A 72,089-nucleotide genomic window follows, 5' to 3' on the forward strand; every position below is an offset into this window, starting at 1 on the left:
CTGCAACAGAGCTACTAGCCAAGGAACCATGTAAAGTATCAAAAACAGCCACAATGACTAGCAGGGCTAAAATTAAGTCAATGAGTGCAGTACTAACACATTATAAAAAGTACACTCAGTGCAATGTGTGCTACAATATATTTATGGCATACTGAAATAAATGTTTTGTGGTGATCATTAAGGGTGCATAGACTGCACTATAAATACACTAGTCTGGGAAGTGTATATATTAGAAACAGCTACAGACATGAATGGTAGGAATGAGGAAAAGGGAAAAGGACAAGTGAAGCGTGGTAATGTACACCAGATATGAGCATGTCAATGTACATACACCCCAAAGACAAGACAAGACAGTTGTAGCATGAACAATAATTACATTTGTACATAATACAGTACATACTGCTTTTTACACATCCCCTGTGTAGGTGTATTCATATAATCACACAGTTATTGTATATTATGTGACTGTCACCCAAGCTGACATATATAGTTGCTCTGACATGATCGCTGGAGAGGACATTCAGCAAGGATGGGATATACAAATATGAATGTAATGTCAGCATAGGTCTCAACCAGTCAGGTCACGCAGCAACAGTAGACAGAAGTATATATAATCATGGACAATATCAGAATAATAACACCATTAGTCTGTGACGTTGACATAAAATATGTCATTGTGAGTTGCTATACATGTTCTGCATGAACAGACTTTTAAAACTATAATGATTTATCTATAATCTATATGGGGAATCAAGCCCACCTTCCTCAAAAATGACCACTTTTGGGAAGTGTTAAGAAGAACACCTATGGTTTAAATTATGAACAATCCTGGCTAGTTGGGAAGGTTTTCATGACACATATAAGCCACAATCCACACTTGCAAGAATGTAACCCATGCCATCAATGTTGTCAGTGAGCTGTGTATTTACTGGGAGCATTACAGGAAGCTGTATCACATGTGCATCTTGTATAACACCTTGAAGGGAAGTCTGCACTGCCAACTCTTAATGGTTATGCATCACAGAGAATACATATATACCAAAACGATGGCATGGAAGCTCACTGTGGCAAAAGTAGTGCACTTAAATAAATCATCCCTGGAAAATATGTGGTTGGGGGGGGCATGGCCAGGATGTGATCTGAGTGGCAGCATCTTTCTTCAGCTCTGTCCTTAAAATCTATTTCTGACAGAAAAAATTAAACAAATATTGATTGTGGACAGTTCAGCTTTACTGGAATATCGCAAATATTGGCATGAGAAGTCTACATAAAAAATATTGGCATTTTCTACTAATATTCTTGCCAAAAACCTGAAAAGAAAGCATCAGGACCAGAGAAAAAAATGAGCTTCACAAAAATACTATGTCTAACCAAACAATGAAGAAGGATCTACAATCATTATTAACAACAATGCAGGACTTGTCAATGAAATTTGATAACTTGAACAATAAACTGTATACTTTTGAAGAGAATAGCAAAAACCAAATCCAACAACTACAGAAAATGACAAAGCAACAGAACCTGAAGATAGAAAATATGGAAGAAACATTAACTGATGTAGGAAACAGAATTTCTAACTATGAAAAACATATTGAAACACTAAACAGACAAAATATTTCACTAATAAACAAAACTGAAGATCTAGAAAATAAATCCAGATGCAACAATCTCCAGATTTATGGTATACCAGAAGGAACTGATGGTAGTAATATGGTGAACTTTCTTAATACATGGCTTCCAGACATTTTAAAGCTTCCAGAGGCTCTCTTGTATAGTATTGAGAGAACTCACAATCCCTTAAATCCAGTCTCAGTATCAAACAAACAACAAATAGTCTCAGGTCAGTCATAGTCAAACTCTTTTCATCTCAAGATAAATAACTTATATTAAAAACTGCCTGGTCTAATTCCCTGATCAAATTTGGGGGGCACATAATCCAGTTTGATAATGATTACTCATCTGGGGTGATGGCCAAAAGAAAAGAGTGTTTACCACTAATAAAAGAACTTAAAAAAGGCAACTCAATGTACATCTGCTTTTTCCAGCAAGAATTAAAATCTTCAATGATGGCCCAAAAATATTTGACTCAGTAGAAGCAGCAGTGACTCATTTATTAACTAATAAAGTGTTAGAAGGTAGAAGAAATGGATTGGAGTTCTTTTGGTTTGAAATGCCATATTGAGAAAAAATGAATGGAAAACAAATGGCAAGAAGAAGAAAAAGCTGAGAGACAAATAAAGATGAAAATCTAAAGATGTTTAAACAAATGTTAGAGTAGTAGTGCTCATCCAAATGTTTAACTTGTTAGATAGATCCAGATTTTACAACAAAACCAGCATGGGATAATAAAAATTAACTGGGTGATATATACTGTTTGGAAATAATCTCATTTGCAAGGTAAATCCCTTTTATTATTGATACTATTGCACTATTAAACATCTAAAATAAGACAAATATTGGAGAACTGCTTTAATATCTAGAACATGTATTGCTAACTTGTTATGTCTTAGCATATGAAAAATGAAATTACCATTTATGCTTTTAGGCTTTAATAGTTTAATAACACAATGCTATACTGCTTTTGACTCTGGTATGAATGACAAGGAAAATGCTTTTTTTATTTATACTAATGCAATATTAAACATATAAAGTAAGACAAATATCAAAGAACTGCTTTAATGTCTGGTGCAAGTAGTACTGACTTTCCGTGTCTTAGCTTATGAAATGTAGAGTTACCATACTTGCTTTCAGGCTTTAATAGTTTGAAACACAATGCTATACTACCTTTGACTCTAGTGTGAATTGTCCAGGAAATATAGAATGATATAGCTTTGGAGGCCAAATGTTTATGATTTTTTCATTTGTAAGCTATGTACTAATAGTTGGAAGAGTGCTATTAATATTGAAAATGTTGTTTGGGGCACTTTTCTGTGATGCAGTGGGTGCTGGTAGTCATTTTAAATGAATTAGAAGAAACTGAAAGTAAAAAAAAGTGCTCTCTAAGCTCATGGTCTATTCTAGAACTCTTAAAGCTTCACTTACAGTTCCCTGCTTTCCCACTGAAGCCACAAGCTAGTAAAATATGTTTTTAATCCGTCTCAAGGTATTGCAATAAAAACAAACTGTTAGACTCCATTAGAGTTGTTTGCATATTCATAAACGGCCAAAAACAAAAGTACTTGATTACAGAGAGTGATTACCATTTGAAGCAAAACAGTATGGGGCTTAAGTTAAACCAAGAGGCTCTTAAAGTGACAAGTACAGATTTTCAACAAAATACAAGTGCTTCAAAGCATTATTAAGTATGTACATATACATAGCATATATTTAATAATTCTAAAAGGAAATAAGAGAAATTACCATAACGGTACTACAATATATGCAAATAAAGTTACATCAAGGGCAAGATAGAAGCAATTGATGTAGACAGTTAATGCAAACATATGTATGCATACTAGGGCACATAGCTATAAAAGAAGGTATGACCACTTATAACAACAAAAGTAATAATACTTTAGCAGCTAAGAAACCAGTAAATAGATAAATATATATCTACACAAATGTATTCAGTAAGATGCTGAACCAGATGTAAACAAGAACTAGTATGGTGGGATATAAATGTCATGAAAGCATTATAAGGATCAGTATACATAAGACTGGTAAATAAGAAATGGCACTCATATGTGAGAAATATGAATGTCTGTTATCTGTCCACAGTTAGTCATTAACTATGAAGATGAATAGATTAAGTTTGATTGTTAAACAAGACATACAGCAATACTGATATATTTAATATACTAAGGGCAGTTCAGGTATTATTTATGAAATGCTTAGGATTCTCTTGTGCTTCATAGAGAAAAACAAGGTACAAGAAAAGTTAAACGTAAGCGATTACATGAATCAGACGAAGCCTTAATAAATTCATATTAATTCCTGATTCTGGCTAAAGTATAAAATATCACAAAAATTACATATAACTTATCTATTAAACAAGAACATTATGAAAACCTATAATATGAATAAAAACAGACCTAAATCTAAAGATGTCAAGAATTCAACTCAACAGATGAATATACTATATAAAACTGGTGTTTATTTTATACATAGAGATTACATTAGAAGCCAAAATGTTATTATATATCAAAATCTACAGTTTATAACAACAATAACACTGTTTTCATTAACCTGACTGGGTGTTGAACCAAATGGGGTTTCATAAGGCTCTGTTGTATTAACAGTAGGAAATATGAACCTACTCGGACTGTGTACACATAGGGTTTGCAACAAATACTAACAGTTATCTTAGTTGTATATTAAATCTGGTGTAAAGAAACACTAAACATTATGGTTACTTAGAAATATACATATGGGCAAAATGATATACATGTATAGAATTGTGATAAATTAAGCAAAAAAATGCATTGATAATAAAGTGTTGTCTAAATAAAATGTTGACACTATACAATAGATACTGTTACACTGAAAACTGATGCTGGCTGAAGGACATTAAATAATACAGTTTGATGAAATATAAGATGTATATACTAGAACAATGCTGTATTTGAAGTTGGTTACACAATTTTATTTAACTGCAGACAGTAATATCATATAACAATCTCTTTAATAGTGTTTAATTGAATATTATACAGTTCAATAGCTGAAGTTTGATAGCACACAAACAATATAGCAATAACCCACGCCTGGGTGTGGGTAATGCTGGATTTACCCATGGTTGGCATGGTTTGGTCCCGAGGGTGAAGCCCGAGGGACCAAACAAAGACAACCGTGGGTAAATCCAGCATTACTCACCAGAAGTGGTTATTGTTATATAATGACATTATTTAAGAAAAGAAATAATTACTTTTCTTAAATAATGGCATTGTATATCTCTTGCTGCCCTTCCGCAGCTGTCTGGTGTTCCGCGGCAGTTCTGATGTACTGCGCATGCCTACGCAGTACATCAGAGCTGTGGGCAAAAGCAACGGAGAATGCAAGATCTCCATTGCTTTTTACTGTCTCGCTATGTTAAATGGGTTTAACATAGCGAGACAGCTTTAAAATAAGCAACGGAGATCTCCGTTGCTTATTTTAAAGCTGTCTCATGTTAAACTCATTTAACATAGCGAACAGTTTAAAAGCAACGGAGATCGCAAGATCTCCGTTGCTTACTATGTCGCTATGTTAAAGGAGTTTAACATAGCGAGACAGCTTTAAAAAAAGCAACGGAGATCTAAGTTGCTTTTTTTAAACCTGTGTCGCTATGTTAAACTCTTTTAACATAGCGAGACAGTGTTTTATACTAACAGAAAAAGTCCGGGCGACCGGACCTTTTTCCGTTAGCATATTGAGGGATTTACAACGGGCACGCTGGTTGGGCTGGCCAATCAGCGTGCACGTTTTAGAGGAGGCATTGTATAATAAGAATTTGATCCTTTTAGTTATATTTGTTGTTGGGAAAGCCGAGGGAAGATGTTGAATAGTGATAAGAGGGTTCACTTGAATGGTAAACCTATTCAAGGAATGGGATGTTTTCTCCCATGGACGGAATGATCGATTGCTTATATTTTGCAAAACACTTTTTACGCAGATGGTTTTTATTTGTAACTTTTAAATGGATGACTATACAAAGGATTTATAACATATATGAAATGAATGATAAAACATTTTCAGCACGCGTACAATGATATGTACAAACACAAAAATAGGACACTGGTTAAATACAAAGGTATAGTTAGCCTAACTATGAAATGCATTTCTATCAAAGTCAATGCCGTAAATAACAGCTGTAAAAGATGAAGCTTACAAAAATTTCTTAAGCTATGTAAATTACAAGTAATATTTTTAAAAGAAACAAATCTTATACAGCAAGACATTAATAAGATTAATATGCATAATTATACATTACTTGCAAATTCAGAATATAATAAAAAGCAAAGAGGTGTAGCAATATTATGGAAAAAGACTACTTTGATGTCCAAAATCATAAATACAGTCAATGATAACTCAGGAATGTTTTGTTTAGTGTCAATATTAATAAATGGTTTGGCTTATACCCTGGTAAACAACGATTGGATACCAGGACTGGGTGTCAGGGCAGCCAAACAACATTTAGAGAACATAATACAACATTCCAAAGGTAATACAATAATTGCAGGAGATTTTAATTGTATAATGAAGAGGACACAAATGCTAAAAACACACACACAAAAATCTCCACTACCAAAATTACTTACAGAGTTTACTGACATATAACTTAATGAACATTAACACATATGATGAACAAGATTCATTGATATTCACATATTGGTTACATAGACATAACACCTTTTCCAGAATAGATAGAGTGTATATAACAAAATATCTTACCACAAAAATAAGCAAAGTCAAAACAATCATCAAGACCATAATGCAATAACTTTTGAAATAGATTTTAACTTTAAGAATAAAATGTAAATCATATATATATATATATATATATATATATATATATATATATATATATATATATAGTGCAATGAAAGCATAATTATATGGGAAGGTGGTAGCCTGGTATGAAAACAAACAAAAGCACTGAAATAAAGAATTGTCAGAACTACAAACTAAAATAGACAAAATGAAATTAGATATTCATAAAGGCAGTTTAGCTTCAGAAAAAGAATTAGAAGACCTCAACAACAAATAGAGATATTGAACAATTAAACAATGATTAATCTAGAGAAGGTCAAACTATGCACTTACGATGTGAATCCAAAAATTCAAAGGTGAATAGCTAACAGGAAGAAAAGAATGATAAAGGCAAATCAGATAAAAGAAATATACAATACAGACCAAAAAAAGTATCAGACTTAGAAGGAATTCTAGAAGCCTTTAGAGTGTATTTTAATAAACTCAGCAGTCAAAAAAATAAAGTAGAATCAACTGAAGCACTTAGAAAATGTCTTCCTGAAAATATAAGACTAAGACCATTAGATGAGCACAGAAAAATAATAGATATATATATGACAGAAATTAAAGTGGAAATCAAGAAACTAAAATGAAACCAAGCCACAGGTAATGATAACATGACACCAGAGTGTTTAAACTACTATCTAATAATCATTAAATCTATTACTAAGTGTGTTCACATCAGTTACAGAAGGTAATAAATGCGCTCCTTCTTGGAAATACACTCAAGTATCACTAATTCTGAAACAGGATTACAATTCTGATGAGTGTACCTTATATAGACCCATAAGTTTATTAAATATAGATTATAAAATATTTATGACAGTTTATGCAAACAAAATAAAACACATATTGCAGTTATTGATAGAGAACAATCAAACAGGATTCATTAAAAACAGAAACACATATGACAATATAAAGAGAATTTTGTCCCTTATCAATTTCATAAACAAAAGAAAAAATAAAATGAATGTCATTTTCTTAGATACAAAAAAACAGCAGATGGACCCAGAAACGACAGCAAGGCTTGTAGATGAACCCATCTTTAATTCACAAAAAATAAGGACATAAGCGCTTTTGTAGTATCACTACTTCATCAGATGTAAATCACATTAACAAAACCCCTCCTTAAATACCATTAGATTAAGTCACGTATCACATCATTTGTAAATTAAAGAGATAACTACTATAAGCAACAACACTTATAAAAACATGAAAAGACTGTTGAAAAACATTATTTCATACCACAATTAATACATCAATATCTAAAATAATTCATTAAAACCATAACATTTATAAAAACACACATAACAACTTTAGGTCTCAGCGGAACTCTGTCATTCAAGCCATGCCCAAAATCCCCCCTCATCCTGATTATCCATTTTGACTCCAACTGCTCTGTTTTATTCCTAATATCTCCCTTTCTATTACTTTCTATAACTTTTGCAATTACTAAAAATTTAAAGTAATGTGTTATGTCAGTCTCAGAGACATGCTTAGAGAGAGCACTCATTGTGTCATTCTTACCTATATGGTAATGTTGTTGTTGGGTCTTTCAGCTTTTCCCAGTTAGGGGTCGCCACAGTGGAACTCCGGTCCGCTAATGATTGGCAGTAGATTTTTACGTGCCGAGTTGTCGGCCCTGACGCAAATGTTCCCTAATTCTGTCCTTTAATGCTCTATCCATCTTACCAATGTAGAATTTTTTACATGTGATACAGTGTGCCAGATAGACATCATGGAAAGTATTGCATGAGGCTTGGACACTGAATCTATAAATTCTACCCTGATCTGGGTGACTAAACACCCCACTACTATCTATATATTTACAAGCTTGGCAATGTCCACATGCTGAGGTACACCACCCATATATACTTGACTGTTTCTGTTTGGGGTAGCACAACCGCCTGTTAAGTGAACACATATTTTTATAAACAAATGATGGTCTTGCATCAACTATATCCATGATATCACTATCTGTAGTCAAAACTCTCCAATGCTTCTCTATAACTTCTTTGTAAAGTCTGACATCTCTGGTGTAGGACAGAGAGACTTTCAGTCCACTCTTCCTACCCGATTCTTTTCCAGTTTTCTTCTCATACTTCTCTCCAAAATAAGGCCTGACTCTAGTATCTCTTAACCTAACTACTTGTTCAATATTTTCATTAATTTCATGATGTTTATATCCCCTTGATACTAGTGCATCTTTCAGTAGCCTAGTCTGTTTATTAAAGTCAGATTCTCTCATACTAAATCTAGAAGACCTGAAAGTCTGACTCCTGATAACACTTCTAAAGATATGTGGTGGATGCATACTTTCTTTATACAAAAGATGATTACAGTGACATGGCTTCTTATGTAATTCTGTATAAATATGTCCATCGATGTCACAGATTACTCTAACATCCAACAAATCCACAAAAGAAGTAGATATATTACATGTAAACCTCAAGTTAGTTGTAGTCTTTTTCAAATAATTAATAAAATCATGCAACATGGATTCAGTACCATCCCAAATGAGGAAGAGGTCATCCACAAACCTATGGTAGAATACGACCTGAGCTTTAAACTGTCCCTCACATATAAACCTTTGTTCCCAGACATTCATCATGACATTGGCATAGTTATTGGCACATGAAGTGCCCAATGCTATGCCATGTCTTTGCCAATAATAATGCCCATTAAATAAAAAGACATTATTATTCAAAATGCATTCCAATAATTGACATATTAATCTTATCTTAATACTGCCATAGTCTGTGTGTTGTAAAAAAATTGCTTAGTACTGGGTAATTCCTCCTCATTTGGGATGACAGTGAATAAAGAAGTGACATCAAATGTGACTAAATGCAGCATTGGCCTTTTTCCATACAACATCAAAAAGGAAAAAAAATAATTTAAAAAATGTTGTGTGTCACGTAAGATATTAGGGCATGTATTCAATACTGTCCTTAACTGCTTCTCCACATAAATGGAGGCTTGCTCTGTACACCAGTTCCTCCCTGCTACTATGGGTCAAAATAGTGGATTCGAGGGATCTTTGTGTATTTTGGGCAGGCCCTGAATGACAGGTATCAATGCTTCCCTCACTACCAGATAATTATACAGCTCTCTGTCAATAATACAACCATTTAAGAGCATTAAAAAAGTGCTATTAACTTCTTTAATCATGGCATCAACTTGTGCAACAGCAATTCTTGTATAAAAACTTTTGTCATTCGACATACCTTCCATCGCTTTATTGTATACCTCAGTATCAAAAATTACTATGGGCCCACCCTTATCAGCAGGTCTGATAGTTAAAAGATAATTATTTTGTAAGCCATTTAAATCTTGAAATTCATCCTTAGACATATTAGACTTACCATATGTTCTATTATTGCCAGAACTATACATTCTGTAAAAATCATCCAAACACAATTTCTCAAAAGCTGTAACAAAAAGATGAGGGCTAGGTATAAATGTGCTAGGCTTACTAAGCAATCTCCTACCATTGTAACTTTCACTGTTTTCACTATTTTTAAAACACAATTTCAATTAAATGTTTCTGATAAACAATTTAAAGTTAATAATTGCATCTGCAAAGTCTTGCTTCTGAGTAGGGATAAACGTTAATCCTTTAGATAATACTCTGATTTAGGCAGCAGTTAATACATGACTGGACAAGTTACAAATAAGTTTGTTCATACCTTGTTCAGGAACTTCTTGATGGTTGGTGTACTCATAGCCTCGTCTTCTGGTTTCCTCTTCATTCTCGCTCTCCCCCGAGAATGAGACCTGTCTGTGTCCCTCACCACCATCTTGATGGGTAAGGGAAACTTCCATTGCCCCTGTAAAAAAGGGCCTGTAGTATGAGCTGAATTCATGGATGTTGACGCTGAGCCTGTAATGATTTTCCTCACACTCCCGGAAACATTATTGGGAGCATTAGACTGATGCACCTATGCTGTGATCTGGAAAGTACGCCTCCTCACTCCTGCAGATACAGTTGGCATGTCAGCTGATTCAACACTTGCCGGCTGCAATGATGCTTCACGGCCTGGATCACAGGCCTCACTCACTTGAGGAGCAGCATTTCTGCTCAATGGTGCAGATTGATTCCTACTAATAGGAACAGTACTAACATCATCTTGCACAGTTCTCGGCCACATGAAGACATCGCCTTGCGCAAAATCTACTCTATCTCTGCATAATTTTTTTGGCTTGATACGACACAGTCTGTGTTCATATGCTGTAACGGAATCAATGACCTCTGTAATATACTTGTCAACTAGGTCATTATCAAAGTCATGCAACAAAACATTGTATAAGTCCTTTATCTGACCAAAAAGTTCATTAATCTCGGTTTGTGCATATTTAATAAGCAGCTGCATATACTTGCAGCTACACTCTAAATTAACCATTTGCCACTCAGTTAGCAAATGTGGTATGGTGTTCCCTTGTGCAGGCATTAACAAAACCCTCAGTCCTCTTGGAACTATTTTTTCTTGTAGACAAACCCCTAAATAGAAATGTTGGTACTGCAGCCTTCTTAATTTGAATCTGCTGCTCTCAATTAATCAAATTTTAGTCTTTAAAGCAGCAATCTCCACAGGGACATTAGAAGAGGCACAGTCAGTATCACTAGCACAAACTAGAGGGTTTGACTGACCCTCAAGTATAGTAAAAAATGTTACTGTGGTGTGTTCCATCTCCACTTCATTATTTCTGGGAGTATAGTCAAGTTCAATTATATCATTAGTGCCTTCAGCCATCTCCTTGCTCTGGTCATTGCAATAAAAACCTTGTAACAAACAAATAAAAATGACCACCAACCACAATGAAATTATACAATCAAATACTTAGGAGTTAAAATTACAAATGACATAGGTACAACAGTGCAACCAAGCTATAAAGAGATTTTGGATAATATCAAAGAACTCAAACAAAAATGAAATAAGCTATTTTTTTTTTTACCCTGGAGGAAAGACTATATATAATTAAAATGATTATATTCCCCAAAAATATGTATTTTATAGAAGCTTCCTTGCTATTTCCACCTAAATCATATTTAGAACAATTTGAAGGGTTAATAATGAAATTCTTATGATAAGACATCATTTTGACAAGGGTTACCAGATTTAGATGGATATATACAATCATCAGCTTTAAAAACAATTTCTCTATGGTTAAACAAAAAATATACTTCCAGATGGAAAATAGTACATGAAAAAAATCTGGTTAAAAAACACTCATGATACAATAAATAAACATATGGAAATAGTTCCAAATAGTTTACTTTTGAGTATAAAATAGCTTACTTTGGTTATTGAAGGAATACATGGCAAAAGGGAAACACAAACATATAAATTCTAAATACATTACCAATACCCTAAAGTATTTTATACACTTTGTAAGAAAAATCTGGATATAAAATCATGGTCTTTTTTCATATTACCAATAGCGTATACAAAAAATAATACTATAACTCAGGACTCAGTAGCAGTTAAAATGCTAAGTAAGAATGGTCTGATTTACTTGCGTCAGTTGATAAACACTAATAAAGTACTAATGATAGAGCAAATTACTAGTGAGTTTAACCTTGAAAATAACATGTGGTTAACACTGCAGGGATTAAGGCAAATAGTTTTAAACCAACAGGCAATAATGCAGAAGTCTGTTAGGGAAAAGGTTCCTAAGTTCATGGAGCAGTTAATAATGCTGATGGAATTTCCCACAGATGGGAAAGGAATTTTATCAGTATTGTATAAATTAGTTAAAGAAACAAGAGTTCATTATAAACAAAATAAATGGAAATACTATGAAACATTTAATGGTAAAATGCAAGATGATAAAGATAAAAAAAAAAAAAAATTACATCTCTATATGTCAACTTTTCACATGGCAATTTTTACATGGAATATACTTAACACCACACAAACTAGAACTAATATATAATAAAGAAAATAGATGTTGGAGGTATAAATCATAATCAATAGCCAATAGGCAACATATGTTCTGTGAATGTCATTGACTTAAACTTCTTCTTTCGGCTTTTCCCGGTTAGGGGTCACCACAGTGCATCACCTGTCCGCTCACAATTGGCAGGGGACTTTTACGGTGTCAAGTTGCCATCCCAGCACCCATCCTTCCACAGAAGGCACACACATACACGCACTCACACCTAGAGCCAATTTAGAGTGTCCAATCCACCTACAGCATGTCTTTGGGATGTGGGAGGAAACTGGAGCACCCGGAGGAAATCCACGCAGCCACAGGGAGGACATGCATACTCCACACAGAAGGCACCCCAGCCAAGGATCAAACCAGAGAACCTCTTGCTGTGAGGTGGCAATGCTAACTGCTGCACCAGCGTGGCCGCCCAATGTCATTGTCTTAGACAATATTGGGAAAGTATTAATTATTTGTTACAGGCACTGTTCACTGATAATTTCCAACTTAAAAATCTCTAGTTTTGTTGAATACACCTGTGCTGTCTTGTGTTCCAAGGCAAAAATATGTAATTTTGTGGACTCTCCTTGCTATTACAAGGAAAAATATTACAAGGAACTGGAAAGCTGTAACTCCTCCCAATTTTAAACATTTCAAGAGCATGGCTTTACCAGTCTCGCAGTTGGAATTGAAAACAATCAAGGAAAGAACAGAACGACCTACTTCCTTAAGCATTGCCTGGCAGAAAGTAAATCAAGTGTTGTAAACAGAAGACTGTAATAAATTATAATCTTATTCAATGATACATTCAAGAAAACAAAGTTTTTCAAGTATAGACATCCTATGTAAATAGTTGGTTTTGTAATGTTTGTTTTGTGGAATTGTTTCTCCACTTTAAGCTTTGACTATGTAAATATTTCTTTGATATACATACTGTATACATGTTTATGTTTCTGAAAATCAATAAAAATGGATTCAGTAAAAAAGAAAATGGTGACTTACATGCAAAGGTGTGCATTGTACGCAGTCAATGATTGGATGAGGGCTGAGAGCAATGTGTGATGGCCGGACCATACTCAGTAGTTGTGCTACATACAAGGGACTTGTCACCACTGTGGTCACATGCAGATTTAAGCTTCACTGATTGGCTACCTGAGTACCCAGGTAACATGCCACTTGGTCTTCTTATAGGGGTATGCTGTCTACATTGTAATTAGCCTGTGTATTTGCATTCAAAAAGGAACTAATTATGCTTTTGGTTCATCTAAAATGTCTCCATGGTTCCATGGTTCTGGCAACAATAATTTGTGTGAGTTAGTACTTTCTGCAGTATATCAATACTGTTCTGCTGTTCAGTAATTGTCCAATTCACAGTCATCTACAAAGATGTTTAGACAAAGGATGTCTAAGTTTGCCTTGACTTTTGCGATTTAAATTCTGATCAAGAAAAGACCTAGTACAGAACCTTGAAGTATGGACCAGGTAACCACAGTCTTGCTAGATTTGACTTCACACACCTTGACATTATTGTGCACTTTATGTGATCCATTTGTCTATCCACTTGATGAAGTAGGCATTTATGCCCAATTGAGACAGTTTCTCTGTAATACCTGAGTGTGGATTTGTTTCAAATGCCTTGGCCAGAACAAGTTATGTGGGATGACGGTCTTTCCCTCAGGCATTCCCTTGGTGAGCTACTTGAAGACACCAGCCAGATGTAACAGACATGATCTAGCCTTCATGAATCAAAAATAGGTTGGGTACACAGTCGGGAGATTACCTGTGTCCTTTTTGATAAGGTCCATGATGAGTCTTTGGTCTGCCTTACAGATGAGGAGAGTCAGGATTATGGGTCTATAATTCCCTGCATCAGTTTATGGGCCCTCCTTGTTCAGATGGATGACTGTTGCTGTACACTCTTCTGCCAGAACATAGGCTGTGAGGAAGCTGTGTTTAAGTAGGCATCCAAGTGTGTCTGCTATGTTCATAGGTTCATAGGTGTGTACTAGGCAAATGGCCCTGGAGCCTTTACAATCCTAGCCCATAGGATTACCCTGGCATCATGCCGCCCGACCTTAGTTCCCAGTGCCTCTGTCGAGTAGAGCCACTGGAGTGATCCCTGTGGTGAATTTTCTATTTCCCATCCACTCATCAAGATTTCCCTTGAAGAGGTCCAGTGAGGTGCTAGCTTGACATGTATGGGAAGTCTATTCCATAGCATGGGCAGTCTCTGGGTTATGAATCTGTCCCTTCAGCATGCTCTGTTGATTGCTGTAATGAGTTTGAGGTCTCTGGAGCATGTGGTGCAGAGGGATTGGGATTTCTTTAGATGTAGCATTTCTAACAGAGCTGGGTCATACATGGCTTTGTAAGTCAAGCAGAGATCGCCTCTAAGTAGACGATATGAGACAGAGAATAGTTGGAGTTTTTTAAGTCTGTCCATATAGGACAAGTGTTTAAGGCCTAGGATCCTCTTTGTGAGGTACTTTTGTGTCCTCTCCAGTTATTGCAGGTGTCTAGTGAGGTACATACCAAATGGAGCATTGTACTCAATGATGGGCCTAATGAGGGAAGTGTAGAGGGAGAAAATTACCTCTTTCTTCCTGGATGCAAACTCTTAGTAATGAGATGTGCCACATAGAAGGACTTTCTGACCACAGTGGCAATGTGGTTGTCAAAAAGAGAGGTTATTGTCAACCTGTGTTCCCAGATCTCTTCTAATGCCTTCTGTGTTCAGTGGACTACCATCAATGTGGTAATTCAAGGGAACCAGGTATTTCTCAAGGGGATGATGGCAATGAGCTTAAGGCAATGGTTCTGACACCAGTCATTGGTCTCAGTGAGGCCTTTCTGTAGAATGTCAGCATCACTTGGGAAGTTAATAATAGCTCCCAACTTGCAATCATCTGTGATCTTTGTTAACCAGAGTCTCTTCATGTTGGCCTGGACTTCAGAGATGTAGATACCAAACAGGAGAGGACCCAGGACTGAACCCTGTGGACTCCACTTGTGACTGGTCTGCAGTATGACTTGCAGTCAGATCTGATTAAGTTGAGAAGGTTTTTGATGAAAGCACTTATCTACTTGTTATTTTGGTTTAATAAAAAGTGTTTTTACCACTCCCAAAGTACTTTTTGGCCATTTACTACAAGGATTTACTTAAGTTGCTGAAGTGTGTGGTTCCAGGAGTGCTGACTTTGTTTTTCTACAGTTTGTGAACTGTTGTGTTTTTTTACACATTACAAATTAGTTAATTGCACTATATGCAGAACAGTTTCTGGCACAAATTCTTTTTTAAGAATTGTTTTATTAATTTAACATACTTATAATATATACACAGAAAGGAAGAAATTCAACATCACCTATCACATACAATGATAGGAACACATTGAATCATTAAGGTAATGTTATGCAATTAACAGATTAAAAATCTTCATATTTCAATATCATTTCAAGGTTATATCAACCACTAAAAGTTTTAGTATGATTTATAGATCTTTTTATAGATCTCATTCTGATCACTTCTTTTTCAGTTTAACATATCACTGCTAAAATTAAAAATTCTTTGAATGTAGGAACTCTGTTTGATTTCAAGTTTTTGTAATAGCTTTTCTAGCAGCTGCCAAGAGAGCACAAAACATTTTTTGCTCTAACACTTTTACAGATACAGGAAGTAAAATATTAGTATTACTGATCTAGTTGAAGAACAATTATCAAACCATAGCCCCTTAAAAACATACATATCTCTTCCCAGTATACATTTCATTTTTCACAATCCATAAACATGTGTGTCCAGTCAGCTTTTACATCTTTACTGCATCTCCATCAAAATGAGGAAGTCATTTTACTAAACTTAGAGATTTTATAGGGAGTAACAAATGTTCCATGTATATATTTCTAAATAAAAACTTTTCAGTATAAACTTATAGAAGTTTGACTAACTGATTTAAGTAGCAATGCTTTATTCTTACTGTCTGTTGTGTCACTCCAACCACTACTATGTAAAAAGTTCCAAAACATTACATTGAAATTAATAGTTATTAACTTATACAGCTTTGACAAGCTTCCTTTATCTCTCAATCTACCTTCAATGACAGTATCCATATATTCATATACTGGGGGAATAGTGTTCTGTTCCTCTTCACTCATATTATCCACAAATTCATTTAATGTCTTACTGATGGACAATATTAACTGGTTAGCAGATTAATCTAACTTATATTCTTTCAGTAAATATTATGAGGACTTAGCTTTTTCTTTTTCAAATCAATCAGACCATAATACTAATCCATTCCTTTTTAATAAATTCCTTTTGACATTGTTCTGAATTTCCTTAAATCTAGAGGTATGTGCACTTGGGAAACACAACCATTTCCATTTTGATATTAATGGAGATTTAAAAACATATTTCTTAACTGTTTTAAAAACTGACTTCATATATGCAGAGTCTAAAGATCGAAATGAATTCCCTGCTAAGGTAAACTTTGTTAACCAGATGAAAGGATTATTGCATATTTTTAATTTATAATCTTTAATAAATTTATCAGAATTTAGTATAATCTGCTCCTGGATGGTTTTCCATTGACTAGTGTAAGCGGAGTCTATCCAGAGTATAATAGAGTTAAAACTTGCAGAAAAAGAATGATAATCTACATCTGGGAAGCTAATACCACCATACTCCCATAATCTTATATGATTTCTATAAGCAATTTCTGGCTTTTTAGGATACGGTAAGAATGAAGTTAACATTTTTTTTCCATTTTCTTTGAAAGTTTTTTTCAGGTATTAAAACTATTAAATACAATATATATAATCCTTGGTAATGTAATCATTTTAATAAGTACTTACCTATCCTCAAAAGTAAAGAAACATTCATTTCATTTTTAATAAGAAGTAATACTTCTTCAATTGCTTTTTCAAAATTATTATTAATAATCTTACTCACGGTTTGATAGATTTTTCTTACTAAATACTTTAGTTTTTTCCATCCTAATTATATTTGTATTTATCATTAAACTTACTATCTAGTAACTGATTTAAAACTAAAGTTTCAGTTTTATATTATTACATTTTACCAGCAGTACTTCTTGACACATTTCAATTCCCTCATCCATTTCTTTGATTGAATAATTTAAATGTCCTAGTTAGCAAAATATCATCTGCAAAAATCAGTATTTTAGAGTGACAATCTCTATTAAATGAGAATCCATCATTTTTCCATTGTTTTTATGCTATTAGCCACTGGTTCAATAAATAATGCAGATAGTAAGGCGATAAAGGACACTCTTGTTTTCTACCTTTGTTTAAAATTAATCCTTGAGAAATGTAAGATCCAGTTTTAACAAATGCTTTGGAGTCTCTATAGAGGTTTTTTTTTTTAATATTCCAATCAACTGTTCTGGAAATGCAAATGCATCTAAAGTTTTAAACAAATAGTTCCAATCTACAGAATCAAAAGCTCTCTTGATATCTAAGATAATTAGGGCCAACAGCTTGTTCATTCCTTTTGCTAAATCTAAAATAGTTACTGCCCTTTTTATACTATCATATGTTAATCTATTGACTATAAATCCTGTTTGATCATTGCTAATTAGTGCATCTACTTTATCTCTTAATCTTGTGGCAAAAATGGAAGTAAATATTTCATAGTCTACATTTAAGAATGACATAGGTCTATATGAGGAGACTAACCTATTATCCTTTCCTCGTTTAAATATAGGTAAGATTACAGAAAGTTTCCATGAGGGAGGAATTATTTTGTCACTCTGAATTATATTGAAACTTCACTCAGTAATTCTAAAATATTTAACAAAAACAGACTATGTAATTCCATACTTAAACCTTCTAACCCTGGAGCTTTCCATGTTTACCTTTTTATAGCTTTTTAACTTTTATTCAGGTAATAGGTTTATTCAACTGAGATATTTGTTGGTCATTATGTTTAATAGTATATTTCCTTTAAATAATTGTCACTTTAACAATCATCAGGCTTATTATTTTTATCTTTATTAAGATACTCATGTATTTTTTTAGATATATTAAGCATTTCCTCTATATCTGAAGTAAGCTTATTAGTGTGAGGATTTCAGATATTATTGATTTGTGCCTTTTTGCTTAATATCTTACTTCTATTAGCTAATCTATATAGATTTTTTGAAGTCATCACACAACTGCACAATTTTATTTTTTCTAAAGCAATTTCTACTTTATGCATTTAAACTGCTTAATATTTTGCAATTCATTTTTAATTATTTCAGTATTATCTAATTTCTTTGTTTGTTTTTCAAGCCTTGTTTTGTTTATTAACTCTTATATTTCTAACATCTCTTTATCCCATTCTGCCATTTTATTACTAGCCCATCTTCCCATTCTGTCTTAAACATGCATTTTTAAGGAGTGCTATAGTATAACTTTACTAACCTGACCATTATCATACACAGATAAAACATCTCAATCTGTTCCTTAAGATAACTCTTAAACTCTTTTAATTTCATCATATATACTGGGATTCTATAAATAATTTGAAATGTCCTTTTATTCATAAGTTTACGTGATCATTAGTCACTGTTGCAGCTATTCCAGAGATCCAGTGCAAATTAGCTAGTGTATAGAGTTTCCTTTATATTTAATTATTACCAATGTATTCATTGCTTGGAATCATTAAAGGAATCCATGGGGGGAATTCAATAAACCTACATGATTCTTTTTCTTGTAGGCATTGCTCTGTGATGCTTATACTGGCATAAACATTTTTAGATTCAGTAAGTGCTGCTTAGGGGCACACACGCACGTGCAAACATGGAAACTTCCATGGAATGGCCTCAAAACCAAGTGAATATCATGCAAATGAGGCAGGTAGAGACATTCAACATGCAAAAAGGCATCTGTTCAGACCCCGTGTCAGTGTCCATAGTGGAAGTGGAAAAATTCCATGTACAGAAGTTAGACAGACAAAAGGGGGTGTAAAACTGTAGAAATGTGGACATAAATCCCCTGAAAATGTAAGACTACATACACATATGAGCAAAACTATTAGTCTGTATGTCAGGAAAATTAAAAAAAAAATAGGAAAAAAAAGAATTTTATAGTATGTGACAGAATTGCCCCTACAGTGGTGCATTACTGCTGTTGCTAAGGTGATAGGGCTAAGAAGCATGTAGTTTCTAGGTTGTCAGCATGGAGAACTATGTAAATGAGGTAGGGTTATTGATTAGCAGAAACGAGCAATGATATCCACATATCCTCTTAATTTAGGGTCTTACATCATATTGATGTTTGCACAAGATGTGTCTGATATCAAGAGGGTGTAGCCCCTTTCTTCTAAGCTCTTTTAAGCTTAGGTGCATGTGTTTGCACAGCACACCACCTGGCTGAGCATGTTCTCAAAACCAGATATATTCAATTAGACATTTTGATCTTTGTATAAGCTATGCCGCTCAGCACTGTGTGCAGTGTCATGCACTGAAATAGGGCCATTACATAATGTCAATTATATTGTAGGAGGTGGAATTCATCATAATTAACCATTCACACATTCCGAACCTACAGCAGAGCTGCATAAAGTATGCATACACCCTACATTCTGATTTTCTCCTAATAATCTGGACCATTGTAGTACAGACTTTGGAATTTTAACTGAGATAATGCTAGGGGCTGCTGTAGGTCTGCTACCTTTGTATGTGCTAGATGCTGAAGTCAATGCTGCTGTTTCTAACAATAGGCTTAGGTAGAGAAGTAAAAGAGTGTTCAGGCCCAGGGTAACCTTCCAGGAGCTACATGAGCTAGAAACTGTCGAGTGCTACAGGGTGGACAGGGACATACTACAAGAACTCACTGAGCTCTGCTGCCCTCATCTCAGACCCAGAGCCAACAGAGGGGAACCCATCCCAGTGGAAACAATGGCATGTGTAACCCTTAGGATATAGGTACTTTCCAAAGACCAACTGGGGACATGATGGGGTCTCACAGGCATCTGCATCCAGGATACTCTAACAGTTACTGGATGCCATGCTACCACATCCCAGTGACCACATATCTTTTCCCCTCACCGCTGAGGGGAGGACCATCAATATGCAGCACTTCTATTGTGTAGCACACTACCCTGAAGCACTGGGTGCCATAGACTGCAGTCATGTAGATATCGATGCACCACCCAGTGAAGTGGGTAGAATCTATATCAACCACAAGGGGTACCACTCCATCAACTACCTGGTTGTGTGCAATGCCCAGGGGATTATCTGAATGTGTGTGCAGGCAGCCGTGGCAGTTATCATGACTCTCATATCTGGCACACATCACAGCTGTACCAGATGTTTGCTGGGGGGCATCCCACATGGTCATTTACTGGGGGAGACTGGCTATGCACCAGGGACCATGGATGATGACACCCATTAGAAATGCACACACACTCACAGAAGAACACCATAATGAGGCACATGCACAAACTAGGAACATCAGAGAGTGTTTGTCTGGGCTTCTGATGTCAGGATTCTGGTGTCTCGATATATCTCGTGGATCCCTGCAGTACTCTCCAGCCACATGTGCACATATGTTGACATTATGCACTATGCTACACAATCTGATCCTGTGGAAATAGCTACAGTGGGTTCAGCACAGAGAAGGGCTACACAACCCCCTACCAGTGTCTCAGTCATCACAGTCACAGGAGGACTTGGAGGAGGAACCCCCTGCTGATGTCTCTGTAGGCATATGTAGTCATGTTCAGTATGCCCTAGCTTTGGCTAAGAAACAACGCAGAGCACATTCACTAACAACCTAGGGACCTAGGGACTGACACCTTACTCCTACTCACATACATATATTAAACGTGATGCCAGGAAACCCTCACAACCTGTACCTACCCATGTATTGACTGTGTACTGCTTTCATCAGACAGAGTCAGCCCTGAACTATGATCTGTCATCTGCTACATTCGCAAGGTAAATCTCTAACCTACACAGTACTTGTAAGGATTAGCATGATATGGTATATGTATAGATCTGATACATTTATGCAAGCAAATATAGTGTGCTATTCGGACAGAAATAGCATCCACATGGGACTACAGATACCCAGTCCACTATCATGTGTCCTTTAATAGTCATTAGACCTAATGCATGGATTACTCACTACATTAGTCAAGGGAGATGTTAAACAGAGGGGTTACATGATATTTGGACTACTGTATCCTAGCAGAACATGCTATGTTGTTCCTCCACCCTCAACACAGCAGTGTTTCCATATAATTCTGACAACAATAACTCATCAATGGTATATCAGCAGTCCAGGCAATCTCAATGCATTAACATAGAAATTGCTCATACATTGTATGTCTCACTTAATGCAAGAATAACAATGTACACATTGATGCGCTTGATTGTGTGATGAATGACTACTCTCTGTCTGGCAGCTTGTGTGGCTCAGTGTACTTGGAAAGTTAGCATGGGTGATGGTGTTGATGAGTCTATTCTGGAAGTATCCACTTCTTTTGAATGTGAGGTAGTATTATTTTTTTTTTTTACAGATTCTCAGTTTGTACATGGTGTAACATTATTGACCTCTGTCACATATTAATTACATTAGACACCTGAAGAATGCCGTGGACAATTTGAGTGAAGTGCAGTATTGCAGACACAGGGACAGATGTCATTGTCTGTAACACACAAAATCCCGGACTGGAGTACAGGTAAGTGTGGCCTGGAGTCAGTTTATAAGTACTGACAATGCCACTGGGCATGCCCATACACTTAGTTACACAGAGCACAGTTCTGCTGCCCCTTGCCCAAAAATGACGTATGTATAGACATGTCTTTACATACATACATATATGTCTACATATCAGTCACTACCTCTCTCTACCATAGATAGTGCTGTATATCTATCTGTATGCATATACAAATAGAAATATTCCTATATATACCTATATATAAAAACATATATCTCAGGTCTCTTCCCATATATATATATATATATATATATATATATATATATATATATATATATATATATATACATATTATATATATATATATATATACATATTATATATATATATATATATATATATATATACATATATATTTATATACATATATATATACACACACACACACACACACACACACACACACACACACACACACACACACATATATATATATATATATATATATATATCTATATATATATATATATATATATATATATATATATGTATATATATATATATATATATCAAACAGACACACATCCACAGTTCTATATACATTCCTGTTATATACATAAATATGTGTGTGGATGTTTGTATTGTCCTAAATACCCTGGTGAGTAAAGCTTCACTATCACACATCTATAATGTTGCTCAAGGGATCCAAAGTAAGGAGCCAGCCCTACATATTGTACTTACCTACAGACCTCTGTGCCTGCTAGATGTCACCACCCATACAGAAACTGGTGAGTAGGTGGTGTAATGTATAATGCTGTCTATACACACATGGACAGGGCACATGTTCTTGTCCACAGGCTTGGCCATCCAAATGCAAACAGCCACATATGGCCAAACTGGTAACTATAGCCACATAGCTAGGATATAGAACACTTACATGACCGCTAGGCTACTAGATGCAGATAGCAGTAGTAAGCAATCTCACTCTGTTCACCACAGATGCTGTTCAACACAAGCCTAGTTTGTGTAATCTACAAGTAGGCTGCCTGCATTCCTGTCTAAAACAGACATCACCTGTGGTGTGTGTGATAAGTACTTTGATTTATAGTGTGTAAGAGTAGTTAGTTAGGGGTTCTAATCTCACTTCAGGACAGTTTTTGTGTGTGTGTGTGTGTGTGTGTGTGTGTGTGTGTGTGTGTGTGTGTGTGTGTGTGTGTGTGTGTGTGTGTGTGTGTATCTCCAAACAACATAAATATGATCACTTCAGTAACTTAGAGTTAGGGGTTTGCAGTATTTTGGTTGTAGTATGTGATAAGGGCCTCCAAATGCTTGACTACAACTAGGCCTGCTAATTTCATCAAGCATGAGATGTCCTAAATAGACAGTAATAGCAGACTTGAGGTGTAGCGCATGCATCACATACTGTAATCTGTAGTGTGTACCGTTAGAAATGTAAGTGTTCTAATCTACATGCAGCCAACTTGCAGTGTGTGTGTGTGTGTGTGTGTGTGTGTGTGTGTGTGTCTGTGTGTGTGTCTGTGTGTGTGTGTGTGTGATGTGTGTGCTGTGTCCTGCAAACAGTAACTGGAAGTGGTGCTATCCTCAATGTAACCAAGTTTGTGTTTGTGGCTGTTACAGCATTTTACTTCAACTTATGGAATCATAAGATCTTTGAACTTTAGTAGCATAATGCCCCTACAGCCCTCATAATCCTTGCCAAGTTTATACCCTTATTTGCATGATCAGCACATATTGACCCTGTCCATGAGGGACAGAAGCAGAATCCCTGTGGTGAAATGATGATCACCCAACCAATCATACAAATGGCATCTGACAAAGTCCACTGAGGTGCTTTGTTTGCCATTAGGCAGGATTCTGTTTCAAAGGTGTGTTCAAGTCTGCCAGACAGCTCTCTCCCACCAGCATGTATTACTAATATCACATACCAGGTTAATGTACTTAGAGTGAGTAATCCATGTACCATACCACCTACAGATATGTAGCATTTCCAATCAAGCAGGGTCACGCATTACCCCTTATGCAAGGCTGAGATCACCTCTGAGCAGTCTGTATGCCACAGGCTACAATGACCACTGATTTCAGATGAAGCCCATTGAATAGATACTGAAGATGTAAAGTTCTCTTGTGAGGGAACATTATGTTGTGTGCATAAGTCCATGAGTAACGGCTCAACTGTGTGTGGTGTGCCGACACTACTATACCTTCCAGGGTTGGATGACTTCCAAAAGGATAGTATTGTGCAGTCCTTGGCATTTACTATTTGTCAGTACCTCTAACAACAACTACTAGCAATAGTCAGCTATTCCCATGTTTGCTATAACAGTTACTGCTGTATAATCACACAGTCAACACAGGAGTCCATTGTAGTGTATCCCCTATGGGCAATCCCCCTGATAATATGTCATAACAACAGTGCCAAATAAATAGCAGTGTGGTATTACTACCACTAAACAGGGACATTCCCACAAGACCAGTGTGTCACATTCATAAAAATAACTCCACCTGTGATGTACTCTACATCCAATGCAGGTGTCACAAATTTGGAGATCAAGGGCATGTCATCATTACAGTTCTAAAAAAAGCTTAATGCTGAAATCCTCATTCCCCCTATGTATGTTCTCATACGTGCATCATTTTGTAAACAAAAATGTTATATACCTGATAGAGTACAATACTCCTCTTTTGATATGTGCAGATATATAAAGTGTTTGACAATGTGGTTACTGTCTGAAGAAAGTCTCATACAGATTGGTTCCCCAATCCAGCTGTTTGTCTTTTTAACATGGTTCTCATTACCAGATGATTGGCTCTTAACCAATCTATGGTTCTGAAATTCTAATTGCAGCCAACACAGCTGATTTGCAGTATAATCAGCCAATGACATGCAACCACTGAATAAGATATAAGGCCTTCATGTAGATTAGAAGCCCTTTCTGATATGTTGTGCTGGACATTCCTGGGGTCAAGATAATATGTCATCAGAGAGGGTATGTTTGTAACAGATACTTTTACATACAGATGTGTGTGCTATTGGCTGCAGCTGATGCTGCAGGAAATAGGCATAGGCAGAGAGTGTGAGCACTTTGGAGGACAAGAAGCTGTAAGAGTAACTGAGGGAGCTGTGGAAACCTTGTTGTAGAGGCAGGGCCAGAGTGAGTGTACCCATCCCACTGCAAATTAAGGTATTTGTTTAAGGTAAGTATGTTAGGCAATGGTATCACTAACAGAGTACTAGGCAACATGTTTGTTGTGTCCCTGAACAACATAGGTATAATTATACCATTATATCAGCCATTTTGGCAACTTTCATGCCATGTCTTACATTATGGTAGTCACTTGGAACAGTGTGCTTGTAGTTCTTATTACTAGCAGGACCTCCATATGTGTATGTTAGCATGCAGCTGTGTAAATCTGTAATATCATTATGAAATTATTGTATGCTGTACTCTGATATTAGTGGGCCTCAGTTGTGCAGCTATGCTAATCTGTAATATCATTATGAAATGATTGTCTGCCTCATTTGCACTGCCTAAGTTAAAAGCCTCTGTGAATGCATATTCTGACACTTTATGCATTTATAGTGTTGCTATAGGGCTATGTAAAGTGTGTTCCTATCTGCAGACCTGTGACTTCCATCAGTGAAAAGCAGACATTTCATTTGAAATGCATTGTGTGGATAAAGAGTTCATGACTCAGTCATTCATTGATGGCTTCACAATAATGTAATTTAAATGCTACACACCACTAGATTTGATCCCAGGACTATGTGTGACAAAAGTTACTGTTTACAAACAATTTAACAGACTGCGCTACTGACCCATTGTTATAGCATGTGTATTTGTGAAGGTACAAGTGTGCACATACAGTCTGTGACATACCTCCTTTAACTCCATTATTATATGCCTGGCTTTATAGGGATGCATTTCTCCACCAGAGTACCAGTTGAACATGTATTTTGCCATTAATGTTTTAGCAGGTGTACTTGTACATGTTGCTGTTAAAAGTGCCCATTTACTTGATATTAGAGACCTCAGTTACATCCAATAATGTTTGCCTGGCTTTCTAGTAGTGTAGTTTTGTACTAGACTGGAAATTATAGTCCTAGTTTTTACATCAGATTTTTCAGCCAGTTTGCATGATATGGCATGATGCGCTGCGCAGCTATGCCTACACATGCTTAATTATGGCAACTTGCAATTACTATGTTTTGCTTAAATCACCTGTTTTAGTTAACAACTGTGTGGCATGGCAGATTAATGCAGTGGTCTGCAGGTGTGATGGCCTCAAATTCGAAATAGGTGACTGGAGTTTAGTTTGTATGTGTTTATTATCATTTAGAACACATATATCAATATAGCTCCATTTAGCTGAGCTTAGCAATGATGCAGGACATCCCGTGTCACACAGAGTCATGGAAAAAAAATTTTAAAGGAAAAAAAGGGGAGATAGGACAGTGGTGAAATGGGGTGCATCAGAGGGAAAATGTAGTGAAAGTGTAGGTAGGTATGTGCAGGAAGGGTGTAGGGAAGAACCATAGCTATCCATTTCTTGTACAGCAACAACTGCGCACTTTGACAGAATTTGTAGAGGAATTTAGACTGTCACCTCCAGAGAGAGGGGTGAGGACAACACAACTGCATTGTCAAGCTAACTGGACCAAATTATATGGCTCCAGTAGACACATGTTTGAAATGAAGAGCTACGTATGGGATGTTATTTTTTTTGGGACTGGTGCTTATTTTTTTTTTAAGATGAGAGTGGAATGTTGAGGAAGATACACAGGTACATGTGAGGGAGGTAAGTTGGGAAGGTGAGGAAGCTTTTGCAGACAGACAAGACAGCAGACAGGGGTGGTGTGTGACACAAGAGGGGGGGGTGAACACCTTGGATAGGAAGGGTGTTTTGGAATCCCTGTCTCAAGTACCTCCACATGGTAGTAGCATGACTCAGGTCCCCAACCATGGGAATGTTGGAATTGCTCCTTCACTGGCCCTGGGGTGGTACTGGTGGAGGCTGGGCTGCAGGGTGAGCCTGCCCCACCAGGGTGGCCAGCATGCTCTGCATCTGGCGCAGGCGGCATCCAAAACAGCTGAACACAATCCTGCACACCAAACCTAGTAGTTCATCCCGGATGACAACACGCCTTCCACCAACGCTCCCAGAGGGGGAACGAGCCCCATCCTGAAGACAGAACTACCTAACACCACAGTTAGTGTAGGGGGTGCAGAGGGGGCACCAACAGGCTGAGTCCCAGACGTGCTCAGCCAGATGGCATGGCCGGAGGAACCAAGGTAGATGGATTATCTGGAACCAGCCTACATTGTCACTCTGTAGTAAATTAGATATAAAGATAAGTTAAGGTTAGTAATAACCAAACCAATGTTAGTATTAACATAATGGAACATAAAACTGATTAATCCAAACTCATATTAAGGAATATTATGTGGAACACAACATTACATAACATAACAGTAAGTATGTTAACAGCAAGCCAGAATGAAATAACCCATAACACCAACAAAACAGTTAGTTTAAAAGAATATATTACTAATAAATCATAATAATAAATAGCATTAATAAATTAAAGAAGATAAGGGGTGGGGAAAGAGAGAAAAACATACTATTATCAAGCTTATTTCTGCAAGTAGCTCCCTACACACCCAATCTGATAGCTATTCAGAACTCAATCCTAACTAACTTTATATAACTTCACTACTGTACTCTAAAGTACACATCCTCCCCAAAAACTCTAAATACAACTTAAGCTATACCTACTCCCTCTTATTTGACCTTATCAGCTCTAAACTAACCACCTTTACTCATCAACTCACTTGTATTTTCTTAAAAATTAGTCCAATGTGGTGACATTCATCCCAACCTTGGTCCCTCTACCACCATTTCTCATTTCATGACAACCTCCTCTAAATGCTTAAAATCACTACACATAACTACCATTAACCTTCAAAGCATTTGCAATAAAACCTCTGACATACATGCCTGCTTAGCTCATAACAAAACAAAACTCCTAGCTATCTCTGAGAAATGGCTAAAACTCAACATAAAAGACACAGAATTTCTCCCTCCCAACTATAGCGTAATAAGAATTGATAGAACCAGTAAGAAAGGAGGTGCTATTGCCATCCTATTCTCAAATGTTCTTAACATTCTTCCATTTACTGTTCACATCCCACAGTTCCAAAATGCAGAAATTTTGGTTGCCTTTCTAAAAGTTAACAACTTCAAAAATCTCTGTATTATATTCCTATACATACCCCCAGGTAATAACATACCTATTATAGAAGAAATATTATCCTGGGCCTCCCACACTATAAAAAATGAAACCATAATCCTAGGTGATGTGAATATTAATTGGTCTAATATTTCCTCAAAATCTCCATCCACTAATATTAACCTGTTTTACTATACACAACTAATCTCCATCCCTACTAGGAGTAATAAAAGAACCAATGAAGGAACCATCTTAGATTGGGTTCTAGTCTCTGATCCAACTAAAATTATATCAGCTGATACTCTCCCCAACTCAATAAGTGATCACTTTCCTGCCTTTATTACCGGAGTCTATCCCTCTTTCCCTAAAACCCGTCACTTTAAACATATCAAAAATCTATCCAAATTCAACCTTCATGCACTCAACAATATCTTAAAAAGCACAGATTGGAATAGATTAAAAATTCTTCCCTTAGATGAAGCCTTTCCCTGCTTTAATACTACCTTTCTAGTAAAACTAGACAGCCTCACACCTACCCATATTAAAAGAACAAGAAATAATCCTGCTCTATGGTTAACTAAATCTACTAAGCAAATAATGATAACTAGGGATAAAATATGGAAGCTATTGCATAAACACAAAAATAACTCAGATTTTTTAAAGTACAAACAACTTTGTAATCAAACAAAAAAAGCTTATGTCCAAAGACAAGAAAGAATTCTACTTAAACCTTCAAAAATAAAAAAATAAACACAAACATAACCCAAACCTTTTCTGGTCCTCCATTAATACTCTCTTAAATCCTGGTACAAAAACTAATCCTTGCCCCTACCCAGACAAAATACCAGAACAAATAGCAAGTATCTTCAGCTCCTACTTTATCAACAATATAGCTAATATCACAGCCACATTCTCTCAACCTATCAGCACAGCTAACTCCCTAAGTAATACTCCTCTCTCTCAGCTCATACAGCCTCTGCCTCCTCACTTTACTACTAGTACATTTGGGCAAACTACTATCTGGACCCATTCTCACTCATTTATCTATACAAACTTAGCTAAACCCAATTGCTTGTCTGAATTAAATTTTTCTACAATTCCTACAACAAACATAAAAAAACCTACTACTGAAATTAAAGACCAGCTCAAATGCAGAAGATGGCATACCCGCAGAATACTTAAAAATAGCTGTAGACTCTGTTGCTTACCCCATTAGCATTCTCATTAATATATCCATCCAAGAATCCTGTGTCCCCAAACCTCTAGAAAAAAACAAACAAACATATTACCTCTCCACAAAGGGGGCACCTCAACAGATATTTCCAACTTCTGCCCTATAGCTATTTTATCCTCCATTTCCAAACTCTTAGAAAAATATGTATACACAGCCAGCTTCTACAATTCCTTCGCAAAAATCAAAAACTCAACATTGTATCAGACCTAGTCATAGTACTTCGATTGTGCTATTATCCCTTATGGACCTAGTTAATAATGCCTGCAACTCAGAGAAAATTGTCTCTACATTATTTCTGGATTTCTCTAAAGCCTTTGATACTATTCCTCACACACTCATCCTTTCTCAACTTTCCAACATTGGACTATCAAGTTCATCTCTAAACTGGTTCAAAAGCTACCTGACAGAGAACATTCTGTAAAATGGCAACACTCTATATCCCCATATATCCATAACCCCACTGGTGTTCCCCAAGGCACTGTATTAGGACCTCTACTGTTTAATATTTTCATCAACAACCTCTACCTATCATTCCAGCAAGGGTCTTTTGTTCAGTACGCAGATGATTCTGCTATAATCTGCTGTTCTAAAAACTCAACTGAACTACAGCATATTACTCAAGTTGCATTTACTATAGCTGAGACTTGGATATGTAATAGCCTCCTGTCTTTAATAAACCCTAATAAAACCAAACTTATAATATTCACCCCAAAGAAAAATACTTCTATTAATAAATCCCAGTTCCACTTATTCTCTCTAAACACCAAAACTGAATTAGTTACCTAAACCAAACTGTTAGGCGTTATAATTGATGAAAACCTAAAATTCGTTCTACACATGCAAAATAACATCAGCAAAACTAACAAAAAACTGGGGCTACTCTACTGACATAAAAATTTCTTCTCTCTTCAAACAAAACAAGTACTTGTTTTTACGTATCTACTTCCTTCTCTAGTCTATGGTACCCTCCTATTAACTAGCCTCCAGTCCTTCCTCAAATCTAAATTGTAAATATGGGGTCTATATTATCTTATCGAAAAGCTGCTCCATCGAACTCCTTTTCATCGAACCATAATAAGCAAAGTGCCATTTCAGCAAATGGCCACATCAGCATTTTTGTTTCCCCCGGGAAAGAAATCACTTGGCCATCCTTGTGAGTTTGCCCTTTTCCCTACTGTAGTGTGATCTTAGAGTTGGTATATTTAGTTGGGGGGGGGGTCACAGCCCATGTGGGGGCGAAGTCCCCCACTTTGTAATATTTAAAGTGTTGTGTACTTCTTGGTAGGGAACAAAATCACTGATGTGGCCATTCATTGAAATAGCACATCACTTTTTATGGGTTGATGAAAAGACGTTCAATGAAACGGCTATTTGGTAAGATAATATAGACCTGAAATATGCTACAACAAAACAGTCAAATTTGCAACAAACAGCCACCACTCCACCCACCACTGTATCTCTCTAAAGACATTAAACTGCCTCGGATTTCCGCAGTTAACCATCACACACAAATTACTTATTAAACCACAAGACTGTCCTGCCTTAAAGTCATTATTCTCCCATTATAACCCCAATAGGTCTCTAAGATAAAAAAAAACAACACCTCCTCCAAATCCAAAAGCCTAAATTACCTGCTGGTCAGCTACTATACTCCTGGGTAATTGCTATAACCTGGAACAGCCTTCTCTCAGCCATTCACACTACACAATGTACATCCTCCTTTAAAATCACCCTATGCACACGTCTATTCCAAAGGATATGTAAATGCACTAAGCCTCCTCCAGCCATTACCAATCTTAGGGCCTTTCTCCTCTTATCTTTTTCCTTGTTACTTACATATTTCTATTACTACTTATGACATTCTCTCCTAATCTCCATCTCTATTTCTCCTATTCTTTCTACCGCTACTTTTGTCATTCATAATTTCTTACATGTTCCTTCTCATATTCTATCACTTATTTTCTCATACACTATAACTGCTGTAGCCACTAAATATCTTTTTCTGTTTGAAATCTCAAATCATTTTCTGTAGACTTAGCTTTTCACCCATAATGCTATATGTACTTAGTTGTATTATATTGTAATTTAGTTTATTATGTGTAGCTAGTATTCTTGTACATAATTTCTTTATATTTCCCATACTTCTATGTCAGATTCATTTGTACTACGTTGTATTTAGGTTTATTATGTGCATATCTAGTGTTGTATATATTCTAGGTGCTCTATTTTTTAGAAAGCTTTTCCTGCATTGGTCCTGTATATATTCAAAATGTGCATATTGTTGTACTATCTATTCTATTTGTGTTTCTTGTGGAGATTTTCACCCCGAGCCTCCACTGAAAATGGGCTCTGTTTGGCCCAGTGGACTTTCCTGGTAAACAAATGCCAATATATAAATAAATAAATAAATAAATAAGTCAGATGATATTAATACACAGACTTTTAAGACATACTTCTACAGGTGTGTAGTGTCAGTTGTGAGTACAGTAACTGAAATTCTTCTATAGATGATGTAGCGCATACATATGGGACAGTATGGGTCAAGCACTAACACACGCAGGTACACAACTACACAGAACTTTTGACATAATGTGCACACATAACTACCAAGGTGTTCTGTAAATGGATTTGCAAATACATTGCATTCCAGGTAATCATTTATCTACTAATCACAGACCAGACAGATTGGGCAGTTCTCATTACATTACAAACAAATTGTGACATTGGAGAGGTATGTTTGTGTACATTAAGTAGACTAGACTGCCATCATGTCTTAGTTGGTAGACATGGGAATACAACGCAAAATCTGTGACCACAGGGGACATGTGCACATTGTGTAACAATTAGCTGCAGTGACATTAGAACAGACATTCAATGAATAAAGCCCTACTGTACTTATTTCAACATATTCTTATGAAACCACAATCCTGCTTTACACTTTATTTTTATTGCTCCTTAGAGTCTGTGAAGTATACACATGATATCTGCCCAGAATGTGAGCCACCTTACCCATATACCATGTTCTTGAGTGGGAGGAATACAGAGCATTATGTGAATGAAAGTGGGCTGCAGACAGCCCTGAACCATGCTGTGGGTTGTATAATATATTTATCAGGCAATTACTTTTGCATCCTTTATTTATTTCAGCTTTACAGTTGACTGCAGCAACATTAGAAAAGACATGCAGTGAATACAGCCCTGCTGCACTTATTACAACACATTAGTTATCAAACCACAATCCTGCTTTACACCTTACTGCTTATTGTTAATGGTATTGTTTATTGATTATTGCACAACAGTTATCAGAAACTATCTGTACTTACCAGACTCACGGCACATCCTGGCCAGACGCCCGGCATGAGATTGGATGTTGTAAGACCATTCAGCTGCAGCTGTTGGAAGAGAAGCACACTATTGTGCATACCAATTTTGTACAGATTCAGCTTGTATTTTAGTAAAGTAGTGACAAATATGCTTACATATCTGTGGGGCATCTTTAGCCTCTTGGATTCTAGTGTCCAAGGTTCCCCTCTTTCTTTGTTTCGGGTCATCACAGCGCTGATGACACTGATCACCAGTGTGGGGGACACCAGTAGCACTAGTAAGATCCCAGGCCAACTGATCCCAGGCTTCAGCTTTACAGTTTGAGCCTTTGTAATTGCCCTGCAGCAGCCAGGGTTTATAGTTTCAGACCAGGAGTCCAACAAACACTCTGGACTCCTGCACACTCCACCTCTGTGCCCGACAGTGTGCTGCCTTACCAACAACACCAAGCATAACACTAGGTTAATAAGACTCAAATGAATGCTGCAGAATTTCCACCTAGTACCCATCTTTAAACATCATGCTGCAACATTCAAAAAGTGCCGTGTTGTTTAGCATCATGCAGACCCAATTAGCAGTACACAAACTTGCACAACAGCGTTTTAGCGAACGTTAGCAACAAGCAAATAGGAGTAACCATTAATCATGTTTAAACAGTGCTTAGCACCATGCAGCTTTTTCAAATGTAACAAATTTGTTTTTACATTAAGCCACCCTTTTGGTCACCTCACACATTTCCACATCAATAAATGTAAAAAGATATGATTGCTGGGGACTCGAACTGAGGACTTACAACACTATAGGTGGTAACTCTGCCTATTTAGCAACTTGGATAATATGAAAATCAGTATACCTTCACATACATTACTAAGCTACTTGTTAGCATTGTTAAGCACTGCACCACCCTGCACAAATGGCCATTCAAAAAATAAAGTAAAAACACGTAGACAAAAACACATAATCACATCTGTCTTCTATTTATAGATGTCTAGCAGATGCCACCTGTACATATGTAAGCTCAGCTCGACATTGCTGTACTCCATACTGCACCACACAACAGAATATTCAAAGAAAGCAAAATAAATAATTAATTACACCCGGTTTCTAGATGTCTGACAGGTGTCAAATGTGTATGTATAAGTGCAGCTTGACATTGCTGCACTCTGCGCTGTGTCGCTCAAACAGGCATTAAAAAAAAATTACAGTTCACACATATTTCCAGACATTACAAGTATGTATGTTATCCTGTGCATAACAACTGTCCAGAAATTCCCTGGACAATCCACAACCATGGGACACTACACTGCTGCCTACATGGATTCAACATCCATGTTATTGTGATTTCCCTCACCATGATTAATATGCATGGAGTGCTGCTGATGGGGAACTATGTCCATGTACACTGGTACATTCTGTGTAGACTCTACATGAAGTCTACATGGATTTTATTGAATCCTGGGGCATGACTTTAGGCATTGCAGTGGATTTTCTCCAAATTATAGCAGCTCTTCTCTTTTTGTTAAAAGAAGCAGATAACATTTCATAACCTAAGTTATTTAAATATTATATATCTTTATCTCTTTTGCAAGAATATAATGTCTCCTCTATTTAATTTTAAATATTGTGTTAATGATTTCCTTTTGTTGCATTATTTAGTCCATTTACATTAATAGATAATATATTAAAACTGTCCATACTGTGAATTCAAAAGGATTTCCCTAAAAGATAATATGACACATTTATCCACCATATTAATTTTATTATATATATGACTCTAATGCAGTCTTCTGACACTATCTTAACATTCCAGTTTTTTTTTATTTTCTTTCTACAAAATCAACTACCGAAACTCAAAAATAACAAAAACAAGGACAAATCTAGACCTATTACTGTATACATTGCTAATAATACACAATCTACCATGGATACCAAAGTTCCTAGTCTGCCTACTGATTAGTCAAACTACTATACTATTGTTCTACCTAAAAACACCTAAACATTCATCAAACAACTCGACAAAAGCTACTCTGACTTACTAATAATTAATATAATATTACGTATAGGTGAACATTATAAGAGACTATTAATTTAGTTAGATATTTTGCCATTTAAAATTATCCCCCCATTACTACATACACGTTTGATAATCTTCTATTAATCATAGATATTAAATAATCCAACAAATATTATACTATATATCTATTTATAAAATATTAGTACAATTACATATGTAATGTTCCTAAATTATTCATTCATTTAATATTATTACAACTAAGTCTCTGAATAAATAAGTATAACAGAGTGTTACCTGAAGAGATAAAGACATCTGTAAACTTAGAGATCACAGGTAAGCTTATCATACTACACTTTAATGTCAACAGAAAAACAAATATGTCATAGTTCTAACAAAAAGGTCTGGATTAGGTTTTAAAGTACAGACGTCTATATTTAAAATTTCTGTAACACTCTTAACACATCAAATATCAAAATATTTAAAAATCTTTTAGTTTATCAAACTACTTCATAAAAATATGCACAATACTGAGGGTGAAGAAAATGACTTACTATTTCTATAGAATCAAGAAAATGCAGTCTATATTGTATTTGAAAGTTAGAAAGTATTCAATTCAAATCCCATTATCTTATCCTGGATTCAAACATATTGAAAAATCTGCTTTAATTTCTATTAAAATGCATGTACTGATTCACATACAACATGTAAAAAACTTCAAAGTTTACATAACCAAGCTTCAAATTTCAGCTTTCATATTATCTTGAAATATTTTATATGATTTTCTATGCAAATTATATGAGTTCTTGTACATTTACATTTCTGCTATTTTCAGGTGTATGTAAAATACATTTTAAAAACAGTTTGTTATTTAAATGTATTTTTCTGTCTTATTTTCCCACTAGTACTCTACCTTGTTCTATTTATCTTGTATTTCTAAAATTCCTCATCAACGAGTTATTTAATCAATTCTCTATTAGAGATTATAGTATGTGTACATATTTCTTAATTTACTGATACTGATCTTTTATTAATATTGCATAGTAGATATTACATTCCTTGTATAAACACATATTATTTATAAGATATTTATTCTTATTAATTCCAATATTATAAGAAATCTTGACTAAATATAAAATAATTCCTGCTTATTTAATTTGAGTACATGAGTTTAGCCATTGTGAACTGCTGTTCTGGTCTAAGCTTTACATGCTGACATCGGAATCTGGCTACAGCATGTGAAAATAACTACTCCTAGCATACAACAGCTTCTAATTTCCTCTTTAAGTTTCTTATTCTTCTTAGTTCTTCTAAGATGTTCTAATCAGTAACAAACATCTAACTTTACTTCTTTCAGTTAATATATATAGTTAACATGAATAGTTAATGTTAATAACCCTACAGCATAAGCTATTTGCATGCAAAATGTAAGCAAATTATACGTTGCAATATCTCGATAATAAACATTACTATATCTTTTTCGTACCGATTCTTCACTTCTAAGAAGGGAAAAGAGGTGTTATTTTGAAGAGATTCCTCACATATATACTCTTGAAAAAAATAGGTATTTTTCTTCTTTAATAGACATCAGTGATGAACTTTGACCTAGATTTTCTTCAGGACAGCTCAAGGCAGAAAAAAACACAATATTCTGATTAAACAGAACATTCCTTTGTTGTCAAGTTGTCTTTCTAAGTGTCACTTGTTTCAAAAATGACCTGTGAAATTAATATGTTTCACAAGAACAAAGAAAACAAAATCACCAGCAATGTAACACTTTTAATTAGCATATTACTTAGATCTGACATTCAGTTAACCCAACAATGCACAAACTAAGGAATGTTGAACAAATAAAATAAAATTGTTAACTTATATAGCTTTATAGTTACCAGTTCTATTGCTTGTAACATAATGACATTCTCTTATAGGAAGTATTTGTTTAACATTTAGAGACACACTTATAGGTTTAGTTAAATTAAATATATTAAGTTCTTTCACTGTAAATATAGAAAAACAGTAAGACTAACCCTCTATATTCCTCATCATGAAAAAATGTTTTAGCTTAAATATAAATACATACTTACATTTGCTTTGAGGCTTAAAATTTGACACAAACCTTAACTTAAAAGGCAAATCTATTGTTTCAGAAAACAATATTTATGGGATCAGAGAAAAAAGTCACTTGTTTTTTGCTCTTTTCTAGTTTTAGAGCATTTTTCAAAGAATTCAGCTCATTCTATCTCTTCAGGGATATACTGTTCCATTCCATTTCTTCAGTATTATTAAGGATTGTATTGCTGTTAACAAATGTGGATGCCTCTTCCAGCACATTAAATATTTTAGTTTCTTTTTAGTTTCTTCAGAAATGAATAATTTGATCTTTGCAGAAAACACCAAAGGGGCTTTACTATTAAGTTCCTTGATCAGTGGTAAACGGAATTTTCTTTTACTTATTACTTTAAGGGGATAATCATTGTCAAATCTCAGTACATGTTCACCTATTTTAATAGCTGGGCATATTTTTAACATTTGATCTGTCTCTAAGCTAGACATGAACTTAACTATAATTGAGCATAGTGGTGAGTTTTCCTTCTTAGAAGGTGGTCTCAAGGATCTATGTGCTCTTTCAATTCCAAAAGATAAAGTTTCAGGTGGCTTTAATGTTTTATACAGCCAGGTAGTTGAGGAGTTTATTATATTGTCTCCATCATACTTTTCAGATATATCACACATTCTAATGTTATTTCATCTCAGTCTATTTTATAAATCATTGTGTTTTTCTATGAGCCAATTATTTTGTTTTAGAAGAAAATCTGAGACTTGCCTTCAGTTATTCTGGTTTCATGATCATTCAGAGTCTCTTCCATACTGCTGATCTGTGTCCCTTGTTATTTCAAAATGTTCCATCCTCTTTCTGGTCTCTTCTTTGAAACTTTCTAGTTTTGTAAACAGTTTGTCTATTTTAAGTAATTGCATACTAGGTAGTAATGATGGGGTGTCTTTTTTAACACAAGAATCCAGAGTACCATTTCTTGATTGGCAAATGCTGGTCTCTTCTCTCTTAACCTAAGAGTTGAAATTCTGAGAGAAAACCCACATCTTTTGAAGAACTTGAAGATATAAATCTTTTATCTGACTATTAATGAATAAAATTAGCTAACATATATCTTAAAATTTTAATTTTATTGATTGCATTTCCTGTCAAATAAAAGTTTACAGTCATAGAGCTTTCACCAGTTGCTGCTTTCGGTTAGCCATCTTGGCCACATCCCTCCTTTGACACAAATTCTGATAGTCCCACAATACTGCTGGGGACCGCCTCAGTAATCCTTTGGAATAGCAACAGAATTACATATACAATGAATTCCACAAGGATGCAAATCAATCTAAACATGTGATATGTTTGTCTATATCACAGCATTGCAACATGTGGATGACATAAGACTTATATACCCATATAATCAGTATGACTTTATATTGATCTATATCACAGAGCATTTAATGATGCTAGGTATACACATGCACACATGTGCAATAGTGCAGGTGTCACTTTGATGGTTAAATGAGAACTGCATAGAATGTTGATCTGCTCCATTACAAACATGCATGCCTTACTAAGCCAACAATATACATTGTATCATCCCATGCCAACAGTTCTCAGGAGGCATATTACTACAGACATTACAGAAGGTGCATGTAATCAAATGGCAACAGCGGACATCAGTACATTACCTCACATCACAGATTGTAATATTCTGTTGTAGAGCTAGCATACAGCCCCACCTCAAAATAGCACATGTGGAGGACAGCAACATTGACATGTGACATGATCATAGGTTGATAGAACAATACTAGGCTAAAGGCCACTATCACGTAAAATTGTTAAACAAAAAATGTTATATGTATATGAGGGAAGATAGTAAGGCTATGTGTGCATGTGTGTATTTGTTTGATTGCATTACATACTGCCTCTGTCCTTATTTAACGTGCACCACTCCATAACAGAATTAAAAATCACACATCTAGTGGTCTGGAGATGGTTTGCAGAGGCTCATGGAAGGACTCTGCTTCATGATGTGTGCATGCATCTTTGAGATGATGACATCCTGAAGTTTTCTGCAGGAAGACTGCCATGTGGCCAGAGGGAAACATGGGATATGGATTGATAGGGATATATTAAGAGTTCTCCTAAGTGATAGGGAAATGAAAAGAGATTCAAAAGTCACAGAATGATTGTAATGCACAACCAGCCATATACACAGTAGTAGATTGGGTCTAATTTGAGCATTACATATGTGTAGATATAGAAGCTGGATTCCATAAAATGTTAGACTAGCACCACCACATATATTTGACTTTAACTGTGTCACATTGCATTTTATGGAGTATGATAGCATCATTGTATGCTAAGAAGAAGATGGTGGGAAACGTGTCTGACATGGATATGGAGTCGCATCTCAGTGTATAATTGTTTCAAAAATATTATTTGAATGAGTACAAACTCTAGTTGTCTGCTGTCAGATTAGAACCCCTATCTAGTTACAGAAGCTGGAAAACACAGTATTTAACATTAGTGCCACAGCAAAAGTTTGACTTAGGTACTGTCAGAGGGCAATGTATAGAGGATGACATCATCAATGTATGTTAAAAAGATGTTCAGAGGAGTGTCTGACATAGCTTTGGACTCACATGCCATTCTAAAATTGTCACCAGACTAATGACAGAGATAAGAACACAACACCATTTGATTGCAATCAGATTAGAACGCCTATCTACAGAACATATTATTTAATGTCAGCACCACAGCTCAAGTCTGGTGTATAGTGTCAGACATCATTTTATAGCTGTTGACATCAGCAGTGTCTGGTGAGAAGTAGATGATAGTAAGAGTGTCTCACATGCTGTTCTAAATTGGTCTCTAGAATGTGAATGAACTGAACACAAATGCACATCAGTTGACCACAGTGAGACTAGAACTCTTCCTTGGTTATTTACAAAACACAGTATTTAATGAAAGTACCACAACACAAATATGGCTTTCATAGTGTCAGACAACACTTTATAGCTGATGACATCAGCAGTGTCTGTTGAGAAGAAGATGGTAATATGATTGTCTCACATACTATTCTAAAATAGTCTCTAGAATGTGAACTAACTGAACACAAACACACCAGATGACTGCAATGAGATTAAAACCCCTACTAGTAACTCACCTAACTAGTAATACAAGCTAAAGAACACAGTATATAACACAAGCACCACAGCAGAAGTCTAACATTTACACTGTTGCTGAACAATTTATAGCAGATGACATCATCGTTGTATGTTTGGAAAAAGAGATTGGGTGGCTTGTATGAAATAGATGTGTATGGATTTGAAACATGTATTACTGTCAAAATATTTGTTATCTATGGGAATGGATGCTGATAGTAAGATACAAACTCATGCTCTTCTAACAATGCACACACACACACACACACACATACACACACACACACACACACACACACACACACACACACACACACACACACACACACACACACACACACACACACACACCAGTTAACTGTAGTGAGATTAGAACCATACTTAAGTAGTCACACAAGCTAGAAAACATAGTATGTAGTACAAGCACCACAGGACAAGTCTTGATTTTGCACTGTTGATGGACAATTTATAGTGGATGACATAATCATAGTATGTTTGGGAGAAGATGTTGGGAGACCTCTATGAAATGGATGTGCATGGATGTATGACTGTCAACATATCTGTTCTTCAAGGGACTGGATTGTTGATAGTATAAAACAAACTCATGTTCTTCTAACTACACACACACACACACACACACACACACACACACACACACACACACACACACACACACACACACACACACACACACACCAGTTGCCTACAGTAAGATTAAAAACCCTACATAACTAGTTACACAAGTTAAAGAACACAGTACGTAATGCAAGCATCATGGCACAAGTCTGACTTTTATATTGCTGCTGAACAATTTATAGCGGATGACATCATCATTGTATGTTTCGCAGAAGATCTTGGGAGGCCTGTATGAAGTGGATGTGTAGGCATGTGCAAATGTCAAAATATTGGCTCCCCATGGGACTGGATTGCTGATACTATGATATGGACGCATGCTCTTCTGACTATGTACAAACACTTATGCATATATACAGACACATATATAATGTGGATATTGTGGTAAGTGAACCTACGCCTAACTATTTTGTTCCCATCTGCAGAAGACAGTAGTTAATAATTGCACCATCCCCCAAAGTATGTCCTTGCCTTGTCATACTGGTCTTTATAGATGTCATCATCATTATATGATGTAGATAACATATCCTGTTATGAGACTGGTGTGTAAAGTGAGGAATTAGTATTTTATATTGTGGTTCGATTGTGTAGGCATACTTCAAAAGATAGCTTCTCAAACTAGATACAATAAGCTGTCAGGAATGCATGCTGCAGAAGTGAGACATATGCACCTATTTATCAACATGTTGTGTACATTATACACTTACAGTCACACATACACACACACACTTGTTCGCGCGTGTGTGCATGCATGCATGTTTTGTGATTAGCATGGAAGCAACTGTAGATGCATGTGTGTTCACATTTGTGATGAATTCATGACCACACTAAGACTTGTATAAGACAATCTCAGTGTGTATTGTCAGTATGAACCTTTAGATGATGTAACAATGCAGTTGTGATATTTATTTCTGTAGTATAGTTGCCATTTGTCAACTACTACTGAAATATCCATTTTCAAGTGCATGGGTGCAAGGTAGACATTAATCTGAGTAATATGTATTCTGTCAACAACAAGTGGTTCCCTTTGGTTGTGTTTTTACATGGATTGTAATGGGATGAAGACTAACTGTGCAGTAAACATAGCAATACATGCCAACCAGCTCTCGACATAGCACACTGCTGAGCAACTGGTTTGTGCGATCAATGGCAAATTTTTTGTGCATATGAGATACACATTTAATGACTACTACTTGAACTTCAGAAGTACTTATCCATATAGGCTATGGTAGAAATAGCTGTCAGATACTATGGTGTTCATAGTGTAGTTTGTATTGAAAATGATGCTATTGCCTTCCATGTTTGCACAGAATTAAGTGATGAGCAAATTCAGTTCTCTGCTTAAATGGGAAAATAGCAATATTTCTAAAGGTTTGTCTTTCTCCATGCCAACATGGTAAGCAGCGAGTCATGGCACTCAGCACTGAGTATAAGAAATATACCTACTGCCTAGCTTTTCGTGTGGCAGCAAGTATAAGAGCAGAGAGTTCAGATTTTGAGGACAAATGAACCAGGGTTCGAATCCAGCTCAATTAAATTTTTTACATATGTTTTCAGGATGGCATTACATAAGTAAATGAGATAATATTTGCAAATGTGAGATGCAATGGCTACAGTAAAGTACTGTATAAAATGAATATCACTCAATTGGTTTATATTAACAGTACACATTGATTTGCATTTTTATACATTCGACAGTCTAAAGCAATGTTAGATTACATTTTTAATACTAGTGCCTTTACTCTGCTTTAACTGTGTATTTCTTTAGCACAGTGGGTTTAAGCAGCATTGCATGGAGGTAACCTCACTATGCCAAAGGACATAAAGAGCCATTCATGGTTAACCACCATTATTGCATGATGCCAAATTCTGTGTAAATGTAGAGGACAAAAAGTGAAGGTGTTTATTAAGAATTTATTATTTATGTGTGTGACATGTGATTCTATTTTTTGACCAAATTAAAGGAGTGAAAATGTGGTAGATAGGAAAATAGTGAAATGGGGGTGGGGTAGCAGGAAGAACAAGGAAAAGCAATATAAATTTGCGGGCAGGAATTAAGAAAAAAACATAGCTATCCATTTATTCAACAGTGTAATATGAACATGGATAGAAAATTGGATGAATTTGAGTTGTCATCACAAAACAGGAAAGTGACAATGCAACCCCCATTCAAACATAATTCATAAATGAGAACCTCATTATAGGAATAAATCTCTGACTCCCTGTTTAAAATTCTGCATATCACCCACCTACTGGAAAGATTTAAAGTTAACACTACACCATTTATGATAACCACCTTTAATATATGTGTTTTTCTTTTTCAGATGAAATCTTTAACTATTTCTTTCTCAGCTACTTGGTTCCAACCTTTGCTGCGTGTATGTGAGAAAAGCATTGTACCTGTGTGTACATATCGTTAAACAAATCTCAGTTTTGTGATAACTCACTGTGAAAATTTCACTGTATTTACACTTGTTTTTGTACATTTGGAGCTTTTCTCTCCAGGCATCCGCTGAAAATGGACCTGTATCCAGTCTGACTTTCCCAGTTAACAAATGTAAAATAAATAAAATAACAATAAATAGTCATGAAATATTAAAACCACAACAAAGGAAGCCCAGGAGAAAGTATCAAACTGGTTTAGCATTTTAACTGTAATTGTCTGCTTTCATCAAGCAGACTTATTCAGAAACAGCAAATGTTGTATATCCAAATGAACCAAATTAAGTGTGTCAAGAAGAGACATGTGGAAAGTGGAGAGCTATGCATGGGTCACTTTTTTTGTGGGACAAGTGTCCATTTTTTTTTATTTTATTTCAGAAAGATAGAAATGTTGGGTATTGAATGTAGGTATGTCAAGGTCAGGTAAGTTGAATAGGTGAGGAAGCGGGTGTAGACAAACAGGACAATCAAGACAGAGATAGTGATGGTGAGGGACACAAAAGGTTGGAGGACACCATGATTGGGGATAAGGCGGTGACATCATAAGCCCATTCCCATCAAGCATGGAAACAGTGAGAATATTGTCCTTATCCTCAGCACTGTCATCATGTCCCCTTTTCTGATCTTCCTGTTGGAGTGCTTGAAGCTTTTGTTTTCTTAGCATTCCAACAAACATCTTCTCCATACAGATGAGACATGCACCAATGGTACCTTTTCCAACCTCGCATGTCATGCCTGGAAGCTCCTGGCTGGTGACAAAATCCCCACCCTCCAGCAATACTCCTGTAGGGTACCACTGCATCAGCTGCCAGGGTAAAGTTACCTGATGTTGAGGGCACAGGTAGTGCATGTGCTGCAGAGCATTACTGCCAGTTTGCTTCCTAGATGTGCTAAGCATCAGTGCAGCAGCCATTGGAGAGGAGGCAGGTTGAGCAGTGCTTTCTGACACCCTGTGCTACAAATCTTTTTGTCAGTTGTCAGAAAATTATGACATCAGAATGTTGTGATCACATATAAAAAAGAGTAATAAGGAGTGGGGTGAGAGAAAAAAAAGAACAAAAAAGAAAAAGATAATTCAAACCATCATATGTCACATACAATAAAATATTACAATACAAATATATTTTTACTTTTACATTAACTATACTTTTGAAAAATACAATATAGGACTTAGAATTGTTCCAAATAATCCTTGGAATATGCATATGTTACACATGTGCTTTTAAAAATAATATAGATTAAGTTAAAAATGGCATTTATGCCAATTTTGTTGAAATTAATGTTTAACATCTTTAATTATTTTACTATGTATTTGTTACTTGTGACAATTGAACACACATCATCTGAAAACACTATTATAATTGACTCCTACAATTACCTTGAGTTACAGAACAAAACATGCAAGCTTGATTTAACAGCTAAGATATGCATGCTTAATTTGCTGATAATGTATAGAAGAGCAATACTGTTAATAAAATAATAATTAATTTCTGCTGCATACACTTGCTTCTCACAGTCTTTTTAAGCATTCAACATGGGCCTCATTGTTCAATGAAGTTTCCTGGGCAGCTGTAAAATAAAAAGGAGAGAAAAAGAGAAGAGAATTATGCATACCCGTCTTGGTTATATCCGGCTTTGTATGTAATTTAAAGTATTTTTATCTGTATACTTACACAACTGTCGGATATCAACAATCCTAAACACATCCAGCCAGTGGTTGAGTTGTTCCTGCTTACACCTATTCAGGTCATTGTAATGCATTGCTCTCCAGTGTGTGGAATGCCGGCCTTTGGCAGCTTTGACAAGACTATTCCAAGCCTCTGATTTATATTGAGACAAGATATAGTCCCCCTGCAAAATCCTATAGCTGTGGACTTTTACCAGTAGTCTAATGAATATTCTGCACTCCTATACACCCCATCTTTGATCTCTAAATTGGGGTCCTTTCTTCCTGGCTCCTGCCATGTCCACATATGTCATACAGCAACAGTTAAACTGTTTTCCAGCCAATTAGTGATATTACTTTTAAAAGTCAGTGCTCAAACACGCACAACCATGCCAAACACATTTGCATGATGTTAACTGAAGAGTAGCAATGCCAAAAAGAGAGGAAGGCAGTTTATGTAATAGAAAGGGTAATGTGACAGCATTAGTTTATGGGTTGTATGCTACTGTACCTATCAGATGACTTAACATTTCAGACATGAATTGGGGTATAAATTTTATGACTTGACACCTTTTTTATGTGGCTTTATACATTGATACAAGTAATTTATAAAATGTGGGATTCAAACTTATGTAAAATAGAGACTACATGTCCTTCATCATAGGTGTTTTTCCTACTTGCTACAGAAAAAGTGTTTGTCAAACTTGCTTATTAATTATATAGACCCATTAAAAAATGAGTGGTTTACCATGTATGTGTGTGACCTGACAAGGTCCTGGTTTATGTACGTTCATGGTTATATGACTATTGTTGCAGTATGATGTCCATCCAGGACAGAAAAGACATTCTTAATTATAGAAACATAATTGTTAGTATAGCCTAAGTCACACATATAATTCATATGATATCCACTGTAATACATAGTTATAGTTGTGTATACTTATCTTTATATTGTTAATTTTTAGAAAAGTGAGTATAACAGCATTAGTAAAATTTGAAGTGTGCTAGATTACACCCTGGCTCACCTGTATTGTGGCTGTGAACTTATGTCAGCTGCCACAGGGAAGGCTGAGCAACAGGTGCACTTTTTCAGTCTTTACTGTACAGAGTGTTCATTACCACTGGGGAGTTGTTTATCAGACATAATTAGATATATGCACATTAAAGAGTTGAGTGGTTAACCATGTATGTGTAAGACATGAAAGTTCAGAAAATGAATTTTGAAAATTTATAACCATAATTGAAAAGATACCCATAGTTAGACATATAACATATATATATATATATATATATATATATATATATATATATATATATATATATATATATATATATATATATACATATATATCATGTGTATGTTCAATCTACCTGCTATACTAGTTATGTTTAACCCTGGTTCACCTGTATTGTGGTCATTAATTTACATCTGTTGCCACAGGTAGAGCTAGGCAGCATGTGTAATTTTGCACTCATTATTGTGTCTGAGTACTTACCGCCACACAACATCACTTAGCATGTTTGCACAATGGAAGACCACGCATATTGCAATGTATCTTTTTAGAAAATACAATGTCTCTTTATTGTCTGCAGGTATTGTGGAAGTATGCTGATTGCCGCACAACACTGCTTAGCTTCTTTGTGCAGTGGAAACCACAAGCAATGCATCTTTCTTGAAATTAGTAATGTCTCCTTATTGTCTGTAGGTGTTTTGGAACTGCAGGTGTTGGTTATGCTTGCTGACAATTACCCAACACCACTTAGCATGTTTGTGCGATAGAAGACAAAAGGTGTAACAGTGCATCATTTTAAATTTGACACTGTCTGCTTATTGTCTGAGGCATTACTCTGCAGTTGAGCAGAGGTGAACAACATGCAAATGAGACAAGCAAAGCTCAACATGCATTATTAATGGAAAACATGTTTATTAATTGTATCATTAAAAGAAAAAAATGGGGGACTTATGAACCATGATCTTCATATCTTATCTGCTGTGTGCTTCATCATGTTTACCAGGTGTGCTACATACACAGTTGATTCACAGCTTGAATTTATGCTGTCGTTATCATAGAAGCAACTTCCATTAATTCTAAAATATTTATCCCTTTCATCATACTCGTGCTAAGACATGCATTGCACAAATACAAGTATTTTTAAAAAGTAAATAAATAAAAAAATACAAAATACATTTTAACACAAGTTACAGATTTTTACACAACTCTGTATTTCAGCTATCATACTAATGAACCTGGAAAACACATTAGGAGTGTTTTATCTCTCACTGCCACAGAGCAACTTTGCAGCAGGAAAGCAAATCATGTGCATACATGCAATTTCTATTTCCTCCACAGTATTAACAAAACATATACAGTTGTGCACTCTCATATATTTGTACATGTGCAGCTTATGTATTTAGTGCAATGAGTGATCACATGACCAGTTATGACTATATTTGCACCAATGCAGCTCTGTCTTCTCTTTGTATTATGTTCATTCTTCTTTCATCTGTGCTATACTCTCAGATGTGCAGTCTATACTGCATTGTTATCATTGTCCTTTAAATGCATAATAAAAATACATGACATTAAAAAACATTTTTCAGCAAAGGCAGGAAAGTTTGGCTATTAGTGAACAATAGTGAGAAATATGTGCTGTTTACTTCCATTTAAAAGCTTGCTAAAGTTACTTCTACACTTTGTATGTGTATACTGGGTGATACACCCAATGCAGGTAAGGTAGTTTAAATTGCTGGTGTGTCCTCCTTCAACTTCCCACTAATCATTGACAGTTGCAATCCATTAGCAACTAACAGCGAGGTACTTACTGTCTATATTATGTTTACACCTGATACATGAAGTTTGGGATTCAGCAATTCTAATGAGTTCACACCTCCTTTGCATCTTTACCATGCTCAGAAGCCTGAATTTACACTATAAAATGTTAACAGTGTAGCTAGGGAACTTGAAGGTGAGGAGACTTGTGTATATGGAGAAAACAAAAGATTGCATTCCTTTTGATTTATCTGTGGAGAATACTTTTAATTTTGCTAAGGTATGACTGTATTTTTCAAGTACATTCTAGATTTTGTAACATGTTACAAAACAAATTATATATATATGCAGTAGAAAATACAACTTTTAACTGTATGCATTTCTTATTGTTCACTGTTGGCATTAGCATGTTGGCAGGCAGTTACATTTCTCAGATAGGTTATTATCTTTCATCACAAGTGTTATTGTTAAAAAATTTTAACTTAAAATTGTCTGTTATTTCAGGGAAGTGTAATGTACTATTTCAATGACACATGTTGCTATGCTTCTAAGATGGCCTAGAGACACCTCCAGTGCAGTGGTGGTCTCAGTGAGAGGTGACTGGCAATCATATAACATTGATTTTTCTGTTGTAAATGTGTACACATTGTGGGAATTGTGTTTAAAGCATATATAACAATTGCATTATATGGTATTCATTGGTTTATAGAAGCTTTCATTTGTTTGTTGTTTTGGGGATGGGGGGGCAGCTATCTTTATATGTTGCTACAACAAAAGTTGTGTTTTAAATAAAATAATTCTCCACTGCTACGGTGCTGGCAAGTAGTAATAAAATATGGAGAAAAAACAAGCACACTGCACCACCACGGTCGTATAATATATATCACTGACACGCTGAATGAGCAAGGCCGGTCAGTTAAAAACAGATATTTAATAGCCAACTGTAATTAATTAAGAGATTAAGGGGACTTTGTTTTAAACTTTTGTTGTTCATCGGAACTTTTGTAATTTTTTGATGATTGCTATTATTCGACCGGACCTGCTCAACCAGCATGTCAGGGATACGATTGATACAACCATATTGCTAAAATCAAGGAATTTTGCTTTTAATTACAGTTGGCTATTAAATAATATCTGTTTTTAACTGACCGGTCTTGCTCATTCAGCATGTCAGTGATAGATATTATATGATCGTGGTGGTGCAGTGTGCTTGTTTTTTCTCCATAAAGTTGTGTTTCAAGATGTTTTCTCTTGAAAATATGTAGTCATCCTGTTATTTCAGTGGAAAACAATACATTTCTAAAGTGGCATTCTTTTATTGGACAAACATTGGTTTGTGTGTGAGTGTGATGTGGTACAACCACATACCCTTCAGTTTAATAACTGAAACGTGTATCCAGTGCTTAGTTTTGAAAAAAAATATGTGTATATAAGCAGGAATTTACTTACGTGATTATTTATGTGTTGTATCCTTTTCTGTTTTATGTCACGTAGGATTATGGCACCCAAGCATACAAATCCATGTAAACCCCCTTCAGTGACTCTGTGAAAGATGTAATAGTGCAGGCATTCAAGTGCCTTGTCACCTTTCTGCTTTAGAGAGGACATGAGGATATGGCTGCCAGAATGCAGATTTTGAATCAGATAGTCAATGATGTCAGTAAAGTAGGGGGTTGCACCAGGAGTTAGGATCAGGTGTGTCAAAGGGCCACTGATATGTTTTCATTAGTCTGGATGAGAGCAGCTGCAGTTGCCCATGAAAACCTGGATATGGTGGGTGAAGGGGAGGTTACTGCCAATCCACCACAGACACCAAATGATGAGTTCCTGTCCACTGTCAAGAGATCCAGAGAGTCTCTCACATAAAATGTTTTTTAATAACATGTTTTCTAACAATATTTTTTAAAGTATTGGATGTTTATATATAAACAATATTGGATGCTCATAAATTTTAGGATGCTTTAAAACAGTTTTTAATGATATGATTTTTGTTTAGCTTGTGCAGTATTTAATGGAAATGTTATTTTAAATTGATTGGTTCACTTTTCACTTAAGTCCTAATGAACAAAACCACAAATGCGAACAGTGTAGCAACCAAAATAACAGAAAACAACAGTTCCACTGTGCACGAATACTCCTCTGTGTCTTGGGAATTCCACTCGATACTATAATATCACTATCCCACCAAAGATGTTGTAAACGACACAAAATGCTTAAAATAAAAAAAATTTATTACAAAAACAGGTTAAGCGCTTTCACTTGTGTACATACAAGCTTCATCAGAACACCTAAACTCATTCATGAACTCATTATATAACTTTTTTGGCACCATTTCCTTTGAAATTCAGCACGAAAATTTAAAGAAATATATACACATTAATCAAACTTGATGGCGCTTGTAATGACATGCGCACAAATAGCACCCATTGATATTCTATATAAAACAATACTCAATATATTTAAAAATCTATTCAAAATGTAAAAATATAAAAAATATAAAAATACCATAACCAATTTTGTCATGTTAAAAATATATGCAATATATAATCTTATTTAATGACCAATATTGGTTTAATAGAAATTGTATCATTTAAGCCTGGTGGAACAGAAGTGTCTGTATAAATCTGCCACATAATTCTTTATACAGAAGTAGGCTATTGAAATCGCCTCCACTTTGGTTGACTTGCACTATGTCCACTATACCAAAATTGAAAGAATGCTTGTCTCCATATTTTTTAAAATGTCTGTACAACGCATTTTTTCATCCTTTCTTTTTATGCTATATAAATGTGAATAAATGCATTTGTTCAAACTTCTTTGTGTTTTGCCTATGTAGAATCCTGGACATGTCCTACATAGAGCAATATATACTACCATTTTGGTTAGACAACTTCCTCCACAAAACTTAATACAAGTGTGATTATAGTTGTCCAATATCACACTATCCCCTTGAAATATAGTGTAACATTGTTTGCAAGTCCCACATTTTGTGGTGTTCCTAAAATTAGACATCCTGGTAAGGGAACCCCTTTCCAAAATGTATTTAATATTGATGTCTATTTTATTAACAGACCTAGGGCTGTTACCTAAAATGGGGGCTATATCCTGATCTACTGATATTATATACCAATTATTAGTCAAGATTTTCTTGACCTTTCCTGTATGTGTTCTGTGTTTCAGTATACATGTCCTATCAAAATTGGTGACCTCTGTCTTCTTATCTACTATATTAAGCATCCCATTATCTTGGCTGATGTTGTATTTTTCTCCCAATAGGGGAATATATCTTTTCCCCCACTCTTTAACAACATATTTGCTGATGTTTGACATAACCTTATCATCATATCCTCTATCCTTAAATAATGAAGTAATGAATGCGACTTCCTCTAACATGTCCTTATATACTGATGTCATCCTAACTGCTCTAATGAGTTGCGCTTTATAGATGTTCATAAATTAGTTCCTCGGATGGTTACTAGAATATTCTAAATAATTGTTGGAAAAGGTGCTTTTCCTATATATCCTTACCAAGATGTCTACTTTTAGGAACACCACAAAATGTGGGACTTGCAAACAATGTTACACTATATTTCAAGGGGATAGTGTGATATTGGACAACTATAATCACACTTGTATTAAGTTTTGTGGAGGAAGTTGTCTAACCAAAATGGTAGTATATATTGCTCTATGTAGGACATGTCCAGGATTCTACATAGGCAAAACACAAAGGAGTTTGAACAAACGCATTTATTCACATTTATATAGCATAAAAAGAAAGGATGAAAAAAATGCGTTGTGCAGACATATTAAAAAATATGGAGACAAGCATTCTTTCAATTTTGGTATAGTGGACATAGTGCAAGTCAACCAAAGAGGAGGCGATTTCAATAGTCTACTTCTGTATAAAGAATTATGGTGGCAGATTAATACAGATGCTTCTGTTCCACCAGGCTTAAATGATACAATTTCTATTAAACCACTATTGGTCATTAAATAAGATTATATATTGCATATATTTTTAACATGACAAAATTGGTTATGGTATTTTTATATTTTTTATATTTTTACATTTTGAATAGATTTTTAAATATATTGAGTATTGTTTTATATAGAATATCAATGGGTGCTGTTTGTGCGCATGTCATTACAAGCGCCATCAAGTTTGATTAATGCGTATATATTTCTTTAAATTTTTGTGCTGAATTTCAAAGGAAATGGCGCCAAAAAAGTTATATAATGAGTTCATGAATGCGTTTAGGTGTTCTGATGAAGCTTGTATGTACACAAGTGAAAGCGCTTAACCTGTTTTTGTAATAAAATTTTTTTATTTTAAGCATTTTGTGTCGTTTACAACATCTTTGGTGGGATCGTGATATTATAGTATCGAGTGAAATTCCCAAGACACAGAGGAGTATTCGTGCACAGTTGAACTGTTGTTTTCTGTTACTTAAGTCCTAATGAAATAATTGGTAGTTTTAAAAGATATAAATATGGTGCCATTTGATTATTCAGGTTATTCTGATGAAGTCCCATTAAGTTCGTTTGAAGGGATAAAAGTGCTTGTATAATAAAATATAGACAATTTTAAGCATACTTCCTGTATATTATTGTTATTATTTTTTATGAGCCTATTAATAAATTAATAGACTTAGCTACACATGGGCTCTGGGTGGACAAGTCAGCTAAGTTTCACAGGTGATCCTGACAATGGAATTGTAGGACTCTATTATTGGTAGGTTCTGATGATGATGGTGGCCAAACAGAGGTACAGTCATGGGGTGCTGAGGTTGAATCTGACACTGAGGTTAACATTCAGCCATAATCTGTAGTTCCTCTCAGACACATTCAGTAGGCCTCCGCATACCAATTCCAATAAGTCCTCCAATAATGGACAGGTGGAGGTTGACACACTTGATCATGGTAGTGTGGTTACTGCTGCTTCAGTGTTGGATGACTCTGGCTGTAGCCAAAGTGTGGGTGAAATGCAACACAGGACGGTTATTAGGAATGCTTGGAGGAGGCCTGCTGTGCATCCTCCATATGATCCCGGTGTGTATCTACATGCCACTAGACATATGCTTAAGGCCATCGTGGAGGCACAGGCACATTCCACTAGGGCCTCAAATGACATGCTTAGGGATGTAGATGTGGCACTGGCTGACATGCATGACTGCCACTGCCATGTGGCTCATTCACCTGATCAGGTGAATGACACAATGGAAAGCACTGTCTGTAATGGAACATCTGGTGGGGGGGATAGCATCCACATGGATGTAAGTCACCAACATCATCTGTTAGCTAATGTGGAAGTGCCCAAGCACTATTTCCACTGCTTTTTCAGTGATTGAGGTGTTCACAGCTAGACTGGACAGGCCATGGGTTCATTGTCCTTGGTGTACTCGTGAGGAAAGCTCATCCAGCAGACATCAATCACGTTCAAGTAGCAGCAGCACATCTGACCATGAGCATGGACATGCTAGTACAGCTCCTGGCAGAGCTAGTTCTCATGGTTGGGGTGATGACAATGAACTGTTACCTCTACCATACAGAGCTCACCCTTGTCCAATATGCCATGGTGTAGAGCTAGCACAGAGCTTGGATGTGTTCACTCTGAGTGCTCATACAGACACACAAACATAACAGGTACATGGGTCATTTGTGAGACTTACAGCTTGTTCTGTCTCAGTGGCCATTTGATAATTTATCAGAATTTCTGCCTGCCTGTCTTTCTTACTGACATGCAGTCACTATCTTTTGTGTCAATCTTGTCCTACTGTACCCCCAAACAACACCCTGTGCAAATGATGACTATGCCATAGCCTTGATTCAGGGATACTTAAGTCTTTTGCCTGATGTCCAGGGAGCATAGCTGACTGAGTGATTAGTATATATGTGCTTGTGATGCTCGTTTGAAAACTGTACTGTTTTTTTACAAGTTTTTGCATTGTGTGTATCTTTGATGCATGAAGCCTATTAGCTGATAGAGATACACCTATTGACATAAGTCAGTACTGTCACATATTGATGTCATTGCTATAGAACTCATTGACTTTCTACTTCGGGACATTAGCAAGTACCAGTAGGTAAGGATCTGCCATTCATTTGTGTTCTTAGCCATTTATTCTCCTATTCCAGATTCAACATTTACCTTGATAGTCCTGCAGTTACAAATGTTTTAATATGGAGCTGTTTCTGTGTGATGCTAGCAGTACACAGTCATTACATGGGTAAGTAAAGGTTGTGAGCATTGTCTGCCATCATTTTTACTGTATGTATGTGCATAGGATGAAAGTTGTACACCATTAGGTGGTGAGCGTGTGTACTATGCATTGCTTTTTGGCTAGGGCAAGGCCATATTCTGCATTCCTTTATCTACCTACACTCACAGTAGCTAGTGGTTTCCCCTCTGACTCCTCACCTACATGTGGCTGTTGTGACTTTCCAGTGGTGGTGGGATGTGTACCCCTTCCACTTTTTCTTCCAGTTGAAGCTGTTTTCTCAAGATAATATTGTGAAGTATAGCATAGAGAATGAAAATTTCAACACAATTACTGGGATTGTACTCCAGGACTCTCCCTGATGTATCTCTATACCAAATATGTGACTTCAGCAGCCCAAATATACATGCTCTATGATGATAATTCTTGTTTGAGCATGTGCCTCATTATATTGTTTTTCTGTGGGTGTGTGTGCATTTTTGATTGGTGTCATCAGCCAAAGTTTGAGTGCATACCCTGCATCACCCTATAAATGAAATTGTATGATATCACACAAGAAATCCTCTGATAGAGTTGAGAGCTGTGCCAGATATGGGAGTTGTGGTAACTGCCAGTGTTGGCAGAACACACATTCAGGATGATTCCCTTAGCATTACATATGACCTGGCAGTTAATGGAGAGAAAGCCCTTTCTGTTTATGTACACCCTTCTCTGGTGCTTTGATTTCAATGTGTGTGCAGTCTATGGCACACGGACTTCAGGGTAGTGTGCTACAGGGTAGAAATCCTGCATAGCTGTAGCTCTGTCCACAAGGGTACAGGGAAAATGTACTTAGTCATTGGCATGTTGCAGCATAGCATTCAGGAAGTGATGGAGGATCCTAGATGCTGATGCCTGTGACACCCCCAGCATATCTTCTGTTGGCATTTGGAAGTTTCCTGTCACTAATATTCTAACTGCTACATGTAGTTTAGTTTCCACTGGTATTGGTTCCCCTCAGTTTGCCATTACTGTCAGTTGAGGATGACAGAGGTTGCAGAGTTCCATTAGTGTGTTCCTATCGATGCTTTAGTGCTCTGCAATTTCCACCTCATGCAGACTATGTAAAGTTAAACATGGTCTAAACACTCTTCTCTCTCCTAGGCTGAGGTCTATTAATAGGAGCAGCAGCATAGACTTTGGCCTGTCGCACTTCCACCTAGAGAAGAACAACAGCATCCCCTAATATTCTTTCTGTGTGGAGTAGTTTCACTGGCTGGATTTCAATAGGTTTTGAGTTTGAGACCAAAACCTGCACTGAGTGTACATGATTGCTTTCTAGCTTGTTGAATAGCTCCTCCATCTTGGATTGGTTGATTAGCATACAATTCATCTGCTTATGTTATAATTAGCATACCACTATGTTTACCTTGTTTGTGTAGCTCTACATGGTGTGTAGGGCTGCTTACTTAATACAACTCGGCAGTGCTATAGTGCTGCTGTGTGCTCATTGCACTATGATGTGAACATGATTTCAGCTCACCTTGTAGGCTTTATTGAATCTGCACCACTGTTTCAAACTCAATAAAGCATATGTAATTATTGTTAAAGGAACTATTTTACATCTAAAATGTAAGGTATGTATGTATTTAATGTTGACACATGCATAAATACACACACATGCACACACAAAACACACAGACATTCAGAAGCACAAACAGACTGACATACAAACATATGCATATAAAACATATATAGTCAGAAATACTGATAGACAGGCAAACTCACACCTTTACAGATATATAGATATACACATACTCATGCACACACATGCAGACACACATTCAATAAAGTTTCTAGAAAAAAGAATGAAGTCATTGCAGCTCCCCGTTTACCAACACTTTCCTTGACGTTACTGTCCCTGACTTTGAAGCATAGTGCTGCTATAACAAATGATTTATTTGTTCTTAGGTGCAGTCACCTGTGTCTCTGCATTCACAACTATCCAGAAGTGTACATGACCATCAACAGGAGTCCAAAGGATTGTGTGGACCTCCCAGTTAGACACTGTTATTCTCTTAGTATAGTACCTAATATGGAAGTGCAGAGATGTCACCATTTCATAGGACCTTTACAGGACCATATGGTGCAAACACTTAGAATTGTTGTAAATAGTTCTCTACAGAGCACAGGCCTGCTGAAGAATTTGTAGTGTTTCCTGTATGCAATGGGGTTTAGTTCAGTTTGATATAATTGGCTGTCTGCTTGTAATCATAGCCCAGCAGACTGGAGGCACAATGTCTGCAAGCACTCTGAGTTTAAAAAGCAAACTAGAGACCACTAAACAATAAAAAAGGCATTGCCTTGCAACAAACTTCACACAGAACAATAGCTGCAATCCCTTCTCTCACCAGATCATATCTTGCCAAACCAGTTCTGAATGCAGAAATCCACTACAGCACAAAAATGCAGCTGAGAATTTACAATCTTAACTAGCAAACACTGATTGTAGTACAGAAACAGAAACTTGTACTTCCCATGCAGTGGGGTTTGGTTCTTAGTTCAAGTGTGATTAGGTATCCTCATGCATCCTTACAAACTAGAGGGACAATGTCCACAGACACACATAGTTTAAAGAGCAAACCAAATCACACAGGCCAGTAAAAAAGAAATGTCCTAACTAGCAAACCACTAGCAAATTTTGCAAAGAACAATAGCAGCACCCAACCTTCTCTCACTATGGCATAACTTGCCAAGCTAGTTCTGAATGCAGACATCTACCTCCCCACAAAATATACATTAGAGTATTTAAAATCAACACTAGTCCTATCCAATTTTAGTGCAAAAATAGATGCTTGTACTTCTGAGATATATTGGGGGGGGGGTTGCTCTGAGGTCATATCCAACTAGGTATCCTCAGGGGTCCCTATCAGATTATCAAGTTTCAAAACTTTGAGTCATATGGTCAGGACCATATTATAAAAATTTTGAAACTTTAAATGTTTTGAATGGAGATCTGGGTACAGCGCAGAATAGGAAATTTACCTTTTTCCACAATGAAGTGCGATCTCAAAGTTTGTGTATTTAATTAGCAGGGGGTGTGGGGGATGCATGGGTGCTTGCACCCCCTTGCAAAAGTGTTTAAAATAGAATTGCTTCGTTTTTATTTTTTTTAATGATTAAAGTTCCAAAACTTCGATCATATGATCTGGGCCATTTGAATTTCATAGTTTTGGAACTTTGATAATGTGACATAGATCCATCCTCAGACATCTTTGCATATTCACAGCCTAGCAGGGTAGATATATTTTCTACATAGGTTTAAATAATTAGAACTTCTGTTAAATAGACATTCAAAAGGGCTGCATTACATTGCTAAGGAAACTTCGGACGAGGCAAATATACCACATAAAAGTGATAGATAATTATGATTGGTTGCTTGTGAGATTAAAGATCATGAAGTACTTCCACTGCACATTCATTGTTCTGCATCTGTTATACAAAATTTCAGCAAAATATTGTTTCATTAGAGTCAGACCATTTTTAGGGCTGCAGCTGAGAGCTGTATTTGCCAATGACATATAAACAGTGGTTTGCTTAGCTTTTATTGGTAAACTTTGACTTATCTCTATAAAATTGTTTCTTTAGTGTTATTAGTATACTTTATGGCACTCATATTTCACTTCTTTATATGTAAGGCACTCTCTTATTGAATGTCTCTGACAAAATACTCACCTTTAAGTAAGTGACACAGGCATGCCTCTGTGATTGTAAAACACATTATAGATAATGCATTGATACTACATATTACATGGCAACTGGTAGAATGAAGCCCTTTATATTTATATATTTTCCATCCAAATATTTCTTAGTGAAACATTTATAACTGTAGGTATAAAGCTATCACATAGTGCACCACCATCAGTAAACCTTCTGCTCTGTACTAATGTTGAGACATTGTTTTGTCATTATATGGTATACCTAGGAATGGCTTATTTTAGGAATAACTATGTTTAATCTACATGACTTTTATTTTCAGTAATAGTCATATGCATTTAATCTCAGGGTTTATTGTGTTGATGCCTGTGTATGTCAAACATTTCTTTATCACCAGTACTGTGTCACTGTATTACTGAGGTTATATTAAAAAAAATGGGAAAGGTAAGTTTCTTTATAAACAAAAAAAGAAAAAAAACTTTTCTTAGTTTTATGTATCATCACATGTAATATATTCACAGACTGAAAGTGTAGTACCAGTGCACCTAAATCATGGACTGGGGGACAGGTGCAGGAGTACAGTAGTCCCCTGCAATATAGATTGTTTTTATTAACTACAGACAATATACTGCACTTACATGCAATCCTCAAGCACAGCATACCATAGTTTATCAGTGGTTGACTGCTTCATTTTCAACCATATCACCATAGCTTTCAAAATTCCATCACCAAAATGAGGAACACTAGCCTTCAAAATGTGGAACAAATGGGCAAAATGTGGAACACATACTAATGGCTTACTAACAACTTCAACCAAAAAGGTCATAGGATGGCTAAAATATACGGGTTTTGCTTACAAAAAAGATATTCTAATGAATTAATATGATTCATTTCTATTTTCCATGAATATTAGTTGAAAAAATTCCTAACATGGAATGTGTGACAGATCCTTTCAGTGTGGAACTTTGAGGAACATGAGCTTTTTAAGACCCCAAATGAGGTATGTTCCTCGTAATGAGGTACACTTGAGAGGTATGCATATCACTTCTCCCCCCTTAGTTTCCCTTTGGGTTTCCCACCTCCTTCTTTTTTTCACTCTTGTAGTATTCTAATACCTCTTATCATTTCTTTTTTTCTCTCCCCTCCTACATTTCACATGGTAGTAAATTTCTGACATTTCTCCATCTCAAGGAAACTCTTATGTAATTCATTCTGCCTTAATGTTTTTGTTCCCTTCTGGTTTTGAGTGATTATGGTGTTAACTTCTATACTTAATAATATGATAGTGTTTGTTCCTGTTTTTTAAGATGTTATCAATTTTCTTTATGACCCATATTCTGAATTGACAGGTATTCCCTGAGTCCTTTTGATATGCTCCTCAAATATTCTGTGCCTTCTTTCAAGCTTTGTGTAAATACTTATAGTGCCACAACATTTGAATCATCTGTGCCTCTTCCTCCTAATACCTCCAGTTTCTACTATTCTCCTTGTTTGACTTCCTTTATTCATCACATACATGTTAGATACCATCTGTGAAGTATTTTCAAGGTTTGATCTTCCACTCATATAATTTATACATGTATCTCACTGTCTGAATTGTCTTCATCCAATATCCTGCAACTCCCATCCATTCTTTCTACCTTTCCTGATTCTCCCTTATTCTGTCTTCTGTGACCATGTCCCTTCTTTAGCTTTCCATAGATACGGCTGGTTCTTTGTTTACCTAACCTCTTCCATTTTTTTTTCAAGGAACAGTCTTCTATCCTTTTGTCATCCCTTCTTGACTTTTTTTTTTGTACTGTTGCAAACATTGTATTCTTTTCCATATCTCCCTACTTATCACACGGTTCCACCACTGTCCCTCTGGTATTCTTTATTTCTGTATTAACTCCACCATTGTTTAAAATCTTTCCCCATATTCCTTTTTTCTGCATAGAAAACCTTCCTCATGAGCTGTCCCACTTCTACAGATTTCTATTTTTTTTCTCTAACTTTGTTTTCTGTTATTCTTTTACATATGGTTCTTTTGAGTTCCCTTCACCATACTTCATGTGTCAAAGTTTTTTTTTCTTTCATAAATCTTGTAGTAAAGTTCTCTTTACTCCCTTACTTGCTTTTAGGTTCATAGGTAGGTAATAGGCTATTAGCCCTAGGGCCTATATAAGCCTAGCCAACAAGGTACCCTGGCTTTCGCCACCCAAGAAAAGTATTTTCCTGTGCCCCTGTCGAGCAGAGCCACAGAAGTGATCCCTGGGGTGAATTTCCTATTTCCCATCCAATAATCAAGATTTTTCTTGAAGAGTGCTAATGCGGAGCTCTGTTTGACATAAATAGGTAGTCTGTTCCAGAGTATGGGAAGTCTCTGGGACAGGAATCTATCCCTCCAGCATGTTCTGTTTATTGTGGTGATAAGGTTTAGGTCCCTAGAGCGTGTAGCTCGGAAGGATTGGGATTTCTATACGTGAAGCATGTCCAACAGCTCTGGGTTTGACATAGCTTTGTATGTTAGGCAGAGATTGCCTCTGAGTAGGCGATATGTGACGGAGTAAAGCTGGAGTTTTTTGAGATGGCCTGCGTAGGGCATCTGTTTGAGGCCAGTAATACTCTTTGTGAGGTATTCCTCTGGCCTTTCCAGTTGGTGTAGATGTCTTGTGAGGTACATACCAAAAGGGGCATTGTACTCTATAATGGGTCTAATGAGTGATGAGTAGAGGGGAACAATGACCTCTTTTGTTATGGATGAGAAACCTTTTGTGATGAGGTGAGCCACATCGAAGAATTTCCTGACCACTGTGGTGATGTGATTATCAAAGGAGAGACTACTTTCCACCTGTGTCCCAAGGTCTCTTATCACACTTTTGGCGTTAAGTAGACTACCACTTATGTGGTAGTTCATAGGTACAGAGTTTTTACCAAAGGGGATGACAATACACTTTTTGGCATTGAGCTTCAGGCCATGGCTTTGAAACCAGGCATCTGTCTCAGTGAGGCCCTTTTGTAGTATGTCCACTTCATTAGGAGTTTTGATTATGGCTCCTAGTTTGCAGTCATCTGCAAACTTTGTTAGCCAAAGACCTTCTGTGTTAGCCTGTACTTCAGAGAAGTAGATACCAAACAGGAGAGGAACCAGGACTGAACCCTGTGGTACTCCACTTGTCACTGGTCTGAAGTCAGATTTGGAGTCTGCTACTTTCACAATGTGGGTTCTGTCTGTGAGCCAGATGGCAACCCATCTTGTGACATAGGGTTTTATGCCTAGTTTAGTGAGCTTATCTATAATTCCAGAGTGGGGGATGGTGTTGAAAGCCTTGGCAATATCTAGATAAGCTGTGTGAACCACCTTACCCTCATCTATGGCTTTGGTGACTGCTTCAAAGAAGTCAATCAGGTTTAGGAGACATGATCTGCCTTTTACAAACCCAAACTGGGTAGGGTCCAGAGTTTGGAGATTACCAATGTTTTGGTTTATGAGTTCCATGATGATACATTCCATGGCCTTGCAGACCAGGCTCGTCAGGCTAATGGGGCGGTAGTTCCCGGGGTCCGTCGTGGCTCCCCCTCTGTGGAGTGGGATAACCGTTGTGGTGTGCCATTCAGTGGGCAAAAAGCTTGAGATGAGGCTATGATTGAACATGGTACTTAGGTAGGTTGCCAGTTCATTCTGTAGTTCATGTAGAATGCAGCCTGGGATATTGTCAGGTCCCATGGATGCTGTGTTCTTAGCTTAGGAGAGTGTGTTTTTTTACCTGTGCAGCTGTGATTACAGGAAATTTGCATTCTTCCGGTACAGAGATGGGCCCTCTAGGGGGTGAGAGGGGGGTAAAGTTAGCACTGAACCTATCTGCCAGGATGTTGGCAATATCAGTTGATTCTGTATATTTAGTGCAATTGTGCTGTAACTCAGAGCAGATCTGAGTGTTGCCATTGAGATTCTTGACATACCTATAGACTGCTTTGTGGTTGTCTTTAGAGTCAGTGGCAATTTTGTTTTCATAATTAGCTTTGGAGGATTTTATGAGGGATCTCAGCTTCTTACTGAGGTTGACCAAGGAGTTCCTCCAGTCATGGGATTTTACTCTTTTTTTGCAACAGTTTCTTTCTTCTGTTGTAGAGTTTGTTTATGGCAAATGACCACCAGATTGGCTTCCTTTTTTGGAGGATAGCATCTTGGTTCTATTAGGCATAGCATGATCCATGCACTCATGTAAATGCTTATAAAGTGCATTTGTGTAGGATTCAGCAGTCATACCTCTATTGTCAGTCTGCATGGGTGTCAGTTAAAATCGCCCATTATTAGGGTGTTGGGTTGTACCCTAATACTTTCCAGTGTATCAAGAAATGATGAGTGGGAATCCTGGGGCATGGTGGGGGGTCTAAAGCAAGCTACAATTTGGATTGCGGTCTTGCCCAGAGTTAGTTGCACTTGGATAATCTCGGATGCATTATGCTGTGCAACTAGCCTGGAGGTGTGGATATCCTTAATGAATATGGACACACCTCCACCTTTAGTGCTTCATTCTGGGTTAGGTGGCCGAAAGGTGTGATATGAATTATAGCCTGGTAATGCAGGTGTGCTCTCTGGAGCTTTGAACCAGGTCTCTGTCACTCCACAGATGTTGATGTTCTCCATTTTAAGGAGTGCCTCGAGTGAATGCATTTTGAGGTTTAGACTTCTAGCATTGAATAGCATTACCCTCAGATTTTGCTTGCTTGTACCTGTTATGGTGGTGAATTTGTCATTTGAACCTTGCCTAAAAAAGGCACTACAGGGATGGGAAGAGCCTTAGCCAGTTTCCAGAATCCCAAAGGTGAGAGGTGCAGGCCATCTCTGGCAAAGCATCGTGGTCTGTCGATCATGTCGTCCCAGGCAGACAAATACTGGATCCCCTTAGAATGACACCAGATGCTTAGCCAATTGTTGAAGTCAATCATTTTGTCCTTGTACTGTGGTATCATTCTGGGTAATGGCAGGATGCTACTCAGGGCTAGAGTCATACCTGCCTGGGCTACAAGATCGGAGAGCTCCTCCATGTCTCTTTTCATGTAGTCCAGGGAGGTACATCTCAGGTCATTCACACCAACATGGACAATGACAGTGTCATATTTGTACTTATTGTGGAGTGACCTGAGTCCATGTGTTATGTGGTGGATCCTGGCAACTGACAGGCAGCTGACAGTAATTTTCTCCTTGTTTAGCCTAATGAGTGGAACATCAGTGTGCCTGACTATAGAGTCACCTATGATTAGAGTGTTGTGTATGTTGTTATGCCTTATGGGCTGTGGTTGAGTGGCACACTGAGTTTGTGGGCTATGTGTCATTTGGGTTGTGTTGGGGGGTGGAGTTTGCTTGCATTTCTGCTTTGAAGGTCCCTGATGCTTGGGCAGGTTTTTATTGAGAGCCTCCGTGAATGTAGGTGTGTGTTTTGTGTTTCAATGTGTGTGTTTTGGTGGTGTAGGTTTTGAGGGGGGGCGTCTATATTATAACATCGAATTTTATAAACATCGAATGTTATAATATCGAACCCGTAATTTCGAACGCTGAAAACAGCGAAGGTGCAGGACACCAAATTCTTTCCCAGGGAAAGAATTCAGTGGGCCGTTGCTGTGACTTCGCAGTTTTCAGCGTTTGATATGTTGGAACGTTACGGGTCGGGTTCAGGTAAGTGTGTGATTGTGTGTAGTTTAGGGTTAGGGGGCGGGTTTGGTGAGTTAGGGTTAGGGAGCGGGTCAGGTAAGTGTGCAGTTGTGTGTAGGTTAGGGGGTGGGTTAGGTGAGTTAGGGTTAGGGCGCGGGTGAGGTGAGTGTGCGATAGTGACGGACCTTAGGGTTAGTGATGGGTTAAGGTAAGTGGATAGCTAGTAGTGTATGTAAAGTTTAGTTTAGATTTAGGTGTAGGATTTTAAGTCTATGGTGTGTGGATTGCTGTTTTTGTGTGTGTTTGTGTTGTGTGTATGTTTCTCGGAATAGCGATTTTTTCCCTGGGGAAAAAAATCGCTATTCTGACTGTTTGATGTTTTCGGATTTCGGTGTTTGGGGTTCGATATTATAACATTCGATGTTTATGAACTTCGATGTTATAATATAGACCCGTTTTTAGGGACTATGTGATAAGTGTGGTGTGGTGCAAGTGTTTACCTTCTCCTCTTGACTGTCTAGTCCAGTCTTGGGTGAAGAGAGCTTTGCTTCCAGTTTGGCTATATAAGTGCATCTCTCACAGGTTGTAGTTTTGGTTGGTAGGAGGAGACGGTTGTCTGTGTACATGAGACAATTGCTGCATTGCCCCAAGATGCCCAGATTCATAAGGTAGACAGGAGAAATCACCGGGAGCTGACACTTAAACATGCCTGGATAGGTGCTTATTTATTAAGTACTAAAAACTGCTTTCTTCTAGACAAGTGACGAAAGTTGAGTGCTGTAGTAATTTGCAGCTTATTTAGTGCTTACAACGAGTTCTGAACAAGTGCTGAGTTCAAAGAAATAGATTTGAGTGCTAAAACTAGAAAACTGGCTAGTTTTAAGAAACAAAATTAAGCTAGAAGGCTTCCCTCCAACACAGAAAGGCTTGGGGGCGCAGAAGCCTACAAACAGTCTAGACCACTTACAGGAAAAGCAGGAAACAAGCTTAGTTTTTTTTTTCTTTCCCAGATGCTCTCTTTATACACAGTAGGAGTGCCTGAAATCAGAATAAGATCTCACTGCACTCAGTTGAGTGAGCAAATGAGATGGGCCCAGTAGGAGTATCCAAGCACAAATTTACAAGAGGAGCGGGCAGTTTCAAAGCCACCAAGATTAACACCAAAACAAAACCAGGGAGGGTGGGTGGTGAACTAACTGAAAAAACAGAGTCAAAACGTCCAGTTCAATTAATATTCGATGCAACACAAATAATTCAATTAAAATGCTGTATTATTTGATAAAGTGTAGATAAAAGATACTAAATTATCTTATACGCCCAGTTGAATACAGCTAACCACCTTACTTTCTCTCCTAGTCTAAAGAATGATGTTACATGTCAGTGTATGTGTAGGGATTTGCTGGAGACCCTAGCCCCACTTTTCTTATTCATTTTCATTTTTTTACTTGCTCTGACTTTTTCCTTGTCTTTAAAAGCCCATCCTTCTGTAGTTTGCTGCATTTGTTGCAACATTTGCCCTAGGATCTATCTGTATCTTGCAGGAGAGATAAGGCTTTACTGGCTATATCATCAGCCTTGCAGCATCAATTCTCCAAATCAGCTTACAAGTCTCCACCTCTAGAGAGTATCCCTTACTTTTTTCAAACTTCCCCCAATTTTTTTCTTTATTACCTGTGTCTCACCTTGATGTCAAAATAGGCACTTGGGGGTTTCTACCTCATTTATCTTAACCACTTCCACTTCTTTTTTCCTAATCACACATACCGTCTTTTTGATGTTGCACACGAATTGCCTAAACTTCCATTTTTGCCTCCCTCCCTGTACATGAATTGCATCAGGTCTCAGCAGTAGTTTTTTGCCTTTCTTCCCTTCCCAAATCCATTGTGCCCTGTTTGCATTATTTTTGCCAATATCTCATCCAGCCTTCCTGTCAATACATTTCAAAAACCTCAATGTCTAAATTAGTCAAATAAATGGTCTATTATTTCTCTACTGCTTCCCTATAGCCTCCGACTTTAGGTACTCTGATTGCACTGCACTTCTCCTACTTTTAGATGTTTTGTCTGAGTCCAGCATTCTCTTGTATTCCTCCTCCAGGACCATCCAAATGTTCAGCCTCCTAATTAACAGATGTCAAAGATAAATCCAGATGACTGACCTGAATTCCTCTCCTTTATCTTGCATGTAGGTTTCTTATACCATCCCTTGTCACCTCTGCATTCATCTTGTCTCTTTGTATTTCTACCATTGTATATCACACAATAATCTTTCCCCAGTTCCATTATGAGACTTCTGTTGTTTCATGTTTGTAAATTAATCTCTAGCTTAAATATTTTCCTGCTTAACTTGGTTTATATATATATATATATATATATATATATATATATATATATATATATATATATATATCTATAGACAGATACAAGGAGTAAATCTTTTTACCAAAAAATACTGTAGGAAGAAAAGAACTGATTTAGAAAGGTCAATATCTAAATTATTTAAAGAGTTGTAAAAGAAATTGGAGGACTCAAGATATTCATAATTACTGTTTGTTAATGTAAAATAAAAATGACATGCTATAAAATCAATCAATTTGTGAAACAATTGTTAAATGAAAACTATAGTAAAAGTGGTGATGGCATTTTTTAATTGCTGACAAATATTTAAAAGTTTATCCTCATTTCTAATACTATATTACATACATATCAAAGATAATTCTTAGTTCAATGGTCATTAAATTCTAAATGTTTTATTTACACAAATAAATAAATGTGTGAGTTCTATACTCATCAAAGTAAATGTGTGTGTGTGTGTGTGTGTGTGTGTGTGTGTGTGTGTGTGTGTGTGTGTGTGTGTGTGTGTGTGTGTGTGTGTGTGCGTGTGTGTGCGTGTGCGCTTGTGCACGTGTGTGTTTCTATAGATTACAATTTCTTGAATAATTTGAAACCAAATACTACTCTTAGTGATATGATTCATAACTTATAAAAGATACTGATGTAAAGAAAATAAGAGTGATTTTGTATTCCTCTGGTAAGGCCCGAAACATGATGATTTGGTATCTTTTGTTTATAAGTATAGACACTAGTTCCATTTCTACTAACAATATTTAATACTAATAAAGAATAATGCCTTTCAGATAATGATTTAAAATCAATCTCAGACTGTTTTTATTTCATAACATAATACAGATTCTAAACTTAGGAAGACTTATGAACTAATATCCTTCATCAGGTCAGGTATTACATTTTTGGGAAACATTTTAGCTAAATGTTTTTAATGATGGTTGTTTACGTAATCTAAATATTTCATGATGACCTTATGGAAGGAAGACACACCCAGTGTAATAATCATATGCTAAAATTAATTTTGCAACCAAAAGCTAACTTACTTGCAAGCATTTTTCTACTTGATTCCAATATAGCTTTGATAGGGTTCATATCTCCTTCCTCTTGAAGTTGACTAGAAATCTAATTTCCCTAATGAAGGTTTTAATGCTATTAAAATACTTTATGAATTGGCATCTACTTTCTTCTCATTAAATGGATCAGTCTCCCTTCCTTTTAATATACTAAAAGGTACTCAGCAGAGTTGTTGTATTTTCACCTACCTTTTTATTCTATCGCTTTAGATTCTTTTTGGAGACATTATTTAAGATAATAAACCATGATATATGTTTTAGAGGAAAGATAAACACTACTACATAATTTGAAAGCCATATAATATATTAAAAATGCAAAAATATTAGATGATTATAGCAAAATTTCAAAATTGAAGTTGAGTGCACGTAAACCAGTACTATTCATTAAACATCTGTAGCTAGCATCAAATAAGCTTATTCCAAAATCTATGTATTTCTAGAAGAAATTAAACATCTTGGAGTTAAATATAAATTAAACTCTATCATATGTATTTATTTATTTAATTAACATTTGTTTACCGGGAAAGTCCAACTGGACACAGGTCCAGTTTCAGTGGAGGCCCGGGGAGAAAAGCTCCAACAATATGAAAGCAAACAAACATTATACCACAAGAAAATTACAGAGTACAGATCAATGATGAAAGTACACATTGCAAATATAAATAACCGAAAGAGATGACACCTCAGCAATTTTAATAACATTTTAACATCAAAGACTATATGGTATTATACAAACTAGACTAGCATATGTATTAGAAAGCAAAGTATGATATTTCTGAGGAAGACTTGAAATGATTTGAGGTAAAAGAGTAAGTATATATAGGAAAGGCAGAAGGCATAATAGGATAGTACTGTAAAGTGTATATCTAAAGTCAGAGGGTGTATATACAAAGCGGAGAATATAGAGTTAGTCAGGTGGGTAGCAAGAGCCAAACTAGGATTTTTCTAAGAGAGTAAATAGAAGTTTTTTTTAAATTGTACCATGGTGCAGATGGAAGTGATGGAAGTGGGTAGTTTATTCCATATTTTAGGAATGATGTTAGAGAATAAGGATTCTCCAGCTGAGTTGTTAGCTTTGGTGGATTTAACTAGGAGCTTGTCACTGGGATGGAGTGTTCTAGTGGTGGTGTATGGTTGTATGAGATCTTGAAGAGCTGGGGTTTTATCTAGTTCATAGAGTATTTTATGGATGAAGGTTAGTTACTTGTACTGAAGGAGCTGAGGAAGTTCTAGCCAGTTTAGTTGTCTAAGGGCTATGCATTGCTGTGTTTTGTGGGGGGGTTGTAGCAAATTTGGCTATTTTATCGTAACATGAGTCTAGTGTAGCAAGGTCTGATCATATGTTGTATTTAAATACAGAGCATTTCATTAATGTAGTAAAAGAAGATTTAATATCCTGGTATGAATTATGAATTCAATTTGGTATATTAGTGAAATCTTCAAAACACATCAAAACTTAAAAATGAATGTGTTTTTTTACTATTTTATTACTGTAAGAACCCAGGATCTCTTAGAATTTGTAAGGCAATTAGCAATCTCATAACCAACATATACAGGACAGAAAAAATATTTGTATTGATCTTAGCAATTATTGTGACCCAAAGTTTGATGGTGGCTTATGATTAGCAAATCTTTGACATTCCTATTTCAATCTTCTGTGTGTATATTTCTCTGACAGAGTAATCAGCCCTTTAGTATTTTTTTTTTTGGGGGGGGGCTATGAACCTAATTAACAAAATTTACACTTATGGATTAAAGATATGAGGTCAAAATTAAAAATATGTATTTCTTCTTAAATTGAATTATATATTTTCTCAACAGGAATTCTAAGAGATATATTCACTTAGCAGCATATCTAGTGCTTGTTATTTTGGACTTTCTTTCACTATAATGCATGTCTCGTGTGTCAAACACTTTTAGATAATCCATTATTAATATTGATATTAAAACACAAAGAGACAAACAGCTTCCTAAGCATTCTGATGTTTATTTCACCCATTTGATGGATAAGAATGGCATAATCTTTAATAACACAATGCTACTGGCATGGATCCTAAAATCCTCTGCTTATCCTTTTTGAAACCAATATTGCCAAAAAAGAACTTTGCTTCCCGCTTATATAAAGAAAAAATAATTTGATTTGGTATCTTCCTAGATGAATTATCCTAAGGGGGAAAAACATCTTCCTTGACATCTGCACATCACACCTCCAATATACTTTTTAATTTCTGTTTTGCTATCATTATGCAATTGTAGCAGCTCTCTTTTAAGGGATATAAGTATCTTCCTGAATGATAGGTGATCTACAATAATACATATAAAGCATCACCATATTGAAAACTCATACAACATCAAATGATGTTGCTCCATAATGCATTTTGGTCACTCAATATATTAGTTGCAATGGGTAAACTTCCTTTCCCACACTGTCTAGTTTATAACGACAACTCATTTGCAGATTTATTACATATTTAATGGATTTGTAAATCTGTCAGAAGTATTTCTAAGTTACGTGCATTTGGCTTTAGAAAACATCATACTTGTGATGAGGATTGTTAGTGACATGATTGCCTTTTAGTTATAATATTTAAGAGATTTACTATAAGATCTCTCTTGTTTATGAAAAGACACTCCTAATTACATTAAACTTTACTATTTGGAATGGTCACACTTCTATAGATACAGAAAATATGCAAAATGTTAAATACTGTGACATTTGTTACACTATGAGTTCACACTGGTTAAATATTTAATTGATGTATAAAAATGAGATGCTGTCTTGAGTATGATGGTGTAGTTTCATCTTCAAAATCTTGAAATTACTACCAGTTTGTAAATAACATGTAAAGCTAAAGATCATCTTGATAGTTTCTAAGTTTATATGTTCCTATGTATCAAACCTTTATGCCTTTAGAACACAGGCACATCAATATTTAACCCTTCTACATAGTTTTAAATGTTTGCTTTTGTACAAGGGATTGTTATTGTATAAGTGTAGAGAATTTTCATTGCTCACTAGATTCAATAAGTTACTGTCTTGATAGCTCATGTTATTGCAGGCACTAACACATTTTTAATTTTCTGTTGAACACTTTCTAAAGAAGATAAATTACCCATGATATTTAAACAGAATAGATAACTGTTTTCAACTATCAGTTTAACATATGCAAAAAAAAACAACATCTTGGTGACCTTGTTGAAATATAACTGAAAATCATATGTGCCTGAGTCATAACAACATCAGTATTTTGGCTGATGTTTAAATTATTATTAATACTCCTAAATTGTTTATAACATCAACAGTGGACATAGGAACTAAATTCTAGATGAATGTAGAGTTATTACACTGTAATTATTATGGCTCAAGTTTAGATCATGGCTATATAGTCAGCATGAGGTATTAGTTAAAGAATAGATATAGGACAGAAAAAGTAGCCTTAAACCTGAACTATTTATTTCTTCCTTGTTAGCCAGGTTTACCAGAAACTGTCTCGCTGCCAAACAGATGAGATTGTTAACAATGACATTATATGACATGCTATCAATCACTTTAGACAAGTCAAGGTGTACAGCACAAATACTAACAACCTTACATACTGGGCCATTATAAACAGTAAAAGAAGAAATGATAATGTCAACACTAGCAGGCAGAATGGTATAACTGCTCCATTGGTTTTTGAGGGGGGTAGATACATTGTGTTTTCTAACACTTGAAATTTGCTCAGATTTGCTTAATATTTTCAGTACAGAATGGCAATAAAAAGTTAAAATACAGCACCGCATCAATTTAAGCATGCATACATGTGTGTTAACCAGTCACAACTATATCAGCTTATGAACAGAAATAACAATATGTGTATATATATATATATACATATATATATATATATATATATATAGAGAGAGAGAGAGAGAGAGAGAGAGAGAGAGGGATACATGACTCTATGTCAGATGATCAACTTTTCTGAAACTCGAAAAAAATATGGAAGAGACCTCATGATCAAGTTTCTGAAAACTCGAACATGAAAAAAAAAAAAAAAAACAAACACACACAAAAAAAATCTACCTTTTTACATGCACTCACACTCCTCTACAAATGATATATACCAACTCTGAGATTGCACTACAGTGAGGGAAAGGGTAAACATTTGATCCTCACTGTACTGTGATCTCATTTCAAAAGCTTTGAGTTTTCAAAAACTCTGTCATATGGTCTTGACCATATGCAGTTCAAATTTCTGAAAACTCGATCAGCTGATAGGGACCCATATATACATACATATGCATATACACTCACACACACAAACACAAACACACACACATACATGTGTGTATGTATATATATATATATATATATATATATATATATATATATATATATACATATATATGTATATAAACACAATAACTAATATCTAGATCTGTATATATATATATATATATATATATATATATATATATATATATATATATATAAATATATATATATATATATATATATATATATATATAATACAATAACTAAATATTAGACAATCCTTCACAGTACATAAAATAATATTCCAACGTTTTAAAATGTTATTATATATGTCATATAGTAGTAACTAATTCTCTAGTAGCATGCTATGAAACTGTCTTGAAACTGTCTATGAAACTGTCTTGTAAATTTTTTGTTCTATTAAGATGTATTTGAGAACTGTCCCTTCAGAGCTTTAGGTTATCTGTATCATGGTACTGGTTGTTTTTTGTATTTTCTGTGAAGCCCTAACTCTACTAATGAATTGTACTCCAAATGTTTCCATGAAACTATCTTTTTTTCTCAAAAAAAAATTATTTTCCAATACAGTTGAATAAATTCCATAGTCTTTGTATATAACATCTCAAATAACTATGTACACTATTTACATCAGCCTGACACTATAACAGAGTTCAATAGATACAATTACTTTATAGGTATAACAATCCAGTTATCAGAGTGCATCTGTTCAGTTACTGTAAAGTGTCAAGTAATGATAAGACTTTTTTCCATGGATTGTTAATAAATGGCTTAGGATGAATCCTTAATTCTTTAATTTTTATTTCCAACAATGCTGTGGTCGTCAGTAGGCTCTAGAAGTCTTTCCAAGTTGGTATTGTGTTTGTTTTCTACCTTCTTGTTATACACTTCCTTGAGATTGCAAGTATTTTCCATACTAGATACATATTTGACTCATTCAAATGAGGACCTTTGTACACATTTAATAATACTAGAACTTTAGATAAGTTGAATGATTCATTAAATAAAGCATGTAAAAAGTTTTTAATACCATTCCAAAATGGCGTAATTTTAACACAGTTGAAAAAAATGTGATTCCAATCTGTATTGTGTATTTGCTCACACCTCCAACATATTCCCTTTATGGAAGAATTAATTTTAGTAATTCTATCTGAAGTTAAGAATGCTCTGTGCAAACATTTCCAATTAAAAACTTTTCAGTATTGTGCAAAGGATTTATGTTTTATTGATAATAAAATATTTGGTTTAATTTCTTCAGTTAGCTA

Source organism: Protopterus annectens, chromosome 3.part0 (genome assembly GCF_019279795.1).
Source record: "Protopterus annectens isolate FY-2018-M chromosome 3.part0, PAN1.0, whole genome shotgun sequence".
In the NCBI taxonomy this organism is placed as follows: domain Eukaryota; kingdom Metazoa; phylum Chordata; order Ceratodontiformes; family Protopteridae; genus Protopterus; species Protopterus annectens.